This window comes from Labrus mixtus, chromosome 17 (genome assembly GCF_963584025.1).
Source record: "Labrus mixtus chromosome 17, fLabMix1.1, whole genome shotgun sequence".
NCBI classification, from domain to species: Eukaryota; Metazoa; Chordata; class Actinopteri; order Labriformes; family Labridae; genus Labrus; species Labrus mixtus.
In genome coordinates, this window is record NC_083628.1 from 13,013,685 (window position 1) to 13,070,134 (window position 56,450).

The following is a 56,450-nucleotide window of genomic DNA, read 5'->3' on the forward strand; positions in this document are numbered from 1 at the left end:
AACCAGCTCTGCAAAGAGAAATAAAGACAGCAAAGAAGAGAAGACAGTCTGGATTTTGTGACTTTTTTTTTTTTTATGGCCTCCCTTGCGTGGATTTCTCTGAACATTTCATGAGATGCAGCATTAATCTTTTTGACCTTCCTGTTTGTATTTATTCACTTTGTACTCAGCAAAGAGGCATCTTTTATCCAGACCTCCTCCTCCTCTGCCTTCCTGAAGAGAAACGGTTCGGGAGATGTGTGTGGAGTAGATTTTAGTCGTGTGTATGAATGAAGTATTAATGTATGTTTTTGTCTTCGGAATTGAGCTTGAAAGGTTTACGGTCAAACTTTTAAAAAAGGATTTTTCTAGCGCGTGAGAGCAACGACCAGCAAAGAGCGGCAGTGTTGGAACGGGGGAGGAGGTGGTGAGAGGTCTTTGAGGCGAGCCCCCAGTTGTTCCCATCGTGAGGTGATCTGAGTTATGGATGTTGACACATTCCTGCGGCACTGCTGAGGAATAAACAGCACCAGGGACTACAGCAGAGTCAGCCGCAATACCGCAGGCTTCAACCACCATCAGCAGCTGCATCGCCATCTCCAGCTCCATCACTCAAAAAAAAACTACATCTGCTGCCACAAATAGTCTTCAAACAGGTCACTCTACAGGTTTCATCACCTACAGCTCCAGTGAGGGTGGGGGTCCCTGTACAGAGGAGGTGTAGGCGGTCAGCCAGGGGGGGTTTCTCCCACTCTTGTTTCCTCTCCCTGCACCCAGCTCAGCATGCCCCAGCCCCTGAGCACCTCCACAGCTCTCCCAGCTCCACTACCATGTGTAGATGGACAGTGACACAAGGTGCACCGGTCGCCTGGTTCTCCTCCCACCCCTGCCGCAGATCTCCTTTACACCTCCTCCCTCCCATCACCTTCCTCCTCCTGCTTCTCCTGCTCGGACCTTCCTCGGCCTCACCGCTCTCCACTCTGTCACCAGACCCTAAAAGGAACCAAAATGCACCAGGAGGTAGTGCTTCCGACGTCTTCACCTCACCCTTTCCACTTTACTCATCGCCGCAACCTCTGCACGCATCCTCCGCAAGGTTGCCAAGGGCGACAAATGTTTCGTCGTCCTCAGCTTCAGTTGTCGGGCGCCACGTGCGGAGCAGTTACAACCATCTTCAGGGAGATGTGCGCAGGAGGAAACTGTTCTCCTACCAGAAATTCTTCCTACGCATCGACAAGAAGGGGAAAGTTAATGGCACCAAAAGTGAGGACGATCCGTACAGTAAGTCAACTTTTTTAAACTGTGTTTTTTGTATTCTTTGTTTTATGCAACAATTGAAATCTGTAGTACTGAGCCATTGTTTACACTGAGACTTTAGTTTGCAATAAAATTGAAATAAATGCTGGAGAATGCAAAGGGAAGTCTAATTTACAAAGTAAGTAATTAAAGAATTTTATATCAGTGAATAGGAAATGATGCACTCTATTTCTGTCATTGTTCATTTTTCTATTAAGAGAGACGTCCCCGTTTTTCCATACTTTAGAACCTTTGCACATTAAGACAGGTGACTGGGCAAGAGAACAAATACCAGAGCTGCTTGATTCAAAGCCTTTTCACCTGTTTGCAAAGGGAGCAAGCATAGTTTCCAGACTGCAGACAGTTAGAGAAGAGAGTGCATGACAGTGAATAAGGAAAAAACTAAATGAGTAAGCCAGGGAGATAAAAAAAAAGAGAGAGATGAGCCCCTGGAACCAATTAGAAATTGCCCAGAGAAAGGTCTTCTTCTTCGAGGAAATATCTAAAACAGGGCTATTACCAAACCCCAGGGGAGAATGACAAGTACTTTTGCTCTTCGCTGCAGCTATAATAGTAGCAGGCATATGCTAAGCATGAGGTTATACTGAATCAGATGTAAAGTAATAACCATGCAAATCACGCTCCCTTTCTCTGGTTTATGCATTTTGAGGGCTATGAAACATGATTTTAACCTTTATTTATGCTGAGAAGGTTCACTGAGCATACACATGCTCTTCTGTCAGCGCCGCTCAGCATCATGTTCACACACTTACACTCCTTCACACAGGCGAGACTCCTTTTCCTCCAATGAGGTGCAACAAGAAACTGTACTGGGGCCTTTAAGAAACCTTGAGATAACTTAATTGACTTTAGGACGGGTTGAAGAATATCAATGCACGGATGAATCTTAAATTCTTGAATATCTTGCGGGACAATAGGACTGGAAATAGATTTTTAAAATATGCATAGAATTATTGTGTGATATTTTTGCATTTGTTTCAGTTCATTGAAAAGCAAACTGTGCAAAAAGTATCACTAACTTAGTCGTATGCAAACCTCAACAAACGACCATATCTTTCCTCCAGCAAATATACAGACTCTTAAGGGTAATCATTATCATTTATGACTGATGCAGAACAGAAAATCAGCTGCAATCATTCTGTACTCTTTATCATCTTTATCTTCCAGTTAAACACATCTGGAAGTTCTCCAGCACTGCCACAGAACCCTGTTCTGCGAGTAGCTGCAGCACCCTGAGGGCACATTGACAGTAGTTGTTGAGGGAGAACAGAACATTACTCCCACACTTACCTGCTCACGGTCTCCCCAACAGATCACTGAATTAGACGAGTGACATCCAAAACACGAGCGACTTTCTTAATGCTTACACAACTGGCTCTCGCTGCATGACGTTTATTGTGTGTGTGTGTGAATCTGTCTGAGCATGTAATGTGTGTGTCTGGTAGTGAAACCTACATGAATGGATCTTTATCACTCACACAGTTTGATACACATGTCATAGGTTTGTATGCATCTGTCTGTGTGGGTTCAGGGTGCTGTACAAGCCTCTCCTGCTAAGACACACACACACACACACACACACACACACACACACACACACACACACACACACACACACACACACACACACACACACACACAGAGCATAGAGAGGCCAGTCTTGCACATGGCCTCCATATGGCAAAGCCCACTTTTATTAGGGCCAGGGCCAGTGTGAATATGAGTGTGCACGTGTGTTTGTGTGTGTGCCACTCAGACACCAGGGCTCTGCCAGACATGGCTGAAGGAATTTCAATTAGCGTCCCCCCCTTCCCCCCCCACCTCCTCACCCGCAGTCCTCTCTGACATACACATGTTCATGTATACACACTCACACTCTTTTACACACATGCACAAAAAAAGCCCAACCAATAGGGCTTGACGTGTCACTAGGTAAAACTGCATCAGGTCATGATATTAGAAAGGCAATCCATCATTTTCAACAAGTCTTGCCTCGTAAATGAAAAAGTAGGTAAGAACTTTTTTTTTTTTTAAAGAAAAGGAAAACACTTGAATGTAAGGTTTGGAAGCCAATCCTTTCAGGTCATGGTTTCTCTTGGCAGCAAATTTAGAAGGCATTTCATCAAGTATCTAACTGATAGCGAGCGCAGATGTTTAGCATATTTCAGACTTTAACAAAAAAAAAAAAAAAAGTGGGTGGAAAGTTGGCGACAAACTTCTGGCGATTTTGCAGTGCTGAAATAATGATGAAGTAATGTGTGTATCTGCACACTGTCATGGTATATGTGTAGGTGCATTGACTGTTGGCATCAATGCACAAGCTTGCACGTGCAATAGTTTGTGCGCCACTTCCTGCTATCTCACACGTGTTCTGAAATCAGCAGAGAACAAATTGTACCCTTTTAACGGAACCAAACAGAACAATTAAATCTCCTGGTCTAACTGACAACATGGATGTGGTTTTCCCAACATGTGAGACATTATGTTTTTCTGCACAACCAATAGTTAATTGCTTGTTTTTTATATGCTACAGATTTCAACATTGTTCATTTATACTGTACAGTTTCGGAGCATGTACAACCAAAACAACCGCTTCAAAGCTGCGCAGACTTTTAGAGAAAGTTCATCTTTGATGCAGTTTTCTGGCCTTCATGTGCTCATTAAAAACACATGGTTCTTTTCCTGTGATATATAGCTAGCTTGCAAAAAAATCCCCTAAATTTACAATATCCTATCATACAACAGAATATAGCTACATAACAGAGTGTACTGAAGAGCCCCAATAAGTTGACCCAAGACATTATTATTGACCTAACTGGAGCACTCCTTGAACAAAAGCTTCAAATTGAAGAGTGGCGAGGGGGCGGTTGTTAGCTTTGTTATCGTGGTCTAGTAGTCTGGTAATGTTCAGGAGGTCAGATTGCAAATGAGAGTCATTAGACGGTGTCAGAGGTGGCGAAGAATTTTCAGCTCCAGCTCTGGGGTCGACTCTCCTCCGCGGTCGAGCCTTTCTAATCATGTTGTCAAAGCTGAGCGCAGTACATCATGCAGGGGCTGCGCTGTGAATGTGTCTGTAAACTTGTCTATTTGTGTCCTGCACCCATCTCACCTTATAACGGCCTTCAGAATAAGACGCTCCCCTACTCTGAATATGCAAGTCTTTGTCAAGTGATTACACTGATCCTGCTCCCACCGATCTCTTCGTCCACAACCTGTCACATCTTGTTTACAAGCATTGGAATAAAGCGATGAAACAAATGGACATGTGTTTGCAGTCGGACCGCAGACTTGTGGTTGTACGTAGCAAAATTAGTATCAAATGGTGCCAACTTGACCGCAGTTGGAGCTTTTGATTCTCACTGCAGTCACCCGGGTTGCTGAAGCTGCCACACAAACTTATTGTCAACATTAATCACAGGCGACACATAATCTGCTGACACGGATTAATCCAACGCAGCACTATTTATGGAGAGGCTAATAAACTGGATGTTATTCTGATTTAGTGGAGGCTGTCCATGTCCAGGGTAATTACACCGACCAGCCCCCTCTGGTTTAACCTCTACCTATTGACCCCAGCCAGGAAGCTTTGTTAATGGAAAGGTCAATGCTACATGTAATGTGTCACGTTGGGCGGTTCTGTTACTCTGACAATGATAGTTGAACCAATTTTCCCGTTCAGATGAATCAAGCTAAATAACTTTATTTTGAGAAACATATTCTCTTGTAACTTTTATTTCCTATTTTGCAAAAGTATTCGGTCTTATATACAACTAAACAGTTGTATTTTCTTGATTTGAGTTCATGGAACGCAAAACAGAAACATCTTCAATCTCTGTATTACATATTTACAACCTCTTTCCAAATGAATGTGTTTTTAGCATTTTTTTTATTACTTTGAAGTTAGACAAGCCAAGGCAGATCACTTCATTAAAAAATAATTTTAAATCCATGTTACAAGTGGAATTGAACATATTAACATTATTTTACTGCTCTGGCAGTTACCCATCAGGATTATGTGTTTAAATAAAGATTTCTGAGGCTAGACTCCATATTTTAAAAAAAAGCTAATATTATCCGTCTTGTTCTCGTTAAATCAGAGAAATGCAGAATAAATGCGTTTCAGACAAATTTGATTAAGGTCTTATGAAACACAATCACTTCTTACCATCTCCTCTGTGTCCATTAACCTCCAATGACTCAGCAAAGTACGGCTAATTTGCAGCAAGTGCTGTCATTCCCATTTTTTTTTTCACTCAACATCTTGAAATTATTCCCGGTCTCTCCCATTTTCTTTTTCTGTTTCCCTATATTGGATTTTGCTCCTCGCTCTGCGCCTGATGAGCTGAGTTTAGGGTTCTCGTGGGAAAAAGTAACATTGTAGTCCATAAAAGAGAGTTATGAGGAGTTGCTGGATGCTCCAGAGGTTAGTGTCAGCGTTGCTTTTCATTCAAAGTTACTCTGACATCTTCATGGACTCTTGTCTACAAGAGCCGTAAATAAAAGTGGTGAGCCAATGTCACCGCACAGGCTTGTTCAGGAAACACTGAACCTATCATTGAGGCTCCTAAAGCTGCCAGGGCAGAGTTTAACATCAGCCATTACATCCAGCTGTACTCTGAAAACATTCAATAAACATATACTACCTGCACAATCCCTTCCATATTCGCTCCCTCTGATCGTCTCTCCACCAATCCTTATCATGGTTTAAACAAACAGGGACTGTTTCTAAGAGGTAAAGAGTAACACTGACCCGCTATTTACCCAATAACCTGATGCCATCTTTAAAGCTATTCTCTACCTGAATGGATGAAAGAACAAATGGTGAAGTTTGTTTTTATCTCAAAAGCAGCAGGAGTCTGGATCAAATCATGTCCACTCTGATTCAGAACTAATTTTACTGGAATGTACGGAGTAAACACTCTCAATGAAACAATGAAACCTTGAAACAATGAATCCTTATCTTACGTAAGAGCAGTGTTACTCTACTGTGACTTGCCTTTTATAAATTGGAAATTCTATAAAGGAGAATGAAGCCAGGCGATATCATCAATAACACGTTGTAAACTGTCAAGAATGACAGACTAACAAGCTGTCTACTGAGATTTACTGGAAGTCTAGTACACTTCACAAAAGTTCTTACATAATCTTGGATGCCTTGACATGAAATGTTCAGTTTGGGACAATAGTTAATCACACGCCTAAGGACCGGGTCTTCAAAGGCTCAAATACTAAGACTTTTTGCTATGTCATGTTGTGTAGAGGCAGCTGGGAATTTTAGGAACTTTGTAGGGCTCAAATAATATTTCTTTATGCAAAAAAAATTGTTACCATGGTAAGAATATTTATTTTGTTTTTTGGGCACTTTTTTTGAAATCCAAGTATATTTAGTGATGGTATTGATAAGGTTGTCAAAATGTCCAATCCTTTGATACATTCCAATACCAGGTGTTTGAAAACGATATTACCGCCAATCAATAGTCATATTTCTCACCCAAAGTTGCTGCGAGAAATAAAGAGAGAGAGAGAGAGAGCGAGAGAAATTCAAAGAGGACACAAATACTGACATTTCTCAACTCCATGGCTTCACCTAAAATATACTTAACAGATGTGTCTCTAACAAATAGACAGAGAGAATAGAAGGTAAGAATGTCTAAATTGCAAAAATACATTAGCAAGGTTTTGGTACCGAAAAGCTGAATGAAATCACCAAAGAGTGAGTGCACAGGGCTTTTGTGCAGTCGTATAAGAACAGGTATACATATCATTTAATTCTACAAGAATCATATCCAAGTTTAAAATTCTGGTAATTGACACCAAATGGTTATGATAAAAGTTGTTGTGATAAGCTATATTAAGCTGTACTAAAGTCAATGATCACAAAATATACATTTTTAATCCATTTCCAATCAATTGTGGTTAGACTTGGATGCCTTAAATGCAAAGTTTTTGTGAATTTGATCAATTTTTGTTCTTCCAAAATACATGAGCTGAGTTTTAAAAAGTCAGTCATCACATATGGTTAAGGCATTGGGTTATCAGATGAACCATTTGACTCCATAACTGTCCAAATAGGGTAACTTACAGGCAGCACATGTGTCTAAACTTGGCATCTCAGGAAAAGTGCAATGTTGGAAGCAATTGGTCTAACTCTCCAAAAGTAGAGAGAGAAATGAAAGTTCCCATCAAGATATTGGTTAGGCCATTCTATAATATCTAAGTTCAATTTTTCTACTTTAAAAACCCTTTCTTGCCAAGCGTCACTGAGGACAACGACAGGATCCGTCTCATTTTTCCATCACTGTCTACATACTTCCTTTCATCACCACTTGATATTTTCCCATCAATTCACCCCGCTGTCCATTAATGTGTCAGCGACAAAAAGACTGAAACAAGAACCAGATTTTTTGTGCACCCTGCCACAAACCCAAGCCGCCAGGCACCACCTTAAACAAAAGTCTTTGAGCAGCAAATCATGTTTCTGTGAAACCTTCGGCTGCTTTGGAGAGCTGCGACTCTCTGACGAGGAAATGGATCCAAACACAGAGAGTCAATTAGTGTCCGCAAAAAAAGCCTAAGTTGGACGTCTTTGTTTTTGATGGACGGTCTTTTTCATTGTTTATGTTAGGTGGATGAATTTTTCACAGTGCAATCATAAATATCCAAGAAGGAGGGAGCAAGAGAAGGGACACATTAGAATGATGGATTCTCTGACATACAACAAGTTCTCGGGAATTGAAATGTATAAATACTATCAAGATTATGTTTCCGTAAATGTTTCCATGTAAGTATTTCTTTGTCTTTACCTAAATCATACGTGTACTCCACACAACGAAACCCTTAGGTTTTGAAAGCTCCAGGGAGTCCTTTTGAAGTATTCCTAAAGGTGCTTGTTGCATAAGAAGCATGTTGCACATTCAGCAATGTTTGTCTCTTTTCAGAGCTGTCCTAACAATAATCCAACCGTTTGTTTGTGTCTGAACAACAGAAGGTCATTACATTTGGAAACACACTCAAGAAACAGAATCGCAGCGTTTTTTTGACTCAGCATGGAGTAAACAGTGATGGGAAAGTTAGCATCATTTACAGTTGGGGACTTGAACTATTTGCATATTCAGCAAGATGCTTTCCTCTAAGCAAAGTCAGAGCCTGTTCTTATTTGTTGTTATTCATTGTAAAAGCATAAAATATAAAGTAAAACATTCTCTGGTTGAATTCCCTTTACTGCAACAAAATCACAAGCCCTTTTGGTATTTTGTGTTTGAGTAATTTAAGCTAAATCTAATAAGTCTTCCCTTTGGATGATGCAGAACAGTGACCTCTTGTAGCAGTAAACTGAACAGCTGTCCAGTGGATGGAAATGTAGATCCAGTGCTGTTAAGAATCATAATCATGTATTTATAAAGTTCCCATAAAATAGCAATCAGATATTCATTTGATTCTCTTCATTAATCCCACATGTTTTCCTGGAAGTTGGGAGGGATTGGCTTTAACAGCAGCTGAGTGCTAAATGTGAGAATATGAAGACAAAAACATAGTGACAACCTATTTTTGCTAAGCGATTCACTGGACACAAAATAAGTTACCGTCCTTATTTAGGATGAGTCATCAATACTTTTTTTACCTCCAAAAAATGAGAAACTTAGAAGTACTATTTAAATACCAGCACATTTGAAATAACTGATATACTGGCTGAATATTTTATGGCCAGTGCAAGACATACAGTATGTGATAAAAAATGGAAATCTTATCTGCTTTGAGGGAATTCTTGAAGATCAATTGGTTCTGCTCCAATGTGACGTTTTTCTGCTTTTCTCCTTTTCACAATTAATTAAATCCTTTTGGGATTTTGGTGGGACACAATATTTGAAGATGCTTTCTTGTTCTGTAAAGCATTAGGATTGTCACTTTCATATTTTCTTAATTAGTTTTGCAGAACTGTTCATCAAATCGTTCAAGAAAATAACTTTTAGATTAGTTGACAGAAACAGTCATCAATGTGGTATTTGAAGTACTGTAATTTAAAAATGTATTTCTCAACTGATAAGTACTTCATCTATATGAGATCTTCTCTTGTAAAAGCACTGATACTGAAAGTGTCTCTTTGGTGTTAGCCTTGTGCATATGAACAGACAGAATTCATGGCCTGTTAAACCGTGGGAGGTGAAGAAATACATCTGTGACAGATAACATCCACCAACTACACACACACACACACACACACCTCGTGTTCCTGCTCCTCCATACTCTTCTGAGTCACCCATACCTTGCTAAACACACACAGAAACTCACACACAAACACACACAGCATGAAAGTGAGGGTCCTAATGGAGTCATCAAAGGTAGAGCTGAAAGTTCAGTCCAGAGAGGCATCTGGACAGCCTGGTCGTTTGAGCAGAGCAGGAAGGAATGCCAGCTAATTACCCTGTGTATGTGTGTGTGTGTGTGTGTGTGTGTGTGTGTGTGTGTGTGTGTGTGTGTGTGTGTGTGTGTGTGTGTGTGTGTGTGTGTGTGTGTGTGTGTGTGTGTGTGTGTGTGTGTGTGTGTGTGTGTGTGTGTGTGTGTGTGCGCGCGCGTGTGTGAACCGATGTAAATGCATTTGTGAGTAGAGACAAAGAAAAGAAAAAACGCAGAGAGAGAAAGATTTATGTGACAAACTGAATTGTATCCCTGCATGTCAGTGCATATATTTGTGGTGTAAAATAACAAGATTTCTAAAGCTTTGGAGTCCAACACCAACAACCCAGACCACAACAGTTGGGTAAGATTGCACAGGCAGCTGAACTGTAAATGAAAAATGTGTGAAATGCAGACGGTCGTCACAGCACTTTGCCTGAAAACATAACTCCTGCCGTGTCAGGCCCGTGAAATATTTTGACAGAAACTGGCAGCTTTTGCACTTTATCATGTTACAAAGTCAACTGTGTTAAAGGATTCACAGTTTCTGTTCTGTTCTTGATCTCCTGATATCTCGTTTGATTTCCTCACTGCCGCTCTTAATGTGTCACATAATTTGCCTTGGTCTTGCTGCGCTCAGTAGATCGATCGCACATTATGGGGTTTTCTCAGATCCTGTTTGTTTGATTTTTTTTAATAATCTGCATGTGATTTTCCTCGCCTACCTCCTCCTGTTCTGAACTCACACACAGCTCGAACAGTGTGTGGTTTCAGCTATTTCCGTCGAACAAGGGAGACAGTGATGTGAGTGTTTCTGTCAGGGAAGGAAATAAAACCAATATTGGAGCAGGAATACGCTGTTTGATACAGCGAGTGCAGCTCAAATTTTACAATTCCTGCTTTGCCTTCAAAGTAACCCGTTTAGTGCAGCACAAAGAGGTCACTCTGTGTCTGTTCAATATTATTTGTAACCTAGATATACAAAAAGAGCAAAGCCATTTTTCAGAACTGTTTCCAAAAATACTGTATTTGTGAAAATACTTGGCCATATTGAAAATCAGAAACAGGCCCTTTTTTTTTCTCAGCTTTGGTTAAAATCCGTTGGCCAGGCAGGCTTTGATGTGGCCACTTAGCGCAGTATGATACTGTTGTCAACCACATCAGTCTAACCCAATACCTCAATGCTCCTCCAAACACAAAATATACAGCAATTTCCACTCCAACCCAGTGACTCCGCTAGCAAAACCTAGGAGTATTCTTTTCTCTCTTTATAAAGAGCCATAAATATTCAAGCGAACTCTGAGAGCAAATAACGCAAAGGACAGTTTAATCGTGGTAAAAGCATGGTTTGAGGGAAATGTTGAAGCAGCCAAGAAGGCCTGTTTGCAACAGATTTTTTGCATATATACATTTGCAAAATACAGTAGAATTTCACACTGGTGGTCCATTTATTTTCTGCATTCCTCTATTCGCCTGTTCAATCACTTTGTGTGGATTTTCTTTCTTTTGATTCTTTTGGCGGTCACATGGATGTAAACTCTCATGTCACAATGAATATGAGATGTCGTCAGTCATAGCTTAAAAGAGAAAAATTATAATTTATTTAAACCTCAGCTGATTCAAATCAGACATTAAATCTTAAAACAATACATAACAGAGCCACTCTTGCCTCTTGTTTCCTTGATGTCACTTTTATTTTTCAAAGAGAAAGTGGAAGAATTAGTCAAAGTGTTTCATACCAATATCCAAGAATATTGGCCCCAGAATAAAAGAACTAAACCATTTCCATTCTTCCCACTGAGGAGAGTTCATGACACAAACGTGTCTGCGAGCGACAATATTTCACAATATGAGTGAAAGCCGTCTCTCAGGGCTAACCGGCACACAGTAGACCCGCTCACAGCAGGTCACCGTGTCGAGGTCAGACTGTGAACAACCACGGTATAATCTTCAAAAAGTCCACTGGGTAAACAATGAAAAACATTTCCATAACCTCCCGTAACCTTTAGGTTCAGCTGGAGTCTCAGCTGGAGTCCCAAAGGGGGCGGGGCCAGGGGAGCGAAGGAAGGTCTTTGTTTGTGTGTAACCATTTGGAGTTAGGGTTAGGGTTAGTGAGCATGTTGTTATGTAATGTTTTCGTTTGTGATTCTATGTTCGGAATGTTAAATGGAATGGAATTTTTTTTTTATGTTGCCAAAGCTATCATCTGTCGTGCTGTTGGAGCAAAGATTCTGTCTCAAAAGTGACAAATCAAGGGACAGTTGGACTTTGAATGAAGTGCAGAGAAACATATTTCACCAACTTTAATTTCAATAAATCTACTGCTACTTTTTCAAAATCTTTATTTTTTAAGGGGTATGGAAAGAAATACTGCAAACCTAAATTTACGTCTTGTAACCTGACTTTATTTTCTTCAACAGAAAGATTTTCAAAGACAAATGCTTATGTTTGAAGTGGTACATGTCTAAACAAGGACTTCTGTTGCAAACATTAGCACCAGTGGCGATTTTAGAGTCTCTTGGGGCCCTAAGCAAGAATCAATTGGGGGGCCCTCTAAACAGCGTTCATCCCCATCATGTCTGCCAGTGTCCCGGCTCTTACTCCTCTTCCTCTTTTTTCATGTTTCTTTTTTCTCTCCTATAGACGAATCGTTTCTCTTCATTTTTCTTTGTTGACTTTCACTGACGAACTTTGGTTTTCACAGCAATAATGCATGCAACGCTTAGCAGGGCAACAAGAATGGCCGTTGTCAGATGGGGCCCCCTTAGGAAGGTTTCCCTCTGTCATTGCAAAATTTGAACATTTTGTTCAACTGCTTTGGTTTAAGTTTGTGAGCCCTCAGGGGCCCCCTTCTGGTCTGGGGACCCAAGCAGTTGCCTGCATTGCCTGTTGACAAGCAGCGCCTCTGATTAGCACTGACTGCCCCCTCTACAGCCGCATTACCTCAAATAGCCAAATGTACAATATGACCAAAAAATAACTTTCTAAGCCTATCAAATGTAAAATAAGTTTCTAGGCAAACTAAAGTGTATGTTCTGTGAAGCTAAAGCCCTTGAAATAATAAGAAATTGTGTGTAATGTCTCTTTAACCTAAACAAAGAAGTTAACTGAGAGAATGAAGAAAGCTGATAGAAGTAGGAAACGTAACATGAAACATTCAGACAAAAATAATAGAAACTATAAAGTGAATAAATAATCTGGAGTTTAGGTCTACTTAAACTAAAACAAGCATCCATAGCCAATAGATTTAAAAAACACTACAAACTGTCGAACGCCAACATCACTTCTTGTAAACTAAAACAGAACTTGTTTAAGGTATTACAGCTGCTGGTCTGGACATGCATTCTTCTCATGAATGAGTGAACAGTTCTGCTATTTCAAACGGCAGATTCCCTTCACGTTGAAAGATTTAACAGGGTTACATTGGAGTTAAGTTTTGGCCCTGAAACACATTCTACCTCATAGTGGACTTTATGAAGTGGTTAATGAACAGGTTCTCACTGTTAGAAGGCCAGGCTGTGTTTATTTGTACTCATAGAGCTCAGTTAGTGTAACAGTTTGGATTCAGCTGGCAGAGACCCATTTGGCTCATTTTGATGAACGTTGTAGTGTTGCCCTGTTACACGCAGGTGTTTGCCCTTAGTAGCTTTTAGAAAAAAACCTTTTATATTAGCTGAACCTTGTACTATTTGTACTTTCAGCTTTAGATCATAAAAACTATTTTTTTCTGCATTAAGAAAATGCATTCATACTGGGTTGAGATCAAGAAAACACAAGGAGGGAGACAGACTGCAGAAAAATACATTAACAGACTCAAGATGTAAATAAGAAGAGGTGTTAAATGGGGGGAAATTAAATGGTCAAATAAAAATATTAAGTTTTAAAAGCAATTTGAGCCTAAGTCCAGAGTTATTTGTGAGTCTGCATCAGCCTTTGTGTTTATCTCCAAAGCCTGATGTAAGATTCTGCGTCACAGGCTCTGGTCCTGTTTTTCTCTCTGCTATAAACTCTGTTGTTGCAATCTAAACCTTTTGTTGCAGCCTGGCCTTTTAACTCACAGGCAGACGGGCTGCTTCTGGTGACTGGTAACGGGGCCATAAAAGAGCCCTGTGCTTTGGGTTTTCTACAAACCACATCAAACGGATTGGAGGGGACGAGGGTTTGAACAGGTGGAGTGGCCTTAAGAGCGCCACAGACTTATCACAGCTCAGAAATGTCACTTAAAGTGCAATAAGATGGAACATTTAGAGCCTGATAGATCGGTGTTGTGATGTACTATGTTCTACTTCTTCAAGCTGGGAGATTTAACAAGCTTTATTTACCCAATTAGGAAAGAGTGGGGACAGATTAATACCCATTCAGACTTCAAAGCAACAAGGCCATTAACGATTTAAGACACACAATTTTTATTAAATTGATTTATATTAATGCTAAACAGTCTCTTCTTCCTACTGAATAGCGAGTATGAAGAAGACTGTTGTTATCATCCTATAATACTGTCTAAAATGCTGCGGCAGTTATGGAGAGTTTAACAGTTAATACACCGACACCATAACATTACAAATAAGCCTCCACACACACCTCACCAGGCCGGATGCTATGCTGCAGATCTCTGTCTTAATGTTAAAAAAGAGGGGATGAGGGCACGGAAGGGGCAGCTGGTTAAAAAGACAAGTATGATTTATTTAAGATTTGCAGCTTAAAGAACAAAGTGAAAGTCATAGACTCGATCTTTTACCCATCCCCTCATAGTGTTTTTTTTTTGTTATTTCTTCTGATTTTTGATTAAAGCAGTGCTCATCTTCAGTCTTTCATGGTGACCTCAGTACTAGCTCTAGCCAGTTGTCTTCTTTACAGAAAATTAGAACAATTTGAATGTTTTTGGTAATCCATCAGGTCATAAAAAAAGACTCCTAGAGATAGGGTACTGATTACATGATGTCCCAGTTCCCTGTTCCTTTCTACTATTCCTGCAGCCAGGCTCCACTTCCTTCTGGGCCCTTTAACTAATCCTCTCAAACCACTGATAGTTTTATGGCTTGGTGTAACTGACTTTAGGAAGAGAGAAGAAAGGGCCGGCAACCACAGCTTAAACCAGTAATTGGGGCAGGCTTGAAAACTGATACGGACGCCTTGACCTCTTGCCAGCCTGGCAGCCACAGAGGCTCTCTCTCCGTCGCGTCCATGTGCCTGCCTGCGCTCCCCTGGTCAGAAAAACAAACAAGAGAACGGAGAAATGTTTTTTCCTGGCTTACACCTTGGTCCCAGGGCACACATCCCAAAAAGCTAAGCAGCAAATGAACGGGGCAAGAGGCCACTATGAGGTCTGACTGTAACCCAGTGGAGGAAAAAGAAATAGGGGGGTTCACTTGTGAAGAGCATAGAGATAATGTTTTCTCCTGTGTTTTGTTAATGTTTTCATGTAAATCATGTATTTCAAGCTGAGTCTTTTTACATCAATAGCACCTACATGTAAATTAAAATAAAATGATTGCTACCTGTGATTTTCTGAACTGTAGTATGTCAGTCATGCCTGCCTACCTGTGCACACTGCTTTGATGTATGTCTGAAAAGGGGTAGTTGGTCACAGTAAATTATATTCATTATGCACTATATTCCACACCCAAAGCCCCCAATGTGGACTTCCATGCACCAATGTTCAGAAAGTGACATTTCTTGCATATTCGGGGGGGGGAGTGAACTAGCCGTTTATGTTTTTTATGGGATAGCTCAATTACTCAATATGTTGATGACAGTCTATTTTACATGGAATCAAATCAGAAAATGTCTTTGTTGCAGTTACTTAGAAAAACATTTTCTTCCTCTCCAGGTTTAGAACATTTGTATTTTTTTATTTGATCAATGATCAAAAAAATAAATACATTTAGCAGAACATGCAGAAAATCCCTAAAATGTATGAGTACAATTTCATCTGATTAACCCATAAACACATATTTTGACATGTTTGTCTCTGTTCTTGATACATCAGGTATTCTGGAGATCAAGTCAGTGGATGTGGGAGTGGTGGCCATCAGGGGCCTCAGCAGTAACTACTACCTGGCGATCAGCAAGAAGGGCGAATTGTACGGAGCGGTGAGTAACAGTTTCACAATGATCTGCCAATCTAAACGTGGGATATCCATGATTTTTATCCCAGATGATCCTCTGCTTATATCCAACACTTATCAGTGTAATGATATTTCACTTTTTCAAGTGACACAGTGTTAAATCTGAATTTTAATGAAGCAAAGGTCTGCAAAAAAGAAAGAACTTTCTCCCTAAGCCACTTTGAATTTTCCTGAATGCTCTCTAAAACAATACAATGCATGACTCCAGAAATAGGAACCAAAGTTAATCAATGTGAGCTGGCCTCTCCTCTCCGCTACCTACCTCTCCTCACCGCTCCATTCAGAAACAGGAAACACAATCCTTTAGTTTCTCTATTCTGCTTCAGTCCCTCTGGGGAGAGCAGCCCTTGTTTCATCTTGTTTTCTCTACTTTCCTCCCTTTTCTCTTCCTCCATTTTTCCTCTCTTTTTCTTACTTTGAAAGACCCAAACTTTCAGCGTGTCTCTCCGGAGCCACACCACAGATGAAATGACACACGGTAGAGAAAGACAGAGAGGCATTCTGTTGCATGGCCTGAAACTGAATTCCCATGACGTCTTCTGCTAGGTGCAACACTAGCCATAGTAGCTCGGCGGTGAAGGGCCGGCGTTCGATTACACTTGATGGGTTTACACAGTGACTTCTTTATCCAGTTTCTTTATCCAGTGGTCATCAAATGAAATCATTGTTTCATTACATGGAGAAATTTTAGGTGACTCACAGCTTCATCATTGTTTTAAACTTTTACTGTAATTGTACAAATAAGAAGAAAAAAAGAACGGACAAATTCATTGTTTGGTTTGTGCAAAGTGTATCATGTTCAACAGTTATTCTTCTATTTAGACGTAGAGAAGATCTTGCCCACAACAACATGCTTTGAAAAACTGCACGGACATTCCTTTAAGGATTCATGAACATAATTTGATGTCTGAGGAACCAAGCAGTGTTAGGTTAAAAAAAAAGAAGCTGCACAGTGTCTATAAAATATTCTCATGTTGCTTTGGGAACATTAAGTTTTACTCCTGGAACCAATTTGAACAGCTGTGGCTAGGTACAGAGAGAGAGAGAGAGAGAGAGAGAGAGAGAGAGAGAGAGAGAGAGAGAGAGAGAGAGAGAGTTATATTGTGAATGCATGTCTGTTGTGTGTGTGTGTGTGTGTGTGTGTGTGCGCGTGCGTGCATGCATTCAGGGCAAGTTCATTTTCGCTCATGAATATCAACCGCATCCAGTTAACTGGCTGTTTAAGCGACGTTAGCCTTAAGCACAAAGGCAGCTTCTAGTAAACTGACAAATGTTACTCTCTCAGATCATTTTCTCTTTATTTAGCAGTGGGTGGTCACTGCGGTAATGGAAGCCACAAACATGGTGTCCTGGCGCTCTTCGCTGGCCCAGAGCCCAAATTTGAAGAGGTCACACATCTCACGCCTACCTTTCTACCTCCACCCAATCCAACAGAAACCCACAACCACTCAACTGCAGTCCAGTGACACACAAACAACTTCTTTACCGGTCAGAATTTCCTGTCCGGTATTTTTTTTTTTCTCCAGTGGGTATAGACTACATTAGGGTTTGTACAACAGGATCTTCAACAATGCAGATCGTTTGTTGATCTATGTTGTCCCAATATGTAAACCTGAACATGGTGTTGCTGTGTCAAAGGCCTAGAGGAAGAATTTTAAGAGCTTTTATTTTGATAGATGATCACTTCAATAATTAGTCAGTGAAAAGTTTCCTCGTCGATAGTGCCTTTCCATTTTCTCCTCACATTTCCTAAATCTTTGATAATCTGGTCTGATCCATTTTTTCCTTATATGACATTTACACTCTTCGTCTCTCCCATGCAGAGGGACTTCGGTGTGGACTGCCGTCTGATTGAACGCATCGAGGAGAACAAGTACAACACCTACGCTTCAGCAGAGTGGCGCAACAAGAGGAAGCACATGTTCGTGGGACTGAACGCCAACGGCAAACCAATGAGAGGGAGGAAGACAAGGAGGAAAAACACAGCCACTCACTTCCTGCCCATTGTGGTACAACCACGATGATTGGACTTATAAGCCATAAGAGAGCTTTGTACACTGCAGGCTACCAGACTTTGTTGAGGTACAGCAATATTGGACTGATCTAAATCAGATCTGAATGATGCACTGAGGAGGAAAAGAACTGAAACCTATGAACATTTTATCTCTGTTGGATAGAGGCATTTCTATTTTTAAAGAAAGAAATAAGATATATTGCTATACATTGTATATATTATTTTCAGTTTTAAGTTATCAAGTACATTGGCACGGTAGAAAATATGAAAAGAATTGAATCTGTGCCAAAATGTGATTAGTAAGTACATTTCCAGATTTGTATACATGTGAAGCTCTGGATTAAGATATGACATTGTGTGTAAATGAGGAGGGACAAGAAAAGAGGAGGAAGTATCGATAGGAAGGAAGACGAGGAGATCGGAAAGAGAGCATGAAAAGGAAAAGTCATTTAGCTCCAAGACAGCAGTCTAACACTATCATCATGTTTTTCCCTTTGATTTATTTATTTTGTGTAATATTTAACAGAATAGAACAAAAACACTTTTTGACCATTTATGCTTCTGTTTTTGAATACTAATCATTTACCGGAATAAATATAAAGATACATTTGTCTTTAAGGTGTTTGACTGGCTTTAAATCCTTTCAGATATTCTTAGGGTTGTTCATATTGTAATTCAACATCCCACAGATAGAAATAAATACATATACATGCAAAACACTCAAGAAGATGCTTCATCAGTTGACTTAAGTATTACTTTCACTTTTTCTCTCAGTGTAATTATGCAAAGTGCTGCAGCTTAAAAGTATAGCTTAGTGTGCAAAAATGAGTGTGCTCCAGTTTACTGCCATTTTCAAAAATGAGCTGTCATTTTTTTGTTATGAAATCGCAACAAGAAAGTCTGTTATTCTGAAAAGCTGGTTTATGTCAAATGCACAGACCTAACTCTAACTGTGAGCTGTTTAGAGGCCATTTGACGCAAACTCCAGTAAAATCCTAATGAAACTCTGACTGTGCTGAATACACGACCAAAATTCTAAAACTTAATAAGCATTAGCATATTCCACAGAACTTTTTAAGAAAAGGTTATATTTAAAAAGGCATTGTTTAGAATAAGGAAACAGAACATTATGTTGAAATACCCTGCCTCGATGCAGTGCAGTGTATGTAATCAGCATGTTAAACATCATGGTCAATGATACTAACTTGACACTAGATTGACCTTTCACCTTGCCAGATGTAAACTAGCTTGCTGGCTAATTTACCTAACACTAACCCTGTTTTTATCATACAGACTAAATTCATAAAATCATATACAAAATAATAATGTATTAAGTGTTCAGGCTATGTAACTGTATACATAAAGTTCTTACAAAAAAATCTATTTCAATTGAATTGTGAATTTAAAATTAAGAGTGAAATCGATACGGAGAATTGGCTTACAGCCATATCTGAATGTTTTGTTTGGATGATGCTCATTCGCTTCAATGATGAACATTAACATTGTGTGGTCAAAAGCTTCAAAGCTATAAAATAGCCATGAGAAAGGACAATTTTCCCATTGTGTCAAAAATTCAAAAATCCCAATTCACGCTAAAGCTTTACATATTTTTTGCAACTTAGAGGCATCATTATTTACAGTATCCAATAATCACTCAGTGAGTAAGTAACTTTTTAAAACAAAACATGTATCAGGCATCTGTAACAGATTCAACTTCTGAAAGAAAGTTCAGAAAGCGACCTGGTTGACGATGTCAGGGGTTTTCATTTTTCATAAACCTCTCCCTTGCAAATGGCTAACATGGCCTCCTAGATTTGATTTGATAACAAAAAAGGCCAAACAGGCTTAAGAAATAGTCGACTTGCACGCACACACCTACACACATACACACACTTGTGCGGCTGGGTAAAGAGGTGTGTGCACTAGTGTGGTCTAGCAGCTGGGGAAGGCCTCTGCCTTGACCTTACTTGTCTGAAACCTGTTGCTGTGCCCCCGGAGACACAAAGACACATGGAGCGGGGCATATGGTTTAACATAAATATCACCGCCTTGTTTATCACCTGATTCTAATTAACTATGATGTCATGTTTTCTTTCGTTCCTCTCTCGCTTTCCCTCTTCAACTCCTTCTATTATGTTTTTGCTGCCTTGGTCTTGGAATTTTCCCTCTCTGCTGCGTTCAGTTTCACTTTTTTTTTTTACCTGTTGTTTTATTAATTTTGTCATTTCTTGGTCTGATCCGGTAATCTTGAAATCTGTCTGAACTTTACCAAGAGCAAAGTTATCTAACACACACACACACACACACACACACACACACACACACACACACACACACACACACACACACACACACACACACACACACACACACACACACACACACACACACACACACACACACACACACACACACACACACACACACACACACACACACACACACAATTGCATTTTTTTCATTGCATCAATCATTTCAACTCTCTGCCATCTGTTTTCTCTGAGTGTATATGTTTATAAGTTAATTTCCGAGTATGATGGAATCCACCGGAGTGGGTCTATCCCGCTGTGTTTATTACAAAGAGGACCTAGATCCTCTTTTTATGCGCAGGAATCCTCAGTGCCTTAAACTTGTGTCAAAATGTGAGTAAGTATGATGAATCAGAGCGAGATTCAAATTTCCTTTCATCCTCCCAGGGCATCTAGTCCTTTGTTTATATGATTACTTGGGTGTTCTGTAAACGACATATCAAGTACAATTACTTTGAAATGTGTTCAAGACACTGATCCTCTCCTCCTTCTTTCCCCCTTCGCCCTCCTCATAAAGTTCAAGGGCTGGCATTCCTAAGCCAAGATGTCTTCATTATTTGGTGGTAGACCTTCAGAGATCTACCTTTGTAAAACGGACTTATTACAAAACAGGAAACTAGACTCAAGTGTAGGTGTTTGAGTCAAATGTGTCCACTTGTTCATGTCAAGAACTTAGAATCAGTCTGTGTATATACAGTATATCATGAGTAGACCTCTCAGAATGTCATTTTATTGCACTTTTAATATGACTTAATGTGCTCTTGCCTCTAACCATAATGCATAACAAGACCAGACTTTAAAGGGGGGGGGGGGGGGGGGGGGGGCATTGATCCAAGACAGATGTTCCACTCTGATTATCAACCCCAGTGACATCTGAGTTGGTCTGTTTGGCGGCATGGGGGCCACGCATCTTCCTCCCGTTTTCTACAGTGGGCCTAACATGTTCCTAAAAACTGTTTTCCAATGTCACTTTTGAGTGTTGTGCTTGGATTTGTTTGGTTAGTGTTTGGTTTGTTGAGGCATGTGGCGAGGCTCAGTATGCGGTTTCTGTTTTGACTACATCAGGATCTATCAGACCTGTGTCGGACCTCAAATGAAACGTACACCATCGGCTTCACACGTTCACAGCTCCTCTGTTTGCTCAGAGAGTCTTGTGGCCGTGCGACCTGACCGCAGCAGCAGCTGTGAATATTTTACATCCCGGGGAGAGGGGCAGAGAGAGCCGGAGAGACAGAGGAGGGGATAGAGAGCGGAAAAAAAAGAGTTGCAAGCTCTCGATCGGAGAAGGACGTGTTGGTTGGTAGGGGAGGCGAATAACTGAAAGAACCACAGTCCTGGGGGCATTTATGGCAGTCATAGGGGGTTGGGGGAGCGCTAGAAAGAAAGGGAGGAGGGGAGATGTTTGCTGAGAGGGCAGCAGTTTGGACGGGATGCCAAAGGGTGAAAAGAGGGGGTGAGTGGTTGGGAGGATGAAGGGGTGATGGGGGCAATTTAAAGAGTTGCCAGAAAATTTTAAGTTGGAGGGTAAGGGGGGTTATTTAAAGGGGTATTTTCAGAGTTAAAGAGACATGGGGGGGGGGGGGGGGGGGAATCATTGGAAGCAGACCAAGGGAGTTCCTGGAACCCAGGAGGTGAACCATGATTCCTCCTTCTTTCATGTTCAGCTTCTTTCTACCTTGTTCCCTTTTCTCACCATTTGGTCCTCCTTAAGTCCACTCTTTGTCTTTGTTCGCTGACTCAAATTCATTCTAATATGTCTTTATGCCGTACAAACGTGAACAAGACAACCCCTGACCAGACTTGATTCATTCTTTATAGTTTATTTAAGTATTTCTGCCCCCTGGTCGGTGTCAGGCGAGGAGATTAAAACAGCACACTGTCAAAGAGCCCTTGCTTATATTTTCTACAGGAAAGATTAAAAGAAGGATAATATTTTTGAACCGTGCTTAAGCTTACTGAATAAAAGAGAAAAAAGTTGTGCTGCTTCGTCCAAAGGGGTCGATCAAATCCCCACAAAATGAAAGTTATTCTGAGAAGCTTGAATGAAGTTTACTCCAAAACACGGAAGCTCCGAAGTGCTTTTTAGCCTCACCAATCAGACAGTTTCAGTTTTACTCTAGATTGTCATAGACTAAAGTGCAGCACAGATGTCTTGGACAGCCTGTGCTGGTGTACGATATCTAAAATGCAGCTATCTGAAGATGCAGGCACGGTATTTTCATTCAAAAGCTTTTAAATTCAAATCATTTTTCCTTTCTGGGATTTTTTTCCCCTTCAAAATACTTCAAATATTGAAATTCAGATATAGAAGAAAGGATCATTTCATCTCATAACCTGTCATATCAAGAAGTTTGACTGCAGCTTGTCCCTTGAGACACACACACACATACACACACACACACACACACACACACACACACTGCCCTGCGTTTTTCCGTCTACCTGTCTGTTCTGGTTGAGAGGAGACTTGTACCTGGAGCGCAGCCTCCATCCTCACTTCTCCTGAGGGCTTCAAGTTTCCTCCAACAGGTGGCTCAAACATTTGCCTTGGCTTGCACTGAGGTAAGGTCTCTGTTTAAAAAAAAGGAAAAAAAAGAAGATAAAGTTAGAGCCTGTTAGCAGGGGAGAGAAATATTATGGCAGAGAAGTGACTCTGCCACAAATGTGGTGAAATATAAGTCCCTAAAGTAGAGTTTGTTTTATCCAAATGCATTTGCTACAGGGAGATAAAAACAAGACATGTAAACATGTATTTTGTACTGATATTTTAGTCGAGGTTTTGATAAACCTATGAAACGTTTTCCAGAGCCCGAGCCAGAGCAGAGCCAATACTCCCAAATTAGTCTCTCTTCTCGTACAGCCGTTTTTTGACATCTCATTCCTGCCTCACTTAATTCATTTTCTTTTCCTCTGCACTGCCATGCCTCTCCTCTCCTTTCCTCACCTTTCCTCTTCCAACCTCCCTCAACCCGCCTTATGCTCCAGAGGAATATGCTTGCAGTCGTAAATGAAAATATATTTGTTGTTTTTGTTGGCCTTCTCCCCTCTCACTCCACTGGCGTGATTTAGATCCAGGGTCGCTGGAAGCGGCTATGGCAGCAAAAAGCATCTATTAGTCCTTGATCACTGGCTGCCTGACAGCAGAGTCAACATGCAGGGCATTAGGGCCTGACATGGGATCAAATAAAGACTAATTTACTGGGTGTCTGTATATAGTATAACCACATTAACCATCTGCTGTCCAGGGTATTCTTTCTTTATCTAACCGTAACATTAAACAAAACAGGTTTTAATGCAAGGGTTCTGTAAAAGTTTTACTATTTTACAAAAATATTCGGTACGTAACATATTTGTTTAATTTAAAGGAAACATGACCACCAACCACATTTTTTCCGTTGGAAAGAATTTGCTGTTTAAAAAGAGGATCTGCTTGAATGTCTTGTTTACAATGCAGGGTAAAGAGTTTGATACAAAACACAAGATAAAGAATACCTTTACCACCTGCTTCTGATTTATGTGGATTTAGTTTTGGGCTTTTTGTGCCTTTATTGGAGAGAAAAGTCAGGGGATAGAGTTGGAAAATGGGGCGAGAGAGAGAGAGAGAGAGAGAGAGAGAGAGAGAGAGAGTGGGGAATGAGGGAAAGGAGCCACAATTCAGATTTGAACCCTGGCTGCCCACTTCGAGGACCACAGCCTCTGTACTCATTTGTTCCAGAAATTATTGCCTCTAACAGACAACACCTTCAGAATAAAAGCCCAAGCCCATTTCAAACTTTAAATTAAAAGACAAACACACATGAAAGTTAGCAAACTTGGCAATTCACTTAATAGTATATTAGATGTATTAATATAATGTGGGCTGACAACATATTCAATATGCCTTTCACCAAAAATATTGCAATATATGTATCCACTAGTAGAGACTACAGCAATATTCAAAAATTATTTAAGAGTTTGTTTAAGGTGCCGGAGTGTTCGCACCATGTACAGAGGCTTGAGTCCTCACCACAGCGACCATGGGTTTATATCTATCCTGCATGGATTCTGCCCCTGTGCTGAATGTCATCCCCCAGTCTCTCCTCCAAACAGTTCCTGTCTTTTCAGCTGTCCTTTCTAAAGAGGAAAAAAAATGCCCCAAAAAATAACTTAGGTACTCCAATGCCAAGCAGCACAGCATGCAGTGGTGTCTAGAAATGTTCTGATAATACCATTTTCTTCCATCCTTATACTTATTCCAAGATAAAGTTCAATCCTCTCTGGTGTTGAAGTGCTGGCTTATCTGACAACAATGCAGCAGCCAGTATGTCCTCCTTATTCTGGTCTGGAATAGTCTGTATTTGTTTTGACCAAAGAAGGAAGGCAGTTTTAAGGCTCCCCAGATGGCTGTTTTGGATGCCCCTCGGTTTGCCAGGCAAACGGCAGGCTAACAGGTGTTGCAGTGATGGAAGCGAAGCAAGCAAACTGGTTCAGGTATGAGTGATTCTAACGCCCTATAAGCAGGGCTTTACAAAGCCCTCAAAATGAGATGTCACCTAGAGAACAGCTGAGATGTCTATGTTGGTAACAACATTTAATTCGGGTCCCAACTGTAAAAGTGAGACACCTGAGCATAGGTGAGATTAAGATTTCACATAATATATATAATAACAGAACAGCTTGTATAGCAGATCTATTCTCTTGTCTCTTGGAAAAGTTTTAAACACAAGGATGCGTTATTTTAACATGACACACTGGCTATAGTTTTTTTCTCAGTACCATAAAGTAAAAAAATGACTTTGGATTCAATTATCATTTTGAATCTGACAGAATCGAATGGTACCGAATCAAATCATTCTGTATTTCAATCAGTCGTCCCTAAATAGTATCGTAGCTCTAGAGAATAGAATCGGATCGAGTCGTTTTGTGAAAGAGAGATTCACACCCATCAGTGCATGTCAGGTTGGTTGCACACCGTCTGGGACCCCCTCCTGCAGTACACTTCATACAAAACGGACAATCTCTTATTGAGACTCATACAACTAAGCAAACATTCTATATTCATAAGGCTATGATTCTAAAGCACAAGTGGTTTTGATTTCTTCCTGTTTGTTTATCTTACACCACATACTGTATTGTTATACTGTAGCTAAACCCTACACTTCCCTGATCTGATGGCTGGTAATACTGTATGAGGGGTTGCAGCCGGGGTTTGTGTGATATATGTGTGGTTAGTGTGTGTGTGTAAAGTAAGAACAGACTGAATGTGTTTCAGATGAAGTATGGTTGCAGAAGGAGTGAGAGAGTTTTCTGTGGTAATGTGGGGAGCTTAGTCTTGTACTTGTCTAGAAGAGGGTTGTGGCATGAGTGAGCAATTTCAGGGGGTCTCTCTTTTTGCATGTGTATGTGTTTGTGACGTCACTAATATACTTTTGACTTTTATATGCTGGTTTTTACATTTAAAAAAAAGAGATAAATGTGTATTCAAATCGATGGAAGTGAGAGAAAACTTTTCTATTTAAAATCCGTCCCCTTGAACATGTCTTTATTCATCTTCAGTCATTCAACTTATACTGGTGTTAACATAACTTTTGTGATCTTCTCAGTTTGGATTTCGCTCCATTAAGCACCATTGTTACCAATATAAAGGTTCTCTAATGTTGCATGCATTGTTGTTGCATTTTGATGAACACAGAGGATCAGTGTAAAAATCAGTGTAAAAATCGTCTTGGTGTGGTAATAACCAGAATGTGGTTTTGCACTGAAGATGTGTGGTAGAGCAGTCATTGTTGTGAGTGCATCCCCATATGGAATTAGATTGAGAGGAGACCAATGATATAGAGATTCATGGCAGCAGTTGGGCTTTATTTTCATTATCATAATATAGGTCCACAATGAAATGAAAGTCAGAAAGGTATCACATGAGTGAAAGTAGTTTGTAAAGAAAACCAGATAAAGAGTGTTACAGTATTTATTTACTTTGTGATGCACGTAACAGTGAGAATGTCTACCTTGCTTTCATCTTAACGGGACTTTTACTTGCAGTCCCAGTGTAGAGTTATATGTGATAGAGAGTTTGCGGTATGGTGGGTTGTGGTGAGCAAAAACTTTGCACCTAAGAATTGTTGAGCAGTTACATGGGGGTTACCTGAAAAAAAAAAAAAAGAACATCAAGCCTTTTTTTATTTTGCTATATTTTTGCGTTCCTGTAGCTGCCATATGCCCTGACATATAGTTATATTCTACACACAAGTACAGGGGATTTGATATAAAAAAAATATAAATGTAATATTGCTCTGTGTGACAAGACAGTGAATTATTTCCCCCATTCATCTCCCCTTCTTACTTTCTCCCTCCTTGCATCAATATAAAACAATACCCACTTCATTTCAACCATGCATGCTCCAGCTGGGCGTCAGAGAAGGTAATCATGGACAAGATGAGTCCTGTGATGGTTTAGTAGTTGTGTGTGGGAATGCACACATGTGCACGCATGCATGGTGTGGTCCCACAATCACAGACATTGATGAGGTTTCCAGTGATGCACTTTGCCTTTCAGCACGGTAGAAGACATCCCATTGATGTCATATTCTGCACGTACTCCATGCCCAGTGTCTCAAGCAACTTTTAACTGATCTGCATTATAATACAAGTTCAAGTTGGGGAGACAAACAGGGGCTTTTACAAGAGTCCAAATCAGTAATTCATGAGGTAAGATGTTTTCAGAATATTCAGGGTTCTGAAGAGGATTTGTTTATGCGGAAATAATAGTCAAACTGCGATCTAATAATGGAAAGCAGCTGGATGATTGTTCTTGATTAATTGTAAACAAACCGCAGCCATCCTCCAGCAGGTGAGTCAGGACTGTAATGTTCTCATGTTGTTTTGTTACAGTGAAGAGTTTAACAGAGACTGTAACAAAATGTAATCTGCACCTATTCATTACAAAAGGAAACCGTGAAATCCATTTATATTGAGCAACAGTGGAATGAGAAAAAGAACACAGGGCAGCAGATTGAAGACAAGCTCTCGGCTGATAAAGGCTGACGATGTCTCAATGGTAAGAGCACCCCGTGTACATATTACAGTTAAAAGAAGAAAAGAAAAAAGGAAAGATCCCTTAGCAAATGTAAAACACATGTTGGCTCCATATGAAAGCAATAAACAGCTTCTGGCCCCATGTCCCCAATTCCAGCCGTCATAGAGGGCGAGTGTAGATAATAGCAACAACGACTGCCCAAAACACATTTATAGCATTTCATTTTGTAGTGTGCTGCATTCAAGCCCCCGAGGTTATAAGAGGAACATTAATTTACCATTAATTACACAGTCTGAAATCCTGATGGAAAGCATGTGTGAAAGCTTAGTGTATTCTTAGCAATGAGTTTTTTTAAATGTGATTTTATTATTGCCTTATGGCGAGAAACTGAAATGAAATGTAACAACTTTATCTTCTCTTTATAGTCTATGGAGTGTATGAAAGGAAGTGAACTATGTTTTACATCGGCAACATTAATAATTGAGTTCCCATAGATAGCGGTCAATGGTTGCTTTGCATAAATTACCAGCAGTTACAGCACATGCATCTAAATTAAGTCCAAGCAGGTGACTTGACTGAAGCGAGTGCTGCCACAGTAGCTATGTTGTGTCCTTAGAAGACACTGGCTGCCTGGTGCCCTCAGGGTGTCCCCACAGTCTGGCAACCTGATTCATAAATTGATGCACGCAAATCATCACTGCTCCAGCTTTAACAAATAAAGACAAACCGTTTCACAGTACATTCTTGTTCATGTTTTCCTAGACACTGTAGACAAAAGTACCAGACATTTACTTCAAAAACGACAGCTGAAAACAAGAGAAAACAAAAGGAAAAGCCCTTCCTGAACAGATTTCGCTTTATTAGACTGTCAAAAATGATGGCCGGCTAATAGGAACCGCAGGTCGCTGGAGACTTTGCGGCTGGAGTCTAACGCAGTCATCCTCGCAGTCTTTGTTTTACTGCGGAGGGAACAGTGGTTATGGCAGAACAGGACTAGGACGGGCAACCACAATGTCACTCACGACACTGTGACCAGACTGTATGTGGGTACGTGTGTGAGCATTTCTATTTGTTGTCAAAGCGCTGGTGCTGCATGTACATCTGTTAGTACAGACAGCATGTGTGCACCAGCGTGTATTGTCTGTCGTCGGTCATGCCAAGCTGTAGTGCGACATCTAACCACCCCACAAAGTTTGCTCACTATAGTCTATAGGAGGGCAGCGGTGGTTTCCACTGGCATTCTCCATCTGTCCCCTCAGGTCACCTAAAGATCCAGATGTGCGATAGCTGAGCTAGTGACTCTGGTGGGTCTGGTTAGGACTTCCAGGAGTTCAAAGTGTTTTCAGTTTGCAGCTGCTGTCTTTGGCGGGAAGGGTTATTTGGCAAGAGTTAGTTAACCTTTCTTGTACTTTTTTTTTTTTTATCTTGTGTGCTTGTGTGTGTGTGTGTGTGTGTGTGCATGCTTGTGTGTGTCCCATAAAGGATGTCAGACTATTTCATAAAGGGCTCCTAAACGCTGTGCTCCTGCTGGCTGTTTGTTTAGAGAGAAAACAAGTGGAATGAGACAGAGGAGAGAAGACTCTTCAATTTCCTTATCTCTGAATCGCCCTGGTAACTGTCCAATATCCTTGCTGTGTGTGTGTGTGTGTGTGTGTGTAATTGTGAGTCTGCTCTTTTAGAATCCAGTCTGTGTGACCTGCATTCACAAGCAGCCTCTCTTCGCTTTGCTCTCCAAAGTAACAGTCTCCATATGGCGGGCGTTAAGATGTTGTGCTTTGTCTTGCATGAAATGGATCGGATAGAATACATGACGGCCCAAGCTTTTTCAAGTGTTTCCCAGTACTTTACGTCACACACACACACGCGCATACAAACACTCCTTGAAATACAAGTAGAAGTTTGCGCCAAATTCCCTCCAGGTGTCTCTGAGATATCAGGTGAGCAGAAATAGGACAAAACATAATGCCAACATTGATATGCATTCTGAAGGCCACTTTTTATGCTTATTTTATTTGACATGAAGTCCGAGGTGCCAAAATATTGGCCAAAATAGATTTTGCTAAATGGAACTACGGTTAGACAAAACATTACAAAATCAGACAGGCTAAACTACAATTAAAAAGACACTAGAGCGATCTCTTAAGAAAGGAAGAGTATATATAATTTGCTTCCATAGACTGCTCAAAGTGGAAGACTGTCTCTCCAAGGAAATGGGACATGCATTATTTACCATCTTAGCTACCTTAACTCCTTCATCCTGCTCCCTCGCTTCCTTTTTGGGTGGCAGTAGCTCAGTCTGTAGGGACTTGGGTTTGGAACCGGAGGGTCGCCGGCTCAAGTCCCAGTGCGGACCAAATATGGAAGTTGGTCTAGTAGCTGGAGAGGTGCCAGATCACTTCCTGAGCACTGCCGAGGTGCCCTTGAGCAAGGCACCAACCCCCCCCCCCCCCCCCCCACCCACCCACCCACCCACCAGCTCCGTCACTCTGACATCTCTCCATTAGTGCATGTCCATAGGATCCTGTTTGTGCATGTGTATATTTCAGCCTGTGTGTGTTGTGGATCAATAAAGTAAATCTTAATCTTTCAACCTGCTGTTTTTTTTCTTTACCCTTCCCAATGTTTTGCCTCACTCTGCGCTGTCTGTAGTCTCTCTCTCTCTCTCTCTCTCTGTCTCTCCTGTTATTCTACTAGCAGAGCTCTTCCAGCCAGATGTATCCTATAGTTTATCTTACCTTGGCTCTAAAACTCAGGTCCTCCACATGATTAAGAAGAGTCAGGGACTGAGAGCAGACTTCAAACGAGGGGGGTTGAGGGACCTCAGGGAGAGAAGGAGAGGGTAGGAGGGACGTATTGAGTACTTAATGATCATACATTTATTTTCTGTGAAGTCACTTGCTGCGCTCGTGCTATTTGATTTAACCGTCAACTAGAAATAGTAACAGCAATTTGTACACTCGGGCCGTTCTCCAGGATTCACTAATGCCAAGTTTTCAGAGACGCCCTATGATAGTTTAAATCTTAAGTTCAGGAAATATTACTATTTCTATTAGTATTATTAGAACTATCTAAGGGTAAGTTACGTTGACTTGAATTCTGACAGTTAAATCCTCAGATGTCATCTTTTTTTTGTTCTGAACTGACAAGAAAAAGCAACAAAGAATCTTTCTTCCTTTGAACAGCAAAACGACAAATTCTTATTTGGCCACAGGTCTGCAAGTTATCCCCTTTAATTGTATTCAAACTACACACCTCTCACATGGAATGCAAGGCAGCAAATAGAGGGCCTGCATTGACGTCACTATGTCACTGGACCACGCCCCCTCAGTCGGACTGAGTGTCAAAACATTCTGAGACATGGCTGCTTTCAGTATGGGGAAAGGACGAAAACACGGGTTAAAGAAACAAATATCTATTTAAATGAAGAACAGCTGGACTTGACAGAGATCCATACTTAACTAAAGACACAGTGCACATGAAATCAAAAAGAGGGTTTCCTGACATTTTAAGTACCTGATTTCAAAGCCAAGAAAGTACACAGAGCAAAGCTTGAAGACACACATAAGCCGTTTCTGTCAGAGAAGTATGTCACACTGAGTTTCGGGTCACTATAAAGTGTTGTTTTTCTGTATTTCAGTGACTCTGTGTTTGTTGCATCTGTCAGTACAGTCAATTGCACAACAGCAGAGTGAATTCAAAGGGAGTTCAACACACACAGGCTTACCTTCAGTATAAGCTAGCTCGATTTTAACACCTGTTTAACTGTTGATGCCTCCTGCAATAACTTTAGTGTTTGGCCACATAGAAGTCAAGTTAATATTATGTTTTAATTTACTATGTGATAAATATTTATGTACCAAACTACTTTTATCCTTAGATGAAAAACCTGCTTTGTTTATTGGACTCTGTTGAGTTTTATGTCAAAGCGAGAAACTTATTTAGTCGATATCATCCTTTTACTGTATGATTGATCTGTTAAAATTGAAGGACTTCATTTTCTGCGAAACGAACAGGTTAAAGAAGAGGAGGGAGAATGGAGGGAGGTCAGATTATTTGTTGAGGGAATGTATAGGGAGCGAGATATGGCGGCATTTGGTTTCTTTGTCTCTTTTGAACTCAGGAATTCATCAATGGAAAAACGATTCTTAGCGACACTTAAAAAACATATGTCTTTCCATTCACTGTACGAGAGAGGATGAGACACCAGTCCTGTCTCTATTTGAACCATTATATATGACACCTGCATTTTGCAGTCTGTTTCTTTTCACCCCTGAGAAGAAGTGCTTTAACAATCTCCACAAAATACAGATGCACAAGGACAGCCAGGAAAAATAGCAGGGTTCTTACATTTACAGTGTGGTAGGGACCCTCTAGGTCATATCCACTTTGAATTGTTACACACATACAGTATGTGGCTGCAAACCTTGAGGTGTCTTTGACCTTTAATTAAACAAAGTACTGCTGGCAAAGTGAAGCTCCCCACAGGGATGTAATGTGGTCTTACTGAGTTGCTCAGGCAGAAGATGTGGCCCAACTAAAAACAGAAGTAGTATGCTATACCTAAATGGCAACCACTGTCTTGTGACGTCATGCTCAGGGTCAGAAGCTCTGCTGCATTAAGTCTTTCTTTCACGTGTGCCAGTTATATTTGAATTTATTTATTTAATAGGGACAATGCAATTTAACATAATTTCAATACAAAGCATGAAACTGATGTGCTGCATAAAGAGTATATAGCTATTGCTAATTTCCAACTCATGTCCCCAGTTGAGCCTTTATGTAAACAAACAGATTAAAATGTACAACATTCAGTTACATAAAACCCCATAACACGATATGAGGATACATTAAAATACATGTACAACAATACAAATGTTATAAACCAGTTTAAAATGAAGTTTGAAGATATTAATTAAAAGTGGGTACAGCTCTGGCTTGCTTTGAGCCAGCATTTCACCCGTTTTGTAAAAGATTTTAAGTCGGACATTAATTTTATTTCAGGTGGTAATGTGTTCCAGAGTTTACAGCCTTTGATGGAGAAGGCTGATTGACCAAACGTAGATCTACGATGTTGTACGCTACAGTCTCCATTCACAGTGCTTCTCATTACCCTGTTTCCGTCCTGTTTTCGAACATATCTGGAGAGAGGTTCAGGGGGGGGGGGTGTATGTAGAAATTTGAACAAGTTGTTATATTTCACTTCTTTCTGTTTAATCAGAATCTAGAAAGTCTGCATTGGTCAATCCAGATGACCAGTGGACAAACAACAACTTTGAAAATTTGATGTGGGGACTGTTAGCTGGCTCAAAGTAATGCTAGCAGAAAAGTTAGCTTGGTATTGCCTGAATGCTAATCTTACCTGTTGAAACTAACCATTTTTCACTGTTGCATAAACACAGTTCCTGAAACTTCCTCTAACTCTATCTCCAAAACTGTCTACAGATTGGTAAGTGTCTTCACATTAGAGCTGTGCATCTTCACTGGTCTTACGATTCGATTACGATTATCCAGTCAACGATTCGATTCGATCACGATTCATGGCTGCACATGGCTACTTTTTCATAAACAGAGACAAACAGTCTTCCTGATATGAATGTTTCACATTAAAAGCACTACAACTACAGATAGGCAGGGGACTTTTATTGTGAAGAACTCGTCGGAAATATAATGTGTTTCTCATCGAACGAACGCAGCTTTAGCGGAGGTGCACTTATTAGCAGTGATTCTCGATGACGCTGTGTCGGGAGTCAACTGTGTTTACAGCCACTCACTTTATCACGAGTCACCGCCACAGCCCCCTTCTTTTAGTTATCCTGGACTTAAGACAGCGAGGCATCAGTTTAAACACACCTTTAGCTGTGATGAAGATGCTAATCCGTGCTGCGGTCTGCTAAAGAGGCACCTAGTCAAGCCGTTTCAGCCTGTGGTCTGAGCATGCAGGACCAACTGACTCTGCTCACAAAGTCAGCAAGCACAGGAGCGGGACTCAATTTACGTTGTTTTCTGACACAAATCCCTCTGTTAGCCTACGTTACTTTCATTACACACCACCGTGTGTGTTTAGGTAAAACAAACTCACTCAACGCTGCGCCAACTAGCGGTTGGCAGATGCTTTTTTCTAACCCTCGTCATAATCGATTACGTCCTGTCCCTGCATCGATGCATTAATCTTCTAGTCTGCATCACGATGCATCGATTAAATGATTAATTTCAACGGCCCTACTTCACATGTGCATTGTAAGTTCAGGTGATTGCTTATTGGGTATGATGCAATTAACACACATATGTTTTACATTTTGAAGGATGTGTCTTAATGTAGCGAAGTGTGTTTGGTGTTTTGTAAAACACTACTTGCAGTGCTTGGCAAAACGTTTGGGCTGAGAATGTGCATAAAGTTGTGCAAATCTGAGGTGACATTTGGCTTCTTGTGGGTCGAGTTTCAATAACTGTTTTCTCTTGGGACAACTGCTTTACCAAATGAGGTACACTGATGCACCTAATTCAGACTGTTCATATTCACCGAAGTCCCTACATATTTCCACCACCACCATGGCATTTTCAGGTACTGATCAGTGAAGCAATAAAATAATGATTGTTCATGTTCCATGCTTTTATACCATTTACAAACCATGTACCAGCCTATTACAGCAGCACAACATTATAACTATTTGAGCTTTCCACTTGGAGCATAGCCAATGAACACAACTCTACAAATCGGGGTGCTCTTGGGTCATAGCAAAGTTGAATAGGTAGACTTATGTAATTTCTGTGATTGCTACCTTAAGTATTTGAGGGTTTTTATGGCTGATGCAGCGTACTTCATTTCTAAATTCTCTAAGCTGACCAGATTTCTCAGTCAGGGTTGGAGATCTGAAAACAAAAATGTTTTCTTAATCATGCAGACTGTAAATACCACCTGGAAACCAGATATAACACAGATACATTTACAGTTTAAAATGATCAAATGCCTCATGTTGATAATGTGAGCCAGGAGCATGATTGTGGATCACTGCCCGATCCCTTCCAAATCACAAAGAAGCAACCACAAACACACGTACACACACATGATTAAGATTTTAGCATAAAGAATAGAGTATGACAGAGAATAGATTTATCACAGATGTTGGAGATGTTAAATTGAGCTCTGTGTGTTAATCTTTTCCACGGCAGCGCTGCTAAAAACCTTGCCAGAAAGCCTTGGACACACACAGATTTTTAGCACCAAATTTATTAGCAAGGGGATGACGAACCCCCCAAAAGCCCCAGTTATAAATGGGAATACTGAGTGGATCTGAGATCTTTTAGGTCGGAATGGATGTAGCTGTGACACGCTTGAGAGGGCCATGGCCATGAAAGATATTAGCTATTGGTGATGTCATTCTGTGTTTCGATGATCTTTATGTAAAAGTGCTGGGTTTAGGTGTTAAGACTTGGACTTGTGTCCAATGTCTGTAACTGGGCCAAGTGTCTAAACTTCTGGATAGATGACGCATGAAAGGCGTGATGGATGGCTGCTGGATCTTCTTTCGTTTATTTAAATCATTGTTGATTGTGATCAACATCATGAGGTCGTTTGAGTCGATTAGGCTGGATTTGTGAGACCATCCATGACCCCATAGAATGAGGGTCATGGATGGCCATGGCTACAATACGGTAGATTTTGAAGAGAGCGGGGAGGCGGTCTTGCATTCATTTACAAGCTCTTGCTGCCAAGGCAATGCAAAGCACTTACCACAGTAGGAACTCCCCAAAACCGTCAGACGGGGCAGCAAAGGTGAACAGACGAATGTCCTGTGCGTGCGTTTGTTGTTTTTCATGAATGAAAAAATGATGCTGTTCCTGTTAGCAAGCAGCTTGCAAGGGGCTAAAGTGGTAGTAATAGAGCAAGAAGAGACTGGGTGAGATAGTGCACCTCAGGGTGCAGGGTAGAGCTGCACAGGGGCGAAGGTGCAGCAGTAGGTTTAGTTGCCGAGAGTTTACCCCAGTAAGTGGCTCGGTTGAGGATAATGACCATGTAGTCATCTGCATCCTGTCTACAGTTGTGAAAATATGAAAAAAAAGAACATCTCTGTAGAGAGTGAGACATAAGCAAACGTGGATGTAAACCCTTTGGGACAGGTGGGTGCTCTTTATTTTATTTAAATGTACATCAAGGATTCTGTTGCTGGGGGTCTGAAGGGAAGGCATTCTAAAGATTGCAAGGTCTACGCAGGTACTCTCAATAGTTTGTTAAAGATGACTGGTTGGTACTGGATATGGACTGACGATGATGAAAAGGAGGATATGTTAGAATGACAAAGGGGAGGCACTGGCATCCAAAGTGCCTGTCCCCTGTTAGAACAGGCAACAGAGGTAGCAGACCGTGCCCCTCTTGGGGAGATGTATGGATTGTTTCTGCTGCCTCAGGATCACTGCAGGTGTTTAATTAACTCAAAAATACCTGCAAACCACCTGTTATTATTGAGAATATTAAATGTTTGCCCGGTCTATAGTTATATGACCGCAATCTGCGTATCACCACGAGACGCGAACTGTCGCTGAACCAGATGGCACTTGAACGCACGTGCAGGTGAACATATGTGACAACCTTTTTGTCACGTATGTTCTCCATACTTTGTTACAGACAATACTCAGGCAGGCCACCCAGATATACTTATGGCTGCCCAGGTATATTTACCAACTTTATTTTAATTTATTGATAAAAATTCATGCAATCACAAAGAGCGAGAGAGACAGCAAGTGCAAGAGAGAGCGCTGGTACGCTGCACGGAAATGAATACATCCGGACCTCACTGAGCGCACAGATTTGTAAACTGTGCGCATAGATTTCAAATGCAAAGGGAAACCATGCCCACAGATTGCAGATTTGTGCAGAATGTTCGGTTAACAAAACAAACACATCTTTGTTTTGTGAAAGTTCAGCCCTTGTTGATGAAATAAGTTTTGCTAATGATCCCTCTGGTTTATCGTCCTTTGACTGGGGCCATTTTCTAATTTTCTTTCATTAAAGTAACTGATCAAAATAGAAAAACAATACTTTTGCCATTTCATCTAGCCCTAGGAGAGGGCTTTTCAGCTTTTACTACAACAACCAACGACAAGCCTCCAAACAACTGCACATACATCAAGTTGTCAGCATTCTCACACTCCTACTTTTGACATGATACATGAGAGACAGAAGCAATGCATGGAAAACTACAAACAACAGGGAATCATCCAAGTGTGAAGAGTCTGACAGAACTCCGCCCTGAGCCTTGGACCAACCTGCTCATCAAAGACAGACGGGGGAATTACCCTGGCCTGGTGAAGACACACACACACACACACACACACACACACACACACACACACACACACACACACACACACAAACGCACACACAAACACGCACTTATATACAAACACACATACAGAAAAACACAGACACAGGATCTAATGAGTCCCAGCTGTGAATTGTTGCGTGATACAGCAAGACAACAATTAATGTTGAAAGGAGGACATGTTGACCTACAAAACAGAGAGTAAGAAGAAGACAAGTGAGAATAAGCGGGAACGTTCAGGGTTTAAAGCAAAAAATAGAGAAAATATAAATAGAAAATATAACACATGTTACAGTGCCTTGCTTTTAGGGACTACACCGTCAGGTTTTTTTTTTAGGACCGCAAACAACGCTCTGTAACAACTTTGTTACAGATTTAGTTTGGTTAAATTTACAACTACAGACTACATCAGGTGATACAAGAACATCGATGATATAAGCAGAAACCAGCTGATACCTGCATGATAAATGCAGACAGGGTAAGATGTATTGAAGAAAAGATGAAGCAGCTTTGGAAACAAAGCAACCATACACAACAGAATATCAACGCTTTACCACCTGTTTTTCATGTGATAGTCCAGGAAAATTATATTTTTTGTGTACTTTATATGCTGAAATACTTCACACTGACATACTGAAGACTTACTGCATGTAGTCTCAGTGTAAAGATGTTCACTGTTGAAAAGGGAAACTCACAAAGATTGAAACCAGAGGAATTAAGAAAAATAACTTCAGGCTGATTGTTTATGTGTTTGAACTTTATGTTGCATCCTTTATTTCACTGAGGTGTTGACATCTTCATGTAAAAAATGTGCTCATGTCTCCATAAATTCTTCGCTTGGTGCAGTCGATGACTGTAAAGTCAGTATTTTTTTATTATTTGTCAAAGGAGAAGCTGTAAGCTTTGGAAGTTAGAGTTTGTTGTTCTTGGCTTAACAATAAGCTTGAATGAAAGTTTGGGGGAATTGAATGTTACTGTGTTTAACCTCTGTTGGGAAAGTCCTAGTGAAGATAAGTTAGTGTTTTGTTCATTAGCAACTGTAGTTCATACTAACGGGAGAATGTGAGCTCCTTAAACATAGGTCAAATATTAAAATTGTAGGGGCGCCAGTGCCGTTGTGGTTAGTCCAAGTGGGCTTTATGTTTCTTTATGTTAAATGCTGTTAGAAACTTTTTTGCAAGTGTTTTATTTCCCTACAGACATCTCCCTTTTTTTTAAATCCCCAGGACAGGAAAACAGTTTTTAAAAAGTCAAGCTGATGCCATGACTTGTTGATCCTGACTGTGTAATTATAAACACTTTGTCTCTGTTTATACATTTGTGTGAATGTGATTTGTGAAAATACTGACTTTTATCTGGTTTTAATCTGTTCATTGCCCTTTGTCCGTTGGCATGTCAAAGACTTTTAATCACACACAGCGCTGTAACCAAGACGTGACAGCATTGAATATTAAATAATACAAGTATTGTACTCTGACACTGCTGCAGAGAAGGAGGAATCAAGTATTAGAGAAGAAGGTAATTAGACCATATGCATATGGGCATAGGTGAAGACATTGAAGCCTTTGTGTTGCTCTGTGTGACTCTCAGGTCTTATCAGTGAAGTATATGAAATGCGCTGCAGTCTGGAGTTTCTAACGGTCACGGATGTCTCAAATGACCGATCCCTCCGCAGGCTGAACACGTATTCGGAGATCCATGAAGGTGCTTATAATTTTAGGACCGACAATTCATTGGTAGCCTGATACTAGTGTCGAGCATGCCTTTACAGGATAGCGAATTATAACACAAACGCTCTCTGGAAAACTTCAAAAATACTCCTCTATTGTTTTTTGGAAACTAGTTTTCTGGTGCACTGGATTGACAATGAATCAATGATTGACAATGACAGCGTATAGCCGTAACTGCAGTTAGAAGTGACAAATTCACCAGGCGCTGTACATGGAAAACTCCATAAAAATACCTGTCAATATTTGACTAGGGCCGGTGGTGGCATGAAATCAGGGTGAGGCGGCCGTCCACAACTTTTGAACGCAGGAAAAATTGGGATTGGTGTGATTTATCTTGAAACTGTGGTTTGCAGAAATGTTATCATGGCTTCATCTTGAAAAAAGAAGAGATTTACATCTCTTACATCAAATAGTGCAGAAGCCGTCTCTTCCAGCCACGGTAAGAAGACTCTGAGCTCAAATCAATGAAAATAACAACGTTAATGATGATTAAAGAGGGTTATTTTAACACATGAATGCTTTAATAAAGCCTCACTGACCAACTCAAAGATCCAGTAAACTTGCAAACATGGACTAAATAGAGAAAAAAGCTTTCACTGAGCTCCTGTCTACAAAGATTTTTATTAAGATTAAACCTGAAGAAAATCTATTCCTCAAGTCTAAGGCAGACTTAATTTAAACATCCTACAGAAAGTAAAGCGTCTTTCTCTGTCTAACACCAAAGTACATAAGCAAACTTGGATTATGTCTCTCTCTTTTTGGCTGGAAATACAGTTGAGTGAATAAAATGACATAAGAGATCATTATAACGAGTGACTGATAATGTGTGGATGATGATAATGAGTCCAAGGGGCCCTCTTCATGTCTTTAACGATCTGTCTACATATCCATTTATACACGGTTTGTAACAATGTTGTCTTGGCATACTTAGTGTTTGGCCAGGGTAGAAATCAAAATGAATACCAGCAAAAGTTTGTGCAGGGGATGGGGGCATTTTCCTTATTGGGAAGACATGATCCTCAGCCAGTAAGGCTATGTGTGCTGTCTGTGGATGGACATTTAAAGTCATCTAAATGCTTGAGTACTCTCATTACCTTATGAACAAGTACTCGGGTTATAATTTCACATTGTTTTAAAAGCTCAGGGATGTTAAAGTAAAAACCTGAACCTGATGTTGCTTGAACATCTGTGTTCTGTTTTTGAATAAAGAGGAGAAAAAAAAATCAGATTCCTTGACTCATCAAAAAAGAAAAAAACGGCCGTTGAAGCGATTACTCAAATAATTGTAAGTTGCAGCACTAGCTTTCTGTAAATCCTAGTTCTGATTAAAGAGACAAGCCATGGGAACAAATGACTTTCAAGTCAGAAGCAATGGACACTTTTCTGTTCTGCACAGTTCCGCTGCATCTTTTCCACTCTCGTCATGTTCGGTTCAACAAACACCATCATCTTGTGGAAGTTGTCTCCTTCCACAAAACGTAAGGATCATATCTCCAGTCACCGTTAATTTAATCATTATCTTGTCTGGACATAAGGCTTTTCTTCTCCGCACTGGTATCATCACAATCTGTGTGCCAAAAAGCTTAGCAAATGATGTGAAGTGATACGTGGTTTCTCCTTGTGCTTTAAGCTCATGTGGTTCAACCTCCAGGCCAGGCCTTGCTCGAAAAAGAGGTCATTTGATCTCAAGCAATTCTGCCTGGTAAAATAAAGGTTAAATAAAATAAAAAACATCCAACTAGTGTTTTATATGATGTGCAAGGTTAACACCGTTTAGTTTCCACTGCTCGTTATCGTTGTCTTTGCTTTTGTTTTTCGACTGTGTTGTCGCCTTTGGAGTCATGTGGTCCTTCAAGAGTTTACTCCAACTGCAGTAAAGCTGTTGTCGTGGCCGTAATCTGCTGCCTGTATGTTGAATACAGCTGAAGCCATAGATGGAGAAGTTGCACCTCTGTGTACTGTTCATTATTTTCTTACTAAGTATGTTCAGCTAGGCACTGACTCGGGCGGGCCGCCCCCCTAATATAATGGTAGGGGAAACACTGGTATTAAAAGGCCAACAACACATGAGTAAGCTGCTGGTGTAATGCTGATAAACTACTTGCACCTTTTTCTGGGTGAAAGGGCTTAATGCTGTGACATTATCCTCCATCTCTCGTATACACTATTTATATATTATTTATACCTCTGTTGTGTGTGCTTGCGACAGACTAGTTTGGCAACATTTGTAACACCTTCAGCATTCATAATGTAATGTCAAAGTCGGGCTACACTGCACCAGTAAGCAGGTGAAAACATAGCTGGCTAAGAAAAACACCGGCCTAATTTACATCGCAGGCTCTGTAAAAACAACAAACAAATAATGCAATAATCACCTCCCCACAAACATTTTAAGAGGTGTAGTCAACCACACCACAGCCCCAGCAGATGGTCAGAACAGGTCTAAGCACACTTACACACATGCAGCCAAGCTTATAAATACATAAATGCTCTTGTAACAGTGTGCATGCATGCTCAGCACACAATCATGCTCTCAGACTTGGCCACCCAACCACTCATCCAGCTAATAAAGCTGTTGGGTCGCAGCCCAGAGAGGGCCGAGGTTTGAGGGGCTGTGCAGAGTAAACAGAGCTTTAAAAACAATAACAAGTCACGTGTGAAAGAGTCGCAGCTTGCAGCAGCTGACTAATAACTCAGCAATAGTAGGTGACTTTATTAGGACCTCAGGGGGAGATACTTAAGGGTTTGTATTTGTTTGTGGAATACAACTTGGATCAGATGGCCTGTTGTCATCAGCAAAGGAAGAACGAGGCGCACACACACACACACACACACACACACAGACTCATATAGTACATCTTTTTCATTTTGCACTAAAGGCACTCCCATATACTGTAAAATGCAAAAGGACAAAGTATATGGTACACCTTCCCTCTTTGGCAAATATTGTTAATGTTATATATAGGGTGTTAAGAATAAATATAAGTTAAGCTGTTTGTAAGTTGATCTTTTGTGCATTCAACAGATGATTTTAATCTGGAAGTTATCTCATGTCTTTATAGGTAAATGGCATGCAAAGTACATTTTGCATAATATGCCACCTTTAATGTTGCAAAAAGCCTCACCTGTATTTATGATTTTTATCATCAATCATGGCTTCTGAGTTATTTTGTGGATGATGGTTTTGTGCCATACTTATCTGTTCTATGGCGAGGTGTAGGTCTAGGTTGCTAGATCCCTCGATTTTCTATGAATTTTAACAAAGAACACAAAAGCATAGCTCGATGTATTAACAACAAGGGACAATTGTGAAAAATGTTGCTTACACTCCCAGCTGGGATACAAGGCATTGCTTCGTGTCCTTATTCACATCAAATTCTGAATTTGGACGAATCATCATCATCATTACATTCAATTGACAGTTAAAACGTTGAAGAAAAAAAAATTGCTAGCATAATAGAGACAAAACGTGTTGTTCAACTGAATTTAGGTTCACCCCACCTAACCACAGATACCACAAACCAGAGGAGGAATGAAATAGTGTTCACTCAGACAAAGAAAAAACACACTCTCCATCCAAAGAATGAGCAGAGAAAACAGGCGAGCGTGCAGCTTGTGAGGTGGAAAAGTATTCCTCACGTAAAGAATCAGCACAAAAGGCCAGGCACGCTGGAAAACCAAAGGCCAAGCCACAAAACCCGCCCCCAAAATTGATGAAAAACAACAACTGTTGATCTTTGAGGCTTCAAAAAAAAAAAAAATCTTTCCCAAATATGTTTCAATGAAAAAGTTGTAAAAATCAGAATGTCTGTCTAGAAATATCTGATGTCTTTTTTGTAATCCTAGAGAGTCAGGCCAATATTAACACACCTCTTACAACAAAGAGGCAATGTTATTTCATCTGGATATTCAGTATATGTTTACAAGTTTGAAAAAATGACATCTAGGAATAGCCGAAAAGACCCAAGAAAGCCAAGATTCAAAACCTCACACTCTCAATGGAATCTGTACTATGCTTGATTTGTTTGCTTAATTCCAGAACCGTGGAACAGGAGCCAGACGAGGGCCAGACACAACCAGGAATCAGACCAGAAAGTACTAATTTCACACATTTGATTGTCACGTCTTATGTCTTCATATGAAAGTGACGCTGCGATTGGTTTAAAGGTTTTTACCTTTAAATCAATCCCAATCTCCTAATTCTTTCTACCTGTGTTTTCAGGACAAAAGGCACAGGGGTTAAGCTTGTTGTCTGACAGAACTACTGAGACAAGACTGCAGAAGTCCCAATGTCAATGGCTTCCAACACTATGACCAACTTGTTTGTAGATCAGGGAGAATGAGACAAAGTAAATTTCTTCGGCTTCAGCTTTGGAAAGCTTGAGAGGCTTGAGAGGTCAACTGAAACTTGACATGAGGAGAGGTTGATGCATCAACGGCTTTTAACTTTGGGCCTTTATTCTGTCAGTTCTTGAAGTTATTCAGCTTGAAAATGGGGTTCTGTTCTGCTGCTCGGAGGTAACAAGCTAGCACAAACAACTTTGATAATGTTTCAGGAAATAACCTCAACAGTTCTCAGGGTTTCATCAGTGACAGAGCTATACAAACAATGCTGATTTTATTTGAACGACGTGAACCGTGGTTACTGATGGGAGGGCAGAAATCATGTGTGCTTCTCCACATCCAAACAGACAGGAAGGTAATTTTAGACCCTGAGAGAACAAATTGGTCTGTTTCACCCACTCAAGTCAATCAAGAGTGAGGGGGAAGGGAGAAAGAGACAGACTGAGGGGGTAAAAGACTCAACAAGACAAAAGGGATGGGACAAAAGACATAAAAAGATGACTGTGTTAAACAATCACAGAAAACTGTGAATCATAAAAAGTGGAGGAAAACCCATGAAAGTAGTCAACAAAATAGTGAATAATGTGTCTCATCATCCTCCCACTGGTGGTCCATGTTACCACATCACCTCTCTTGATTTAATTGCCCGGGTAGGAGTGAGATCAGAGCAGAAGTTCGGCACTAGGCTTCTATCAAACTTTAAAAAACAAGAAATTAAAGAGATTAGAGAGAAGGACACAAATACAGGAGGAAAAAAACTAAAAACCATAAGAATGATAAAAAGGCACTTTTATAAAACAGAGAGGAAGACTGAGGGAAAAAAAACACAAGAGAAAGTAAGGGGGGGAGAGAGGAGAAGCAGATACAGAGCGAGCTGGTGGTCCATTTCCTTGTTTGCGGCTATATTTAATTACACAAGAAGGAGTAAGTTCAGTAGATCAGTAGATCAGCAGTAGGAGTAGCAGGCCCTCATCAAAGAAGCAGTCACTGCTTATTAGAATATTATTACAGAACAGCAGCGGCCAGACAGTGGGCTGATTACTGACTGGGTCCAATGGGAGGCCTCATTTGACTGGAATGTACGGAGGCTGAAATGGAGAACAGGGATAAACACAGGAATAACATTTGTAGAACAGACTGTTTGATATGCTTTTATAAAAACCTTGTGTCAACAGGAACAATGGAGTCTTTTTCATTATACTGTGTACATTGAGCTTTTCAAAGCTTTACTTATGTCTGAACAAAACATTTCTTCATGTGTTAAAATGTCTTGAGAACTTGAAAAACGATTTTTGCAGATATTAGATTTAATTCAACTATGGACATTTTTTTTATTAGGGCTGTCAACATTAACTAGTTAATCTCAACAATAAAGGTCTAAAATTAATGCATTCATTGGTTTTAATCACATGCTTTTTTGTCCCTTTGGGCGCATCGTGGATAAGCCTCCACAGTGTCTCCCTGTAGTCACAGTGATGAAAAAGTGACCCTGCTGCGTCTCTGAATGACTCTTTTCACTTTCCCACAAAAGACAGCTCGATAATATCCATCTTGTGACATCACACATTTCAATTTTTCATATTTTCTTTTTGCCGTTTGAACTTTGTTTTTGATCAGTTTTTCTGTGATTAAGTTGATGTCGTCACCTTCGACCCACCGGAAGTGTCCTTACTTTATTTCTAAATAAAAGAAAGTAAAGAACTCTCAGCTTAAGACAGTACAGACATTTTAAATAAAAGCCTTTTTCAAATAGGAAATGATGGAATTAGTTTTTCCTTTTTGTGTGTGATTTTTTTGGGGTGCTTTTTATGCCTTTATTATAGAAATAGGACAGTGGATAGAGTCGGAAATCAGGGTAAGAGAGAGTGTGGAATGACGTGTGGGAAAGGAGCCACAGGTCAGATTTGAACCTGGGCTGCCAGCTTCGAGGACTTCAGCCTCTGTATATGGAACGCGCGCCCTAACCACTCAGCCACCGATTCCCCGAATGAATGGAATTTCAAACATGTTAATACAAATGCGATTAATCGTGATTTACTATTTAAATGTAGCAATTAATCGGGATTACACCATTTTTATATTGTTTCACAGCCCTTATACTAATACGATGTATTTATAATATGTACAGGTCAATTCACATTGGCTTGAATTGTCATTATTAAAGGCAATCTTTAAGAACATAACATATAAGGTTGGAAACAACTAAAGGAAGAAGAAGACGTGGTCTGTATGATGACTACATTACTTTGTAAATTATAAATTATAATGTTCATTATAATGTCATATAAAATGACAACAAAAAAAGGTTTCATTTGAGGGTTAGTGGTATGGGCAACAGTACAATTTGCAACTATCTGATTGAGTTACTCTCATCTAGTAGGGAAGCAGTTTTTTTACATGCTGGGGATGAGAGATCCTCCTTTGTCAGTTGAAATAAAACCACATCTCTACATGGACCAATAGTCATGATAAGAAAAATATTCAAAACTTTAGTGAGACATTGTATTTTGTCCACTTTTCTGTGTCAAAACTTCAAAGTGAATTGGGGAATACTAAATCTAAATGTGAAAAACAAGTATAAATGCATGCAGGGTAATTAGAGCTACATGCAGGAGTTCAGGAATTCAGATTACATTTCTTCCACCAATCAGGACTTGCACTGAACTCAGGTTGATTGGTTGTTTGACGAAGTGAAATTAGGCAAAGCCATGGCTATTATTTATTCCTCAGATTTTACATGGCTGGTTGAAACAGATTTTACCACACAACGCTCAAAAACACAAGTAAGCATGCGAGCCATATGCCTCTGTGACACACACCAACACACTAAATCGCTTAAACTTGCACACACCTAGTGTGGTCCAACCAACGACCACCATGACTGAACCAGACACAAACACACAAACCACATGCATTCTGCCATCGCTGTCTGAGAAAATATTCATGTGAAAGTTTGATTTGCAAGAATGTGATCACAGAATTGAACAGATGAGACAGCGCACAAGAAACATCTTCATCATATTATTACTGTGTATTGATTAAAAACGAGATCAGTATGCAACTTGGCTTATGTTAGATGTATCTATCCAACTCACCTTTCATGTACAAAATGGCAAGCATTTAAAAAGTATTAGAAACAAGTTTAAGTAAATTGTGTTTCTGTAAACGTAACTTATATTTGTTTTAAAATGGGACCAAGCCAAAACATTTTTTACAGTACATATACAGTATATATGAAAAACTGAAGGAAGTTAAAGATCCACATAAAAAGAAGGAATCATTTCTTTTTTTCTCACCACAATTTTTGGAAAGACATAGTCTACTTGTAGAGCTATACCCATGATGTGGATTTTTGGTACTGATATGACTTCAGTCACAAATTTAGATCCCATCCTTTCAAAATACAAAAGCAGTGTCAGCCGCTGTGCTGTCAAGGATTATTGGAGAATTATGTAAATTTCGGAAATCCCGGGTTTACTTCAGCTGAATCACCAGGAAGCACACAATACAAGCTGAATTTAATGGAGCACCTCCAAAGGAATGATTCTTCTCTTATTTTCTCTCTTACCCCCTTCTGTTTCTTTGTTTTATACAGACACAACATGAGAACCTCCTCAATAAAAGCGACAGTGTGTAGATTGCATGTATGTGTTCAGGCGTAAAGTTCAGGCGTAGACTAGAGTGAGTCAAGGTTGGAATAATTGGAGGTTGTTTGTATGTCTGAGAGAATGTGTAAATGATGGAGGTAAGAAGAAAATGAAAGAAAGGAAGGGAGCAGGTGGCCTTCATCATCTGGACCCCAGCTGGAAGGAGCATGACTCACACACTCCTACCTTGACCAAAAGATACACACACATATGCATGTACAGCACAACAAGGCATTCAAACACACATTTTTGACAACACACTAAAAACCCTCGAGACACCTTGAATCAGATTGAAAGGAACCCTACGTCACCCACTGATGCATGCTTTCATGTTCAACAAACACTTTTATTCTTATCTGAAAGTTGCTCTTATAGCTCTTATTTTTCTACGTGGGTCATTTTGTCTGCTTCACATTTTCAGACAGGCAGCTTTTTTCTCTACTGGTTCAGAGATAAAGCTGTGGACTACAACTTGGAAAAGTACATAAAGAGGGAGCGTCGGGGGGGCTTGTCCTTCAGGGCGTAGTTAAGGTCCTCTGGAGCTCTAAATATTTACCCTCTTGTTTCACCTTGATTCCTGAAACACTTGCAGATGAGAACACACACACACACACACACACACAAGGCTTGTTGTCAGACCCTTTTCTGACAACAAGTTGGGCAACAGCTCGAACACTGTGTTCAAATTAATTTGCAAGTGATACACTTCACCCTCCATCTCCCTCTGAATCATTGGAAATATTGTTTTGGTGTTCAACAAACTTGAGGCATTATACACATATATAAAATATTAACTTTTTAATTACATAATGAAAAAAAAAAAAAAAAATTCAGTAAGTAGACTGATGATTTAGAATTGTTACCAAAGTGCGTTCATTTAAACTGTGAGCATGCAAGCATTTTTTTCGAGTAATAAACCTGACACTAGTCAAGACTAGAGCATCAGTTATTTGGTATCTTGAGGGCTGTTGTGTTTCAGTTCATGTCATTGTACCACCAGATATGCTTCTTTTTACACTCATGTGTTACAATTATTTTTGCAGTTTTGAACACGAAAGGCCTGTGTCCATTGACACAGCGCTGTTAGTGTTGGCAGCGCCCACGCACTCAGTTTCAGTTTCAATGGCTCTTATTGTTGCTAGGTTACAACATTTTACTCAATTTACTTAACCCTGTCCTGGCATTAGCACATTACCTGGAAATGTTACCCTCAAGAACACAAGTCACATTAGTTTCTCCTTTGCCATTGTTGTTGACAAAGCTGATATCAGTAGTCCCACCCCTTCTTGATTTTGATTGGACGGTGAGAGGGAAGGGACATTGACGAGTACAGCGGTGTTCTAAAAGTTGAACTGTTTTGTGCTCTGAGTGCAGTGACAAAAAAACAGCCAAAGCCAAGGGAGTTTTGCATCAAGGAGGCTGAACACTGAAAAGCATAGATTTTTAATGGAAAATAAGTACTGGCAGTGCAAAGAGCACCATCAATGGACTCTGGCCCTTATCAACATGGTCAGCTGTTGCTGGAGCTGTTTAAAAAAGCTCAATAACCCAATAAGGTACTTTAACTCTTCTGATTGTTGCAATTTGATTCTAAAATCATCCACTATTTTAAAACTCAATGTTATTTCACTTGATTAAGATTTGCAGGATCCAGGGATATTTCCTGAATATCCATGTATCCTTATCCAGTATAACATGCAATGACAATAAAGATCTATCTATCTAAAGTTTCTCTTTCTTCTCCTTTCAGACGTTTTTTTTTTTTTTTTTACAGTTTTAGTTTTCTACATTCTTCAAGGCTTTCTGAAATTCCATGTCTTGGATTGTGGTTTCCCTTTGGCATCATGGTTATTTCACTGAACCTTGGCATTGATCATATTCTGAATTCCTAGCATTCCTGTTTTCTGGTTGAAGCACTTGAGAAATATTTATTTATTGTTACAGTGAGCCAATGAAAGCTTGTTTGAACTACAAACTTAAAAAATGAATTTTATCTAGCCAAGAAATTGCATTATATATTATTCTGTTGAGCTTTTTATATTTTATGTGGTAATAACTTCTGCACCATTAATTATGTGATTGATGACTGTTACAATATTGAAGACATAAATATCTGTCTTAAGAAGAGAAAAAAATGGTACAACAAAAGTAAAAAAAAAATCATCATTCGGCTGCCGCTCTACAGTTCTGATTCTGAAACTCTTGAAACAGTGATGCAGCATCTTGTCGTTGATTGGAGGATGGATGAAAAGGATGGTATGTTGACTTATTTTTACAGTCTATGTGTTCAACCAAGAACATTTCAAAACAAACAAATGGACGTGAAGAAGCATGACGACACATGTTTAGAATGATATAATAGACTTGGCAGCCAAACATTTGATCCAGGTCTGGATATAGTCAAGCTATAATTAAGAAACACAAACAGGCCAGCACAGAAACAGCAACATAAGGAATATATGGATGCAGAACAGAGGGCCATGATCCCCCAACATGTAAAGGATAGTAGTTTGGATTAAAGAGGATGCTGCTTTGCATATATGTTTTCATCTTTTAATTGAAAAGATTGACTCTAGATTTTCTGCCTGGTACACCGGATTATAGCTCAGTTTGGCTGTTTGGCCTTGCAGAAGTCTTAAAAACATCTTAAGAGCTAAGTTTTGGTTTTTAGTTACCGGTAACCTATGTCGACGACGTTCAACAGAATCTAATAAGTTTAAAGCTGCTTGAATCAGCAAACTCCGGGAAATGCTTTTAATAAACAGGTTGAATCACGCATATGACAAATCCATTCAAAGTAACCCTTACTAGCTAACTGTAAATGGGAAAGTGATCATGACTCAGCATCTGCTCAGCGAGACATCTTTTTTCAGTTTGGAAAATGGAAGCAGCTTCATCTTAGTCATTAAATGTTTCCATTCTCAAGCTTATTCAACTGAAGAGACAGATACTGCTGCAGAATTAATTTCTGTGTGGACCAATGAGGAGACTTAAGTGCTCCTGAAATGAACATGAGATAAGCACACATACACGTATTGCCATGATGCCATCATGTTATCCATATGGTTCCCCATAGTTTAAGGTCCAACACTCTTGCATTACATCAGGCTCATCTCTGAGTGGAGGTTCATCGATACCAACAACTGTTTCTGTACTAAAGCTCCAAAGACTCCTAAAACAAAGGGATGCAGCGTGAATCAATCTGTGATGAAAGATTAGGAGCAGGTGTTTTTCACATATCAAGGAGATTCTAGAAATGACCTTATTTGCCACTACACTGGATTAATATGCCTCTATAAAGAAAATCTTTATGATTATATTTAGTGGTCTGTATCAGTAGTTGATACCTTTAAGGCCTCAAATAATTCTAAACAGACTACAAATAATACCGATGGCTCTGTATTTACCTATGAAGGCCAATAAAACCATCAGCTTAAAAGTGGCTACTTTCATATCAGGGCTGGGTATTTGCCACAACCTCACAAAATAGTTCTCGCGATACAGAGGCCATGATACACTACATATCTCGATACACATTGATTTTGGATAATGACCATGTTCTACACAAATTCACAACAACAGCTGTTCTTTATTGTTTAGTATAAAGGCAGAGACATAGTCTTAAGGATTCTAAGAGTTGCTCAGAGTGTTTGTGAAAATGGGCCCAGAGGTGGGATGAAAAGTTTTCCCCTTACAGCGTCTTTCTATCTTTTTACCTCTTCCATGCCCCTCATCAAAATTAATCTTGATGAGGGAAATTAAGTGGCAAACAATAAAGTTGATTAAGTAAAAAGATCAATCTAAGATCATTTTTATTGGACAAATTAAAGCCTTTTATTTAATTATTACGAATCTTAACACATATTTTTCATATAATGGGCTGACTAAGTCTTACTCTAAGTTGTTTATTTAGTTCATTGATTTACAAAAAGCAGGACTGAGTGTCTTTTTTTTAATTCTTTTGGTTTCCAGCTTTGTTTATCCATCCTTCCTCTGCCTTATCACCTCTTTTTCCCTAACCGTTCTGTTATGCCTGACTTTCATCTCAGTTATGTCACTCCTCTCCTCTCCCAGCCACATGTCCCATTCCTCTTTCATTCTCCACTGCTCCCTTCCAATATTACTCCCACCTACTATTTCTCCAGCGCTCCCACAGACCCATCAGTGCTTTTCTGAGTCCAGGCTTGTATAATCCATTAGTCAGTGTTATCTTCATGTCAACAGTTCCTCTTAAATATTTACAAAAGTTCCCGGTGGAGAGACATTCAGCCAGGGGTGGGATGATTCACCCTTTGTTAACACAATCACCCCAAAGTAACTCTGAACCATTCACTGAGTAATGGGCTCATCGTGTCCCACAACATGTTTGGTACACTGAGGAACTTGACCTTTGAGAATAGGTTTTAGAAGGTACATCAAAACAGGAGGGACTGAGGGGTTAGGTAGAGAAGTGGAGGTCACCTGTGACCAAATCTTGAACCTATTTATTTTCAATTGGCAGAACTAACGAGCTACAGACAAAGACTGGAGGCTTTAATGTACTGTACTGTATATATACCTATCCATCATTCATAATAACACTTGCTTATAAATTTGCATTTCTCCCAACTTACTGCCTGTGTTGTCTCTGAGAGGTTTAGAACACAGGGATCTGGACACGTAAAAAATGGTTTAGCTTTTCCTGCTGCCTGATCCAAAAGGAAAACTGGCAGGTTGTCATTTTCCATTACTCATAGAAGAGTTTTTTTTGGTATTACATTTAAATGTCCATGTATAACCTGCCTCAATTTTACAACATCAGTTTTGTTTACTACTTTGTTAAATTGTTTAACTCCTTTGAGCAAAATTGGGTTTTACCCACAATGCATCAGTAACATATTCCATTTAATCCAGAAGTCAGTCAAGCAACAGTAGCTAAGTAAAGACAACAAAACCAAACATACACTCTGAAATATATAGCTGCAGTGGCAGATAGGCCACCCCGGGTTAACCACAGAGATGTTTCGAGTGCTCAAATCACAACATTTGGATTTGGGTCCTCCCTCTGACAACATACACAAAAGGTGCGAAAATAACCCTATGCTGTGAATGTATGCATACAAAACTCCACGTGTCACACAAGCAAACGAGAGCTTGTGCTTAACAAATCTCACTGTAGCAAACACATCTTCGTACGAGCACCCTCAAATATATTCAGAGTGAGTCACCAGTAAACTCAGATGGATAAACACAGTTGTTGGAGGCAGCGAGTTTATTTGACATTTTTCGGTCTCTCCTTCATTTCGTGGTGTCTCTCTTGGCCCATCTTTAACTGTGACCTCCTGCTGTATTTGTTTTGAGTTGAGTCGAGTCGGGACTCTGTAAGGCTGTTCAGGGAATCACGCACACATTCAGTACACGCACACACAACGACACAGCACTTGCTAAATGGAAGGAGGAAGTGTAGTAACTCTGTCTGACGTTAGTAAAACAGTCAAATGTTTCCTCATGGAGGGATTTTTGCCTTTCGGACTCTCTACAGTCAGATCTCAGATATTAAAACGGGGGTCAGCTGGTGCTTGAACTTGAGGGGATTGTTTTCTCTGAAACAGTATATTCTGTCAGTTCAGATTTTCTGGATTTTGATCTAAGAAAGAATTACCAAGACAAATGTGACCAGAAGTGCGATACTTCTGCTTTTTTATTTTACAGCTGAAACTATCCTCTAATTGTTTTTTTTCTTTGGCTTTGGTAATTGGTTAATAGTCAAATATAATACTATGTTGACCAAGAGATTTTTAAACATGATGACGAGACAAAAAGGAGTTTCTAGAGTCTCACAGAACCATAAGAGACTCAGAGAAATTAAAAAGGCAAGGCAAGTTTCCTTATAGAGCACCAGTCATACATTCAAAGTGCGTCAGAGTAAAAATACGACTTTAGAAAATAAAATATGTTTACATATAAGATCCTGAAGAAATAAATAAATATTTAAGAAATTATATACAAACTAAAAGATCCTCAAATTGTGCTTTTAATGATAAGATATCTGCACTGCATACCTGATAGTATCATAGTGACTTAAAGTTCCTGACTTGAGAGTCTTACCTTCCTGATGGACACAGGTTGACCTACTGGTCTTACCTTATTAGAATTAAGGTCATTTAATTCCACACAAATCCACCACAGGGACCCTCAAGTTTGTCAAACTTATTTGAAAGGAAGATGAAGGCAGACCTTTGGATTCTGATAAATGATTACAAAATATAGTTTAGAGCAGACTTTCCCAACTTTGTAGTCCCATCCTAATGTGGGGTCACATTGAATTAAAAAGGGGGAAAATTTGCTGGAGGGTCGCCGGTTCAAGCCCCAATGCAGACCATAATATTGAAGTTGTTCTGGTAGCTGGAGAGGTGCCAGGTCACTTCCCGAGTACTGCTAAGGTGCCCTTGAGCAAGGCAGCAAACCCTGACCCACCCTGGTGCACTCCCTGCGTAGCTGTGTGTAGCAGCCCCACCCTGACAGATTGGGGCTTATGTGTGTGAGAAGCATGTCTCTCAATAACTGAGTGTAAAACTAGTATTTCCCTCAGGGATAAATAAAGTATAGAAAATTAAAAAAAAGAAAAACGTAAAAAAAAAAACATCAAGAGAGCAATGCGAGAAAAAATACATATTTATGACGGCATTGAAAGAAATATCTATCCATGTGAGAGAAAAAAAGTTTTAGAACATCAAATTAAGGACATGGAGGAGATCAGAGATACAGATGAAAATTGAGGAGAGTAAAGAGTCAGTGTTTTATCATCACTTTCGTTTTGATGATGATGATCATGCAGCTATCGTGTAGTCTTTCAGCTCATGCTGCACCGGTAGTTAACCTTATACCTCCATAGTCTACATTGTAATCAAGGAATACCCACACATAAGCATGCGCACACACACACACACACACACCCCCACCCACACACACACTGCTTGCCCCCGCCTGGTGATGAGCCATGTGCTTGCTGAGGTAAAAGAGGGGTAACGTTTCAAAAGACGCTGCCAATTCTGCTCAGACACAAAGATGTAGTACACTTATACAGGGCCACACGCACGCAGACACACACACACACACACACACACACACACACACACACACACACACACACACACACACACACAGGAAAGCCACATCAATATTCCAGGTGTGTGGAAAATTTGGAATAAACATCCTGTACTCATTTGAACAGATGATGAAAAAACTAATTTGCCAGAGAATTTGAAACATGGGTCTTACCTATTAGTTATAAGACTTTCTGATAGTTCTCAAGAGTAAGAAAATATTTTCATTAATTCTGCAAACAAGTACACAAGTTTGTAAAAGTTAATACATGTAATGCAACATGTGAGCGTATGCACAAAGACATGTCATATTTTATTCTTAACAAAAAAAAAAAAAGTTGTGGTTTCCAGGAGCTTGGACTTTGTATGATCTCAATATCAGTCTTGTCCTCTTCATTTGATACAGTAAATCAATTACCTACATTGTATACAGTCATACAGTGTGAAATCAGTTTCTTGTTTGTTAAACAGGTTCAGGACCTGTCTCTTAAGAATATTCTCAGAAGAATCATGCCTATCATGTTTCTAGCTTTTGGCGAGACTTGCTCGTGTGACATCGACTCAACTGTCCACATCCATAGCAGTAACACAGATTGATTATGTTTGGGGGATTTTCCTGTTTATATACTCCTAACCCTCAGCTTGAGTCATCTCCAGTGTTGTGGCTTTTCGAGTCTGACACTGAGTGAATTTAAATTGCTATACAGTATGTACATACTTGGCCTTAAAATGTCTGTCTGCCTTCACCAGTCCAATTGTGTCTTTATACATTCCCCCTTACTTTTTGTGTCTTTGTTTGACTTCCTATGTGCATTGTGGGTGGTTTTTGTACAGACTGTGTTGAATGTGAGCTTGACCACTTCCTTATCTGGTTTTTAAACATCCAATAGCAATTTCTTTTCAATCCGATTTTCTAAACCTCGAAAAAGTCACATTGAAAAGACGAACTCTGGTTACAAGAATTATCTTAAGACCAACAAGAATTGATTGTGGTCTCTGGGTTCAGTTTATCATCAGAAAAGACACTGCAGAGAATTCCTTGATATACTGCATATTTTATCGGGCGCTGAGACAGACCACAGTCAAAATCAAAGTCAAATGCATAACCATTGTGCTAGAACTGTTCAAACACCAGGAACGACTCCAAAAGGCTGGAATGTAAGAAAGAGACTCACTGGTGGCTTGGGGAAGGCGCAGATTCAAATGCTTAAGTGTTCGGTTTTCTATCAATACACTATTGCTACAGTTCTTATTGATTAGATTGTTATAAAGAGTCATGGCACAGACTTCAAAGCTGGACCCCTTGTAGCTCACAGAGCACATGAAAAGGACACTCCATTACATGTTCTGAACGGACTCTAACCAGCTCAGAGCTGAAATAATCAGTTATTTAACAACTCTTCACATATAATAACTGAAACTATTTATTTATTAGCATGACTACAGGGTTTTGACCTGCATGCTAACTTTGACATGCTGAAATGCTCACCGTCACAAGGCTAACACTAACCATGTCCACCATATTAGTTTAGTATAAGCATGTCAAATGGTACAATTAATTCTGAACAAATAACATTTCCATCTAAAATATGGGTAAGAAACTCAGCCAAGATTCATACCCAGGCGCTGTGTCTGTGATGAACCATAAAGGATGTGAAACCCGGTCATCTGCTTGTTCCACTCTGACTTTTAGTGCAGAGCCAGGAAGTCCTATAAGTGCACTGACCACAGGCCTCCTCCTCCTCCTTCTCGTGTCAGTGTTTACAATGACGGGCTGTGGGCTGAAATGGCTTGATCAGTGTCACTGAAGCACTGGGCAGCACAGATTCGCATTTCCATTACAACTGGTCTAACTGCTGAAGGTGTGTTTAAACTTATTTCTCACTGTCTTAAGTCCAAGATGATTAAAAGAAGCAGGCTGTGGCGATGACCGTGGTCTAAAGAGGACCACCTAACTGTTTGACTAACTATCGGTAACTGAGCCAACGTTATTAGAAATTTAACAGAACCCAGTGTTTCCCCTACCATTATATTGGGGGAGGGGGGGGGGGTAAAAATAAAAGTAAAAAATCTATGATTTATTTTTGGGCTTTTTGTGCCTTTATTGTAGGGATAGGATAGTGGATAGAGTTGGAAATCAGGGAAAGAAGTCATTTAAGGATACCTTTCTGATAGAAAAGGACAGCTGTCATTAAAAGTAACGCTAACCCCAACGCTGTAAACCTAGGGGAAAGACTGGAACCCATTTCTTTGTATGGGGGGGTGGCAGGTGGGGTATAATTGAACACTGCTTTAATGTGTCTAAAGGCAGCTCAGAGCTCAGGAATGGTGAACATAGTGTTCTCTGCTAACAATCACACTAAGCAAAACAAGCCTTCTTTTTCTGTGACCCTGCTGGACTAAATCAAAAGTTAAATTTACTATTAAACAGACCCATGATAGGGAAAAAGGTCTACAAAAAACGTTTTTCTCCGGTGTTGTTGACACAAGTCAAAGCACAACATTTCACAGATGTGGATATTATTAATACATCCTTATCTCCTCTTTGTACAACAAGTCAACAAGCTGTGCTGAGTGAGAAAAGCGAGTGTCAGTGCCTCGTAGAGCCCCCTCCTTCCTTGTTAGGCGAGCCTAAAGCTTGAAGCTGGGACCCTTATACCCTTACAGAAAATGTTAAAAGAATTGTATTGTGACCGCAGCTTTGCAAATCAAATTGATATATGAATGTCTTCATGTATCGTTACTAGGGGTGCAAACTAGTAGTCGGGTACCCAAGTACTCATTAAATAATAATCGGTTACAAATTTTTTTTAATCGATAATCGTTTTGTATACCACATTTTTGTAAATGTTTCTTGTTGCATTGTGTTTTCTAGGATAGGCCTAATTCAAAACAGAAAGAAAGGATCACACTCAAACAGAAATAAAACTTCAGGTGCACGAGCGCAAAAAGAAAATAGATGACAAACAAAGCGCTGATAAAGGCTCTGTGCTGAAACGCGTCCGTTGTTGATCCGTACGCTGCTACCCTAACAAAACTACCCCTTCAATTTACCCCTTTATGAATTCACAATGATCAAAAAGTCGACAACAATCGAAATATGCAATACGATCTACGAAAATTCAGTTCAAATTGTCTTTTTAGTCCACAGAAAAAGAAGGACTTTCA

The 56,450-nt window shown here is 40.0% G+C and overlaps 1 protein-coding gene across 1 annotated transcript; it reads left to right on the plus strand.

Moving 5' to 3' along the window:
• Nucleotides 1–474: 474 nt before the first annotated feature.
• Nucleotides 475–18,433, plus strand: fgf10a (fibroblast growth factor 10a). The gene is made up of 3 exons (XM_061061458.1): nt 475–1,260; nt 15,680–15,783; nt 17,642–18,433. The coding sequence occupies exons 1-3, from the start codon at nt 810–812 to the stop codon at nt 17,840–17,842; spliced, it is 756 nt and encodes a 251-aa protein (XP_060917441.1). The 5' UTR covers nt 475–809; the 3' UTR covers nt 17,843–18,433.
• The last annotated feature ends 38,017 nt before the right edge of the window (nt 18,434–56,450 follow it).

Excerpts from the sequence above, each read along its gene's own strand:
- fgf10a (XM_061061458.1), top strand. The coding sequence starts at position 810 with ATGTGTAGATGGACAGTGACACAAGGTGCACCGGTCGCCTGGTTCTCC. Across the intron at positions 1,261-15,679 it reads AAGTGAGGACGATCCGTACA|GTATTCTGGAGATCAAGTCA; the intron begins GTAAGTCAACTT and ends TTGATACATCAG. Across the intron at positions 15,784-17,641 it reads AGGGCGAATTGTACGGAGCG|AGGGACTTCGGTGTGGACTG; the intron begins GTGAGTAACAGT and ends TCTCCCATGCAG.